This window comes from Schistocerca gregaria, chromosome 2 (assembly GCF_023897955.1).
Source record: "Schistocerca gregaria isolate iqSchGreg1 chromosome 2, iqSchGreg1.2, whole genome shotgun sequence".
In the NCBI taxonomy this organism is placed as follows: domain Eukaryota; kingdom Metazoa; phylum Arthropoda; class Insecta; order Orthoptera; family Acrididae; genus Schistocerca; species Schistocerca gregaria.
In genome coordinates this window covers 907,504,145-907,576,233 of record NC_064921.1, presented here as the reverse complement: position 1 = coordinate 907,576,233, position 72,089 = coordinate 907,504,145, and positions in this window count along the sequence as shown.

Here is a 72,089-nt window from a genome sequence, read left to right as displayed (position 1 = left end):
GAAGAGATGAATTGAATTGACAGGAGATGGTCACAGGAGGCAGGAGGAGATGAACATTGGGAAGAGGAAGGTGGCGATGAAGGGGAAGAGGGAGAAGGATGGATCAAGAGAGAGGGGACCAGGGAATGGTGATGGGGAATAGACGGATAGAGGAGAAAGGACCAGATGGACAGAGGGTGGGGAAAAGGTCGACAGAGGGGAGGTTGCAAATGTGTAGTGGGAGTGCAAGGAAAGGGGCAGAAAGATAAGCATAAGGAGACTGACAGAGAGTAGGGTGAGTAGGATGGACAGAGAAAAGAAGAGGAGGAGATACACAAAAGAACAGCACATAAAGACAGTAACCATCAGGCTGTTAAACGTAAAGAAACGTCTAACATAATTCTGATTAGTAAGAGCAGTAGGAAACAGATTCCAAATTATCTGGCAGTCTGACGTTGTTCCTAGGAAGACATACATGTCAAAGGCTGGACAGTGTTTAATTTTAATTTTTGACTTTGAGCGTACCTGCTCTGAAACTTTGGTCTTTGCTTCTCCCAATGTAATTTTACGATTTCTTATAATTTCATTCTGGTGAAGACATCCTTTGAGGTCTCGAAACCTAAGTCAATGTACCAAACTTATTTGCAACCGGTTCGTTCTCAGATTCCTATGTTGAATTATTATCGAATGAACGTGTTAGAAACGCCTATTTGGGACATATGTTAGTGAACATTTATATGGCATGTATGCACCTGTCGCTTGGGTAATTAATTCGGGGGACACTTTCATTGACTCTTCAATTGTCTGAGGTGTTATGAACGAAGAAAATGACTCACATGTGTAAAAAATTAAGGCAAAACATGCCATGTTACCTACTTATATCATGAACTGAGCCATATGTGAATAAAACATTTCTCAGTGATTTATTTTACGAAATCTTCATCTTGAATGACGATTATTTTTAACACAAAATAACCCGTGTTACTGGCTAAATTAACGAACGTAACCACATAAGGAACACCAAAAGAACACAACACATGAAAACTACCGTAACTAATTCGTAAACAACTAAGGAAGTGAAACTTCCTGGCAGATTAAAACTGTGCACCCGACCGAGACTCGAACTCGCGACCTTTGCCTTTCGCGGGCAAGTGCTCTACCATCTGAGCTACCGAAGAACGACTCACGCCCGGTACTTACAGCTTTACTTCTGCCAGTATCCGTCTCCGACCTTCCAAACTTTACAGAAGCTCTCCTGCGAACCTTGCAGAACTAGCACTCCTGAAAGAAAGGATATTGCGGAGACATGGCTTAGCCACAGCCTGGGGGATGTTTCCAGAATGAGATTTTCACTCTGCAGCGGAGTGTGCGCTGGTATGAAACTTCCTGGCAGATTAAAACTGTGTGCCCGACCGAGACTCGAACTCGGGACCTTTGCCTTTCGCGGGCAAGTGCTCTACCATCTGAGCTACCGAAGCACGACTCACGCCCGGTACTCACAGCTTTACTTCTGCTAGTATCCGTTTCCTACCTTCCAAACATTACAGAAGCTCTCCTGCTAACCTTGCAGAACTAGCACTCCTGAAAGAAAGGATATTGTGGATACATGGCTTAGCCACAGCCTGGGGGATGTTTCCAGAATGAGATTTGTACTCTGCAGCGAAGTGTGCGGTGATATGAAACTTCCTGGCAGATTAAAACTGTGTTCCCCACCCAGAATCGAACTCGGGACCTTTGCCTTTCGCGGGCAAGTGCTCTACCATCTGAGCTAGCGAAGCACGACTCACGCGCGGTACTCACAGCTTTACTTCTGCCAGTATCCGTCTCCTACCTTCCAAACTTTACAGAAGCTCTCCTGCGAACCTTGCAGAGTTAGCACTCCTGAAAGAAAGGATATTGCGGAGACATGGCTTAGCCACAGCCTGGGGGATGTTTCCAGAATGAGATTTTCACTCTGCAGCGGAGTGTGCGCTGATATGAAACTTCCTGGTAGATTAAAACTGTGTGCCCGACCGAGACTCGAAATCGGGACCTTTGCCTTTCGCAGGCAAGTGCTCTACCATCTGAGCTAGTTCTGCAAGGTTCGCAGGAGAGCTTCTGTAAAGTTTGGAAGGTAGGAGACGGATACTGGCAGAAGTAAAGCTGTGAGTACCGGCCGTGAGTTGTGCTTCGGTAGCTTAGATGGTAGAGCACTTGCCCGCGAAAGGCAAAGGTGCCAAGTTCGAGTCTCGGTCGGGCACACAGTTTTAATCTGCCAGGAAGTTTCATATCAGCGCATACTCCGCTGCAGAGTGAAAATCACATTCTGGAAACATCCCCCAGGCTGTGGCTAAGCCATGTCTCCGCAATATCCTTTCTTTCAGGAGTGCTAGTTGTGCAAGGTTCGCAGGAGAGCTTCTGTAAAGTTTGGAAGGTAGGAGACGGATACTGGTAGAAGTAAAGCTGTGAGTACCGGGCGTGAGTCGTGCTTCGGTAGTTCAGATGGTAGAGAACTTGCCCGCGAAAGGCAACGGTCCCGAGTTCGTGTCTCGGTCGGGCACACAGTTTTAATCTGCCAGGAAGTTTTGTATCAGCGCACACTCCGCTGCAGAGTGAAAATCTCATTCTGGAAACATCCCCCAGGCTGTGGCTAAGCCATGTCTCCGCAATATCCTTTCTTTCAGGAGTGCTAACTCTGCAAGGTTCGCAGGAGAGCTTCTGTAAAGTTTGGAAGGTAGGCGACGGATACTGGCAGAAGTTAAGCTGTGAGTACCGGGCGTGAGTCGTGCTTCGGTAGCACAGATGGTAGAGCACATGCACGCGAAAGGCAAAGGTCCCGAGTTCGAGTCTCGGTAGGGCACACAGTTTTAATCTGCCAGGAAGTTTCCTATCAGCGCACACTCCGCTGCAGAGTGAAATTCTCATTCTGGAAACATCCCCCAGGCTGTGGCTAAGCCATGTCTCCGCAATATCCTTTCTTTCACGAGTGCTAGTTCTGCAAGGTTCGCAGGAGAGCTTCTGTAAAGTTTGGAAGTTAGGAGACGGATTCTGGCAGAAGTAAAGCTGTGAGTACCCGTCGTGAGTCGTGCTTCGGTAGCTCAGATGGTAGAGCACTTGCCCGCGAAAGGCTAAGGTCCCGAGTTCGAGTCTCGGTCGGGCACACAGTTTTAATCTGCCAGGAAGTTTCATAGCAGCGCACACTCCGCTGCAGAGTGAAAATCTCATTCTGGAACTAAGGAAGTGGCTAAAATATTGTTCAGTTACAACTGTAAGAACCAAATACACTCGCTCCTGGTCATGAATATGTCGTAATATGACATCTTACTGAATGTAAAAACAGTTTACGCAGCTGTCAGATTTACATTTCCAACCAATAGCGTGCCCTGCGCAAATAGCGGACGAGTCGCCTAACTGTGATGGGTCGCCGCTTCGACTCTAATAGCGGACGCCACAACTTACTCGGTGTGCCACATACCACAACAAAACAGTAAATGTGACCGATAACATCGCTACACACATACGGGGAAACATATCCCTCCAAAAGAATACTTAAAGCAGAAATGCAGTAATCACTACAATAAAATAAATGAATAAGACAGAGAGAGTTAATTGTAATAACTAATCTTAAGAGTGGACGTAAAAGTGTCAATTGCGAACATATTTTACAGCAACTCTATTTATTGTATAGAAAGAAAACACAAAGAAAATTTTGTCACAAAACTGAAAGAACTTAAAGCTGAAACTACATTAGGAGCACTTGGCATTGCAGCTTATCTTTACGTGGCCTGTGCGTTATGACGTCGTTGGTAGGACGTCGGTACTGGCCGTGTAATTGAAACATCGCCATCAGTCACAATACTGCAAAAATGTTCAAATGTGTGTGAAATCTTATGGGACTTATTATTCTCATGCCGGTAATTTTTTCTTCCGCTGACTTCCTTTAGTCAGAGGCAGATAGCACGTAGGCTAATCGTTGTTGCGTAGATCCAGTTTCGTATATGCGCGATTACAACATTCCATACACATATATTCGCCGATCGCGCAGTTACTGTCCGTCTGCTTTTAACAATAACGATCGCGAAATCATAGTTATGGACAATAACGGTCCCGCGGTACGAACAGTTTAAAACTCTTCAGGGCGACAGTTAATGTTTTAGCGCACATTGCAGCTCGTTAAGTCGCACAGAAGATAATAAATACAAAGTACGTTAATTTGTGCAACTAAGTAACGTGCGTAACATCTCCGTTCTCACCATCACAATCACATTCCCGTAAGCATTGTCACTGCTGTTTATAGTATTTACTGAAACCTACAGCAATCACAGTTTAACATTTTATTTCAGACTTCCATGTCGAAATTTTGTTTATACTGTGGCCAAAAAATAGGAACGCAATCAAAAAATTTCCTTGGGTACCTGTCTAGCATGGTTACACAAAACAAACGCGTCCACCACGACGCTTCACATTCACTCATCGTCATTATTCGACTGCAGTCTATTCAACATCCCTCTCTCATCAGATTTCATACAACAGTGCTGCATATTACGTTAGAATTCACACAGCGCATTTCACGAAATCAGTACAAAGAGGGTCAAACACGCTCTGACTCTTCTGCGTACTCAATAGAAAGATATCCACACAGCAATATTAATTAAGCCAAAAAAAGTTATTTTCCGTACTACAGAAGAAACAATAAATACTCTAAACCTTCAAAGATATGTGTACAGAGTAAATGAAACAAAAGAAAGGAAAAAGGAAAAGAAAACTATTATCGCTCATAATTAGCAATACCTCCACAATTGGCAGCCCTTTCTTCCTCAACAGCCGGAACGAGAGAAGGTATGTATGAACGCTATGGTTCTCTAACTAAGTCAGCGTTCTAGCACGTCTTAAATCGTCCCATTTGGTTAAGTTTCGGACACTGAGTAGTCTATTCAATTTCAGATATGTTATTGTCCAAAATCCACTGTCTCAAATGTTCAAATGGCTCTGAGCACTATGGGACTTAACATCTATGCTCATCAATCCCCTAGAACTTAGAACTACTTAAACCGAACTAACCTAAGGACATCAAACAACACCCAGTAATCACGAGGCAGAGAAAATCCCTGACCCCACCGGGAATCGAACTCGGGAACCCGGGCGTGGGAAGCGAAAACGCTACAGCACGACCACGAGCTGCGGACTCCACTGTCTCACAAATAATGATTTATACCGGGATGCATTGTAATCTTAACACATACAATAATCGTCTCCGCCGTGCGAACGCCGATACTTAAAAATGATTGATGTAGAAGCGCATGTGAGATATTATTCAACCTCAATAGGAGCGTCGTAATTAGTACCTTAACTGTTAAACTTTTTGTCACATAGACTTCTTTATTTTTGTTTAAATGATATAAAATTCCTTTACATAAATATATTTAAACTGTTTGTCATTTCCCGTCGTACATATTCCGTATGAATTAAATCATTATCGTTACTTCAGTAATAAACACTCATCGATCGAAGTAAAATAGTTTTCTTAGTCCTCAGTCCCGCCATGAGATCCCATCTTGCGCTAAGCTATTTGTCTTAGGGTAACTCTTACAAGCCACTACGTTTTTAGTTATTTGTTGGATATATTTCACTCTCTTTCTTCACCAACAATTGTTACTCTCGACCTCACTCTCTAACAAAATGGAAGTTACTTCCTGATTCTTACTATATGCCATATCGTCCTGTCACTTCTTGTCAGTGTTTACCATACGTTCCTTTCTTCGCGTATTCTGCGGATGACTTCCTCGTTCCCTATCACTCCACGTTATTTTCAAAATCTTTCGATTGCATGACATGTCAAACTCTACGATAGTCTTTGTTTTCTCTTTTTCTTCAGTCCATGACCTACTAACTTGAATGGCCGTGCACCAAACGTAGACTCACAGAACATTTGTCCTCAAATTAGAGCCAATGTTTAATACTGGTAGACTTCATTTACTCCGGAATGCCGTTTTGCCCTGTGGCACTCTGCTCTTGGTATCCTCACGCTTCCTACGTCATGTGTTATTTCGTGCCAAATTCGGAAACTTTCCTCACTTCGCCAATTTTGTGCTAACCAACTTTGGTGTTAAGATTTTCGCTCTCTCTCTTATTTCTGCTGTTATTTACTACTTCGCGTTTTCTCGGTGTACTCTCCTTTCTGTACCCATTAGACCTTGGCAATGCGCAGGTTTTGTACTTCTTCACTCTCATCTGGTACAGAAATGTCATCCGTGAATCTTGCCGTTGGTATTCCTTCACCCTTAACTTTAATCTCACTCGGGAACTTTCTTTTCTTTATGTCTTAGTCATTCATTTTTATAGATTGAACAGTATGAGTGAGAGACTGCATCACTGTTTAACACGCTGTTAAATTCAATGATTTACCGTTGGTCTCCCATTATTATTATTCCCGATTGGTTCTTACATATATTGTATATTACTAGTCTTTCCTATATTTCTGATGATTTCGAACAACTTGCACGATTGTACAGAGACGAACTTGACTTAAGCTTTCTTAAGTATTGCTGCTGTTATCGATCGGAACATTAGAACTGCCTCTATGGCGACTTCACTTTTTCGAATGCGAACCAGCGGGGCCATCTAACAAGTCCTCAATTTTCTTTTCCGTCCTACTGTATTTTGTTGCTGTTGTCAGCAACTCTCATGCACTAGCTTTTGAGCAGTTTATGAGATAGTACTCACGCTGTCTTTGCTATCTTCTTTGGATGATATTTTTTTTTCGAAATTCTGATGGTACATCGACAGTCTCATAGATTCTACACAACACGCCGGCCGGTGTGGCAGAGCAGTTGTAGACGCTTCAGTATGGAACCGCCCGACCGTTACGGTCGCAGGTTCGAATCCTGCCTAGGGCAAGGATGTGTGTGATGCCTTTAGATTAGTTAGGTTTACGTAGTTCTAAGTTCTAGGGGGTTTGATGACCTCAGGTGTTAAGTCCCATAGTGCTCAGATCCATTTGAACCATTTTTTGCTACACAACTGCCTGAATTCATGTTTGTGGTCAGTTCTCAACGATTTCAGAAATTCCGAAAGAATCTTACTTACCCTTTTGCTTATTTGATAGAAAGTTTTCCAGAGCTCTGTTAAGCTCTAATATTGGATCCCATGCCTTCTACATATACTCCATTTTTTATTATATCACATCATCAGGCAAGTCTGCGCTTCAGTACAGGCGAAGCGAACTACCAATCCGCTTTCTGCTCTTTGCTTTACATTCGAATTCCCAGTGCACTCTTGATGCTGCCGCCCTAGTTTTCAGTCAAAACCGAGGTTATTCTCACTATTCTCACTCCCACTCAGTCCCTCTGCTCACTATCTCTCTTTAATTTCTTTCTAATTCTTTTTTGTATCCATTGCGCTCCCTTTTCACTTCCTCTGAAAATGCCAGCAAAGCATTTCAAGTCGACGTGTGCAAAGTGAGTCAGAATTGCTATCAAGAACAATCGTCAAATTCATCCTGCTAACGTCGCATAAAGGTTTCTGAGTAACTATTGTGTAATGGTGGTGCGAGTGCCAATTCGGCTCTAGTAGCAGTTCCCATGGGTAGGCATCCTCGTAAGCATCAGAATGGTCCAACAGTAATTGACACCATAAAATGTCAGGATGGCGATTCTGGATGCTGAGGTGAGTGATGGTTGCGAAGCAGAGTTTCAGCGACATTAACTTCATACTTATTTTTCAAGTACTCTTTCAGTTGCGGTTGGCTAGGTTTATTAAGGTGCTTCGGCCCCTGGTGGCAGACCCTGAGACAGCATGGTACATGGTGGTAATGTTGGTACCACACGGATGTGTGAAAGAGTCGCAGCATCAGCGGCCTAGCGAGCGTGGGGCTACGTCAGGCGTTTCGCCGACGGGGTAGAAGTACATTCGACCAGGCAGCACTACCCAGTGGTAGGTCAGAGGTTAGTTGCACCCAGTCAGAGCTGCGATTCCGAGACACGTCAGAGACGTCCAGTAGTCGGTCTGTGACAGCCAGGAAGGGATATCAGCCGGGATGGCGCCGGTCCATACCAGGCTGCATCAGGCGTAGGAAAATCGCATTGGCCAAGAGCTGGTGGAGGATCCAGCAGGTTGCACACAATGCCGATATGTGTTTCTGCACCCGCCCAGTTGATCATCGTCGCGCGTATGGTGGCGACGTTGAAAGCGGAAGCTCCTACACTCCTGGTGTCTTGGTGAGGGTCCCATTGGATATAACTTCAGGTCACATCTTGTAGTGATTGAACCCACTCTGAGGCTACTGTGGTACGTCACGGACATCTTACGTCCTCATGTGTTACCTCTCATGTGACATTAGCGTGGTGTCATTTCTCAACAGGATTTTGTCGTCTATACACGGCACTTATCTTTATGAACTATGCGTCTGATCTTTACGGTACTCTAGTGGACATCAAACTCCGCAGATCTGTCCCCTGTGGAACACCTGTGATATCACATTGGACGTCAACGACTTTCCATTGCTATATCCTGGATATCAACGACCAGTTACAGCAGCTGTGGACTAGCTTACCTGAGTAGAGGAGCATATAGCTATGCCAGAATGGGTCCTAACTCATATAAATTAGATTACACTTCCAAGTACTTAGTAAATTTGACTCGATACTGTAATCACTGAAATAGTACTACATACTCTTCCAGTATTTGAAGTTTCATTTCGTTTCCTCCACTCCTTCTGTGTCCTTGAGATTTTTTAGGCAGGCAGGATATTTGCAAGACTTTCTAGAATGCTGTTCCAATCTTTTATTTAGTCATTGCTAAGAGGTTTCGCTGAACGAAAAATAATAGCGGTTCACCACAAGTTAGACTTTATTTGTTCTTTCGCTTGAGATGGTCACCTACTTGGTAATTAATTGGGTCTTAGCACTGCCTATAACCGCTCTGACCTTCAGACATATCAGATGTTCAGTGAATGACTATAGGCATCGTTTAGCGGATAATGTCGTAGCTGAATGGACTAATACGATTGTCTGTCAACCGTGTTTGCGAATTGCATAGAGACAGGAAAATGTGATACTGTTTCTCTGCCACTGCTGTTGTCGCGTGGATATTTTAAGCCGGCCACAATTAACACGGTCGGATCGTGGTGAGCCGCAGCTGTTTACACTGCAACCCACTGAGCTATCTATACCGCACTTTGGTGGTGGGATGCGCAGTGGCGCGTGTAACGGGCGATGACTGGTGCTGAAAACTGCCTACCAGAGTGGGAAACGGACGGCGGCTACTGTGAGAACGCGGACGGTAAATCCCGCAGTGGTTTGCGCATAAGTGATAAACGGGATGCGCACTCGCAAAGCAGAAACGCACTCACAGTGACATCAGCACCGAAATACGTTCAGATTTATAGATTTGAATTCCTAGGAAGAAACAGTTTTTGCAAAACCAAATAGATTTGTGTCTCCACAATTTTGATGTTTTGGTCACATGAAACTCCTAAACTCTATTTTCCAGTACATGCATTCGATTTCCAACTCGCTGTGCTACTCTTTTGCTGCTATGGTTGCTATTCATCTGAAAGACTTTCCCCTCTCAAGTTACATTTTCTTGTTTCCGTTGTCGTACATTTTTAGCAGAAGAATTATTAACTTGGATGTCGAAATTAGCTTAGTTCATACGAAAATTTTTAACTTAATCAACGCAAAAAGTAGTTCTGCTAACTCGTTTTCAAATCAGCCTGAGTCTATTTCTATTCAAATAAACGTTTATATCCTGCCAGATTCGTTTCTTTATACATTTGATGTGTTGCCAAAAAAAATTGCGAGATGATGTATTTGAATGTTTAGAGCAAATTGTTAGCTATCCCTAAAAATTATTTCCTTTGACTGATAGAAAACTAACGAACTTATCAATTACAACGTCTTATACAGATGCGAGAACATAATTTTTTAACCATCCACATTCCATTCACGGTTTTCTTCTGAAGCCATTGTACCGTTTGCGGAAGAACGAATCAATAATCACACCATAGAATATACAGGAATTTTCAGAGGTAGTGTGTAATTTTCTAGATGAATGGAGTTTCAGTATTGTTACTTTCATGAAAATGGAAGTAACTGTACCAGAATATCCTAAAAGAGACATAAAATGAAAGAAACACTTTCATAGTTGTTACAGGTGACGCTTGATTTGTAAAAATGTATATGGCTAACTGGTGCGTTCAGTACTGCGTTGATATTCATATGATATAGAAATATATCTATAAAGAGGATGAGCCGCGCTATCCGCAGGATTGGACCACCGGTACAATCTACTTTTATCACCTGTGAATAATTAAAATATTTATTGCGGTTATCCATTTATTAGCATCACATTGCAAGACATATTACTTTGGCAACACGTATAACATGAATTTTGGTCATTACGATTTTGTGTTTAACACTAATGTTATCCATTTAGATTTTCATCAAGAGGCATTTTTCCTGGCTCGTCGTTAGGCACATGGCTTGAGCAAAGCAGGTGTGTTACAATATTGTACAATGGCGTCTGCTGCATTTTAATTCTGAATTCCAACTGCTTTTTTTTTACAGCTACAGGTATTGAGATACCCACTAACTAGGTCTAGATAATAGACTTCTCATCACCTCTAAGCCGGTGTTTTGCGACAAGTCTCAAGCAGAATTTGAAATGTATACCACCATACAAGGAGGATTGAATATTTACTGATGTGTTCGAATCCTCTGTGACAGAATGATCACTGGCTGCATTAAGGCAACTGGATCCGAAGCTGTTGCTGTGACGGAATGTGTACAAAGAAGGACTACCTGCAAAGAGTCGCGTAGATAATGTCCGTTAACGGCTCCTTGACATTTCATGTCCTGTTCTAGCAAGATATGCACAGAAACTGGCAAGTAGTCGCAGTCGCACGAACGTGTTGGTAAACAGAGTTCCACGACTTCACAAACAAAATTTGTTAAAAGTTTCAAGTTCAAACAGAAAATAATTAAGTTCCACAACTCTTGAAATAGTCAGTACTTTAAGTGACCAAATAAAGCAATATTCAGAACTTCAACCAAGGAGCTTTTCTCTGCTTTGTTTTAGTAAACAAGTCTGCGTCGAACCTGAGTTTACAGAAAAAACGTGCACTTGACGAAATATTATCTAGGTGTTTCATCGCGGAGGTACCACGAGTCTATCAGTAACTAAAATTCGTAAGTCCGACAAAGATAGAAAACTCTAACTCTCACCCTACCTTGTCAGTCAATAGAAGAACACAAATGATATCAAGTCCCAGCTGACACTTCGCCGAGCAGAGAATACCAAAGCCGTGAAGGTGGCGTGCTGTCCGGGACGACGGCTGAGCCCTTGCCCCAGGGTAAGTGGAGGTTGTCCTGTTGCTGGCTGCAATGAGACTGCTGTCAGTAGCTCGTGTGGCAGTCTAAATAGCCGCCTCACGCGGGATATTTGCGGGCCTATGTTAGGCAGTTGACGTGGCGGATGCATGAAGAATTGTGGATTGTCAGTGATCTCTATCGACGTCGTGTACGCTGTCTGGTGGCCTGGCCGTCACTGTTGATGCCTTCTGCTGGCCTGGCCAATGAGTTCTGTGGATGCGAAGTCCCGTGTCGTCTGAACTGTAGTGTCTGAGCTAGCGGCCAACCCGCATGACGTATATGTTGCGCGTGATATCATCGGTTCCTGCTGTCTAGAGCGCCATGGCAATAGCGACTTCAACAAACGCCAAATATAGGATGAGAAAGGGGAGACAAATTTCTTTCAGAACAATCTCTAGTCGTATACTCATTAAAAATTATGCAGTTTCAGAGCAAAATTTAATAGCATGTACCTTGGGTTCAATAGCTCACACGCGAAGCCACATATCTTATTAATGAACGATGAATAATGTAAAAAATTTAGGTTGTAACTGTGAGACATATTCTTACATTTGTGACGTCAGAGGCCAGTGAGAGGTGTCTATAGAAGAACAAGAAGCCAAGAGCACAGGTGTAAGTCGTATGGTGAGAACTGATGTTTGTACGGTTTGACCTAACAGGGAGAGTTTGAAATGGCTACCGGCTAGTGTAGAACAGTACTTGGAGCAGCTAGTAGGCAGTGTTAATGAATCACACAAAAGAAAAGTGACGAAACTGAGTATCCAGATCGCTTTCTATTATATTCATATTACTGGATGCGAGCCAGATGTCCATCTTCATATCAGTTGTTACTGTTACATAGTAAAATATCTAATAAGGATCTGGAAGCTCACTCTCATAACCTCCAGATCGCTTTCCTTTATTTTCATATAACAGGTTTCTGGCCACCTTTCACCTTCAGATCACTTGTTACAATTACATAGTAATATCTCAAAGTTGGATCTGAAAGTTCACTGTCATAACTGTGACATTCGACAGGCTACCATGTAACTGTCATAAATATTGTGGAGGTGGGCACAGATATGACAGTGAACTTCCAGTTCCACGTTCGACCGATTACTCAGAAAATGTAATATAGGATATGAAGATGTATGCGGTTAGTTTGAGATAAATCACACAGGAGTCATAGAACTATTTAAATTATTTGCTATTCGTAGCTACGCTGAGATTTACAGCTGGTTAGATCAATGAACACGTACAAGGAGAACCTAGGAGGATTATTAGCGGGCCGCTGTTCTCTTAGACTGAAATGAGAACAGGTTTCGGTCTGCATTAGAATGATTCGTGACACTTCTATTGTACACCTCCTCTGATGAAACCAAACGAAAACATAATTAGTCTGAACATGAATTTGACACTGAGCCGTTGGCGCAGTACAATTCAAGAGGCTGTCAAACTTCACGCCGTGTCAGACAAGATCAACACGACGAGGATAGGTACACTGCTAGAAAAGTACGCTAACCTCCAGGGCAAGTAACTGGGGCCTTAGAGGCCACGAGGAAGAAAATACCGCTGGTTGCACTTCACTAATAAGAATAACACTACACCCAAACAAAAATCAAGGAGCAGAAGGTGGCTAATAGCTTCCGCCAACCTGACAGACTAAACTTGTTGCGGTTGGGCTCACCGATCCTGGGAGCAGCAACACGCAAACAAAAACAGGATCTCAAACACTGGAGGTTTCTGTACTGGACACGGTTGACTCACCTTCAAACATCCTGGGATCAGTCGTCGGCTTCAGCCCCTCGGTCCGACAGTGGCTGCACACCGCCAGCGGTCTCGGCCTGCCCTAGCACTGCGGACCTCCTCGCTGCTCCGTCCAAAGCCGAACTGCCTGATACAAACCGACCCGGAATACTAGCCGTGGCACCAAAGATAGTAAGCACAGCACTAGCTATCGACAACCGCTACTGCTGCCACTCGTGGACAAACAATACTAGCAACTCAGTGGCAACATTAACACAAGGCGGAGTCGAGACGACACTACTGCTATTACGCGACGTCAAGTTATGAACGGCAAGAACGTGAGCAGCACACGGCTCATTCATATTACAATCTACACTCCTGGAAATTGAAATAAGAACACCATGAATTCATTGTCCCAGGAAGGGGAAACTTTATTGACACATTCCTGGGGTCAGATACATCACATGATCACACTAACAGAACCACAGGCACATAGACACAGGCAACAGAGCATGCACAATGTCGGCACTAGTACAGTGTATATCCACCTTTCGCAGCAATGCAGGCTGCTATTCTCCCATGGAGACGATCGTAGAGATGCTGGATGTAGTCCTGTGGAACGGCTTGCCATGCCATTTCCACCTGGCGCCTCAGTTGGACCAGCGTTCGTGCCGGACGTGCAGACCGCGTGAAACGACGCTTCATCCAGTCCCAAACATGCTCAATGGGGAACAGATCCGGAGATCTTGCTGGCCAGGGTAGTTGACTTACACCTTCTAGAGCACGTTGGGTGGCACGGGATACATGCGGACGTGCATTGTCCTGTTGTAACAGCAAGTTCCCTTGCCGGTCTAGGAATGGTAGAACGATGGGTTCGATGACGGTTTGGATGTACCGTGCACTATTCAGAGTCCCCTCGACGATCACCAGAGGTGTACGGTCAGTGTAGGAGATCGCTCCCCACACCATGATGCCGGGTGTTGGCCCTGTGTGCCTCGGTCGTATGCAGTCCTCATTGTGGCGCTCACCTGCACGGCGCCAAACACGCATACGACCATCATTGGCACCAAGGCAGAAGCGACTCTCATCGCTGAAGACGACACGTCTCCATTCGTCCCTCCATTCACGCCTGTCGCGACACCACTGGAGGCGGGCTGCACGATGTTGGGGCGTGAGCGGAAGACGGCCTAACGGTGTGCGGGACCGTAGCCCAGCTTCATGGAGAGGGTTGCGAATGGTCCTCGCCGATACCCCAGGAGCAACAGTGTCCCTAATTTGCTGGGAAGTGGCGGTGCGCTCCCCTACGGCACTGCGTAGGATCCTACGGTCTTGGCGTGCATCCGTGCGTCGCTGCGGTCCGGTCCCAGGTCGACGGGCACGTGCACCTTCCACCGACCACTGGCGACAACATCGATGTACTGTGGAGACCTCACGCCCCACGTGTTGAGCAATTCGGCGGTACGTCCACCCGGCATCCCGCATGCCCACTATACGCCCTCGCTCAAAGTCCGTCAACTGCACATACGGTTCACGTCCACGCTGTCGCGGCATGCTACCAGTGTTAAAGACTGCGATGGAGCTCCGTATGCCACGGCAAACTGGCTTACACTGACGGCGGCGGTGCACAAATGCTGAGCAGCTAGCGCCATTCGACGGCCAACACCCCGGTTCCTGGTGTGTCCGCTGTGCCGTGCGTCTGATCATTGCTTGTACAGCCCTCTCGCAGAGTCCGGAGCAAGTATGGTGGGTCTGACACACCGGTGTCAATGTGTTCTTTTTTCCATTTCCAGGAGTGTATTTACAAGATAAGGTGAGTTCCCTTCAGCTGCCCTTCCAAGTCCGTCTTGTGTATGGCAGAGTTACAATGTTGTTGGTAAACTTCTAAGTTATTATTCTTCTCCCATTATTACAATTGTCTCCGAAATCTCTCCTTGGTTCAACTTTGCTCATTGTATAGATGAATAGCATCGAGGGTGGACCGCAACAAACTCTTAACTACTACTTCCCTTTCACGTCCTTGAAACCTTAAAACTGCACTCTCATTTTTTGCTTCCTGTAATTTAACCAATAACCGGAGTATGAAATAGTGTGGCTCACTCAACATTCGCAAAAGCATTGTCCAAAACTACACATAATACAATGTACACTTGGTTCAATTTAATCTACGTCCACAGATAAGACGTACCGTCATTTGTTGTGACAGGGGAATATTTAATATGAATGTCAGATTGTAAGGGGAAAATACTACCATGAATCATGTATATGCCAGCATGCTCGACTTGTTAATGGAAGGACGACAGTGTATTTGGAGAAGGTACTGACCAAGCAGGCGCCGAGTTATCGCTTAAAGGACAGCCAAGGTGCCAGCACACGCCTAGCACTTTTCAAACAGTCAAGTTCGGGCAACGTTCATGGGAGGAAAGAGAATATTATGAATCCTAGCTGTTAGACTGAAATTAAGATGGCCACGTGGAATTGGAATATTCCAACAGGCCATAAAGATAATCAAATGGTTCAAATAGCTCTAAACACTATGGAACTTAACATCTGATATCATCAGTCCCCTAGACTTAGAACTACTTAAACCTAACTAACCTAAGAACATCAGACACATCCATGCCAGAGGCAGGATTCGAACCTGCGACTGTAGCGGTCCCGCGGTTTCAGACTGAAGCGTCTATAACCGCTCGGCCACACCGGCAGGCAGAAAGATAATCAACAAAGTTATGTACAGTCAAATCAGAGTGGAACAATGCCCTTAGCAAGCATGTAAATGGAAAGCTAAGGCCAGTATCAAATCAATGAGAAAACGGAAACGATGTCACCGTCAACGTCTTGATTGCGTCTCCCGGTGCCACACCATCTCTATATTGGTAGCTTCGTCTTCTGTCTGGATTCAACATGATATTGTCTCGCATATTTCCCCAGTGCTCTGAACCCAAACTGATCTTTCCTGAGATCCGTTCCCAGTAAGTAATTTGTGTCAATATTTCGCGACGATGTCTTATTAAACCGTAGGTTCTGTAGTACTCGCACTTTTCAGTACCAGTTTTCTCTTAATTTCAGTTGTTACATTCTTATTAACGTTTGAGGGTATTTAACATATCTCATACATCCTACACACCAGGTGAAATAGTTTTGTCACCGCTTTCTCTCCAAAGGATCTCCTAATTCTGAAGTAATTTGGTCTACATCTTTCTCCTAGTCATATTTTTGCTCTCCTCCCTCATGTTCTGCATTTTCTGTATTTCGTCCTTTCATTAATTAAGGATAATAGTCGCAGATTAAGCTAAGGTTTTCTGTTGCATCCTTCCTCCACCTGTGTGCCCCTCTGCTGCTTTTATCATTTCATCTCTCAAAGCCACGTATTCGTTTTCTATCGTATTAATTTCCTCTGTTTCAGTCCAACGTAGCCCAATGCTCCAACTTATTCTCTCACTAAACTCTGGTTCTTTCAATGTATCCTAGTCACATAACCTTGAAAACCTAAATTGGTGCTATTTCTTCAGTTTTAATCAGCAGATTTTAATCAATATATTGTTGTCAGAGTCCAAATATATATCTTACGGTGTGTGGCGGAGAGAACGTCTGGTACGACTATCCGACCTCCCAGTGCTGTGGTGGTGTAATGGTTAGCATTTCTGCCTAGCAAGCAAGAAGACATCTTCTCATCCCTATTCGATCGGTGAATGACGCGTGAGAAGATTGACTGCCGGTAAACTTCCTACTCAGTTCTCAGTTCACGGATATTATAGGTGTGATCATTTCGCCAAACAGATATGGTTGGAAATAAGATGTTGTCCGATTAATCCCAGAACGTCATCTCTAGGAATTTCAGTAATAAATCTCTCCATAGTACTTAACTCCCTCTCACTGACTAAACGATCCCACGAGGAAACACGCTGCTTTTCGTTGCATCTTCTCTGTCTCTCTTATTAAACCAGTCTGATTAGGGTGCCAGTGTGTTGAACAATACTTAACAATCGTTCGAATAGAAATTTATTAACCCACTTCTTTCGTGGATGAAGTACGTGTTCTTTATTTTCATCGTACTAACCTCAGCCTGGCATCTGCTTTTCCAATTATTTATTTTATGTGATCATTCATACTTCGATCCGGAGGCTACTTGTAGGTATTTTACTGTGTTACTGTTCCCTGTGAATTGTCATCGACACTGTAACTGTTCAAAAATGGTTCAAATGGCTCTGAGCACTATGGGGCTTAAGATCTGAGATCATCAGTCCCCTAGAACTTACAACTACTTAAACCTAACTAACCTAAGGACACCACACATATCCATGTCCGAGGCAGAATTCGAACCAGCAACCGTCGCAGCAGCGCGGCTCCGGACTAAAGCTCCTAGAACCGCCCTGTCACCGCTGCCGTCCTGTAGCTGTATAGTGCTGGATTTATTCTCCTATGTATGCCCTATGTTTTATATTTATTGCTCCTCCCGTCTGAGGTTCGAATCCTCCCTCGGGCATGGGTGTGTGTATTGCCCTTAGTTTAAATTAGATTAAGTAGTTTGTAAGCTTAGGGACTGATGACCTCAGCAGTTTCGTCCCATTAGATCTTACCACAAATCCCCAAAACAAATTTTATTTATGTTTCCAGAATGAGATTTTCACTCTGCAGCGGAGTGTGCGCTGATATGAAACTTCCTGGCAGATTAAAACTGTGTGCCCGACCGAAACTCGAACTCAGGACCTTTGCTTTTCGCGGGCAAGTGCTCTAACAACTGAGCTACCGAAGCAGGCTCACGCCCGGTCCTCACAGCTTTACTTCTGCCAGTATCCGTCTCCTACCTTCCAAACTTTACAGAAGCTCTTCTGCGAAACTTGCAGAACTAACACTTCTGAAAGAAAGGATATTGCGGAGACATGGCTTAGCCACAGCCAGGGGGATGTTTCCAGAATGAGATTTTCACTCTGCAGCGGAGTGTGCGCTGATATGAAACTTCCTGGCAGATTAAAACTGTGTGCCCGACCAAGACTCGAACTCGGGACCTTTGCCTTTCGCGGGCAAGTGCTCTACCAACTGAGCTACCAAAGCAGGCTCACGCCCGGTACTCACAGCTTTACTTCTACCAGTATCCGTCTCCTACCTTCCAAACTTTACAGAAGCTCTTCTGCGAAACTTGCAGAACTAACACTTCTGAAAGAAAGGATATTGCGGAGACATGGCTTAGCCACAGCCTGGGGGATGTTTCCAGAATGAGATTTTCACTCTGCAGCGGAGTGTGCGCTGATATGAAACTTCCTGGCAGATTATAACTGTGTGCCCGACCGAGACTCGAACTCGGGACCTTTGCCTTTCGCGGGCAAGTGCTCTACCAACTGAGCTACCGAAGCACGACTCACGCCCGTTACTCACAGCTTTACTTCTGCCAGTATCCGTCTCCCACCTTCCAAACTTTACAGAAGCTCTTCTGCGAAACTTGCAGAACTAGCACTTCTGAAAGAAAGGATATTGCGGAGACATGGCTTAGCCACAGCCTGGGGGATGTTTCCAGAATGAGATTTTCACTCTGCAGCGGAGTGTGCGCTGATATGAAACTACCTGGCAGATTAAAACTGTGTGCCCGACCGAGACTCGAACTCGGGACCTTTGCCTTTCGCGGGCAAGTGCTCTACCAAATGAGCTACCGAAGCACGACTCACGCCCGGTACTCCAGCTGTACTTCTGCCAGTATCCGTCTCCTACCTTCCAAAATTTACAGAAGCTCTTCTGCGAAACTTGCAGAACTAGCACTTCTGAAAGAAATGATATTGCGGAGACATGGCTTAGCCACAGCCTGGGGGATGTTTCCAGAATGAGATTTTCACTCTGCAGCGGAGTGTGCGCTGATATGAAACTTTCTGGCAGATTAAAACTATGTGCCCGAGCGAGACTGGAACTCGGGACCTTTGACTTTCACAGGCAAGTGCTCTACCAACTGAGCTACCGAAGCACGACTCACGCCCGGTACTCACAGCTTTACTTCTGCCAGTATCCGTCTTCTACCTTCCAAACTTTACAGAAGCTCTTCTGCGAAACTTGCAGAACTAGCACTCCTGAAGGAAAGGATATTGCGGAGACATGGCTTAGCCACAGCCTGGGGGATGTTTCCAGAATGAGATTTTCACTCTGCAGCGGAGTGTGCGTTGATATGAAACTTCCTGGCAGATTAAAACTGTGTGCCCGACCGAGACTCGAACTCGGGACCTTTGCCTTTCGCGGGCAAGTGCTCTACCAACTGAGCTACCGAAGCACGACTCACGCACGGTACTCACAGCTTTACTTCTGCCAGTATCCGTCTCCTACCTTCCAAACTTTACAGAAGCTCTTCTGCGAAACTTGCAGAACTAGCACTTCTGAATGAAATGATATTGCGGAGACATGGCTTAGCCACAGCCTGGGGGATGTTTCCAGAATGAGATTTTCACTCTGCAGCGGAGTGTGCGCTGATATGAAACTTCCTGGCAGATTAAAACTGTGTGCCCGACCGAGACTCGAACTCGGGACCTTTGCCTTTCGCGGGCAAGTGCTCTACAAAATTTTTTTTTTTATTTTTTTTTATTTTTTTTTCCTATCAAAGACGCTACCACACTTTTTTTTTTGTTAAGACGCTACCCCCCTTTTTTTTTTTAATCTGGACAGGAAAGGAAAAACTACAAAAAAAATGTCTATTTGCCACCGCCACTTGTATTCTAACAAAAAAATAAAATTAAATGCACCTCTTCAGGCGTTGGCACCTATCTACACCTATTCCAAAACAACTAACCTATTACTGCAAAGGTGTAGGAAAGGAAGAAAGTAGGGGGGAAGAAACATAGAGAGTAGCGATAAAAAAATGAAATTTGTTGTGAACAGGAACTTTTTTTTTAGTTTATTGTATTGCATTTTTGTTTTCTTTATTTTTCTTTGTTTTTTTTGTATGTATGTTTTTATTTATTCATTTTTTTTTTTGTATTATGGCAGTCGTTGCACCAGAATTCTAGGAGTCGCTTGCGCCGTCTGATTGGCGGAACATCCAAACGTGTCTTCTCGAAATTTTAGTGGGGATTCCGTGTGTGGTACGTTCAGAACATCATATCGGCAAAAAAGCATCAGCATCTCATGGCTTGGACGTTCCAGCTGGAAGGCGGGTCATGAAAGGCGCTCCGTAGAAAATTGGAAAAGAACTGCTTGTATCTGGGGTTGCGAACAAGTGCACAATGTCGATCGTTAAGGTACGTCCAATAACCTAGTTCTGATTTCTCATCGGGCCCAAAAAGGTAGCGGACTGTATGACCGCGTATCCAATTCACGGCATTAGTTTTTGTTGTGGGGTAATGAATCACATCCGGGAATAGAAGCGTCAGGAAAATAATCTGAGCAGGCGGCTGTCGGGTGAGGAAAGCCAGGATACGCTGCGCGAGCCTCCAGACGTCAGCAGACGGACCACATGAGAACCGATGAGCGTCCGTGTCCTCTACACCACAGTGAACACAGAGTGGTGTGTCAGCAAGGCGGATGCGGTACAAACGAGACTGGTTGACCTGTTTGCCATTGACGGTGATATACCAGGTGGACTGAACGCTGGTGTCGAGGTAACCAGCATGCACTGCTTTCCACACACGGCGCCATATGATCTGGGGAAACTTGTGTTCAATGGGGTTGGGGGTTTGACACATTTGTAAGGTGTCGTATACAGTCTTTGTCTGGAGTATACGGAGAAGGGGTAAGGAGTGCAGAATGTAACTGATTTCAAAGAAGAAGTACCGAAAGTGATAAAAGGGGGGTGGAATGTCGGATAACATGACCGGGGCTGACATGGAGACTGGTGCGTATTCACGCAAAAGCAGTCCGGTCAGGCTCGTCGGGCAGCGACGCCAGACTTTCAGTTGGGAGCTAACAAAAAGTGCGGTAACTCTGTCTCGCACATGGAATAAGCCCACTCCACCACGCTCCCGCGGGAGGGCAAGGGAGGAATATTGAACTTTAAATAACATCCCGGCACAGACAAAGGATCCCATCGCCATCAACATACGACGTGCGAGGGTAATCGGAACCGGGAACACTTGTGCCACATGGGGGATGCGTGAGGCGTGATAAACATTCACGTATTGCGCGCGCTGTATAATGTCGAGGGATCGAAGCCGGTGGTCCACAAGGCCAGCCCTGATCGTTTGTAGGAGACGTCGACCGTTGGTTGCCGCTGAGCGACGGAGGTCATTCATAAAATCAATGCCCAAACAGCGGACGCTGGTGGCCACACTTAGAGGAGCGACATATCTTTCTGGTAGACCCTCACCAATGAGCAGAACCTTCGATTTGGAAATGTTAAGAGAACTGCCCGATGCCTCCCCATAAGTCGTCACCCAAGTCAGAGCAGCGCGAACATCGTCTTCATTGCGGAGGTAAAGGACTAGATCGTCAGCATAGGCTGTACAACAGAAGCGGTGCCCATGCAATGTCAGGCCCACCAGGCGTTGGCGAAGCCCCTGTAGGAGGGGCTCTAATGCCAAAGCATACAGTATCGTGGAAAGTGGGCATCCCTGTCGGACAGAGCGCTCGATCGCTAGAGGGGCGGTGAGGCGACCATTACAGAGTATTCTTGAAGTTGCGCCGCTCAAGAGCCGCATTACCACGGTGATTGTACGAACCGGAAAACCCATGTGTTGGAGGACCGATTTCAGAAAAGTATGGTCGACACGGTCGAAAGCTTGACGGAAGTCAAGCGATGCCAATGCGCCAGGTAAATGTCGCGAGCGCGCGAGCGCGATCATGTCCCTACAACGGCAAAGGGCCGTATGGATGTTGTTGTCACCGCCCAACGAAGTCTGATCAAGGGAGGTGACGGATCTTGCTGCCTTCTTGAGGCGTGAGACCAACAAACGGGTGAAAATTTTCATGTCACTGTTGAGTAGAGTGATGGGTCGGTAATCACAGATCCGTGATCGCCCATGTGGCTTAGGGACCAGGATGATGACCCCATCAAGGAAGGTGGCTGGGATCATCGTTGTGGGTGACATCAATTCACGACAGATGGACGTCCAAGCAGGTAACAAAAGGTAGCTAAAATACTTGTAAAAGTCGAGGGGGAGGCCGTCAGGTCCAGGGGACTTGTTGGCAGCCCCCACCTTGATTGCATCTAGGACTTTATCAGAGGTCACTTGTTCCTGAAGTTCTTGAGCCACATCCTCTGGCATGGTGTTGACAGTCATTGCTGCCACCTCCTCAATTAAGGTCGGGGGATGAGGGACGGCAGCGAACAGTTGACGGAAATGAGAATAGAAAGCGTGACCAATGTCGCATTGCGTAGTGTGTCGTCGTCCTTCCGCATCTGTGAGATCGTGGATGAGGGTTCGACGACGACGTCGGCGTTCCCTGAGAAGGTGGTACATCGATGGCGTTTCATGAGGCATATGGTCACGGGTGCAGGATCTGACAAGAGTCCCTTCTAAGCGCCGTCGCGTGAGGGAAGTGATCTGCGCTTTAGCACGATGCACCATCATCTGACGATCAGGAGAGAAGGCCATCGAAGTGCAGTCACGAAGGATTGCATAATAAAAGTCCATGGTGCTCGCTTGCCAGGCTTTGAAGTCTTTGCCATATCCTATCAGCGCCCTGCGCAGAGCTGGTTTCGCGCATGATACCCACCACGATAAGGTGGATGCGTAGGCGGGGCGACGACGATGACAGAGGGCCCACGCATCCTCAACGATTCGTCGGCAGTCAGGGACAGTCAGGTGGGAAACGTTGAATTTCCACAAGCCGCGGCTGTGCCACACTTGTTGGCGGGCGAGGACGACATCGCAGATGTAGGCGTCATGGTCAGAGAAAGCCAGAGGCCATATTTCGGCATGTCGAGTGTCGGCAGCAAGGGAACGTGTGAGGTATATACGATCGAGACGACTAGATGAATGCGCCGTATAATATGTGAAACCTGCACGGGTGCCATGCACCTTTGACCATGTGTCAACAAGCTGGAGTCTGTCGATGATGACGGAGAGGGCCGCACAAGGGGAATGATGCGGTAATTGATCTTCAGGCCTTTGCGTGGAGTTGAAATCGCCACCGAGGACCATATCATCTAGGGGACCCTCAAACAGCGGCGTTACCTCGTCAGCAAAGAAAGTGTGTCGATCACGACGTCGACTGGAGCCGGACGGCGCATATACATTGAGGATACGGACGCCGAACAGCGTGAGAGCCATACCACTAGCATTAGCAAGGTACACTACATCTTCAGCAGGGAGTCCAGAACGGAGGAGGATGGCAACTCCACTACCGTTGTCAGAAGCATGGGAGATGTGTGCCACGTAGCCAGTGGGGGCATGGAAATCGGCGACAAACACTTCTTGGAGGAGGGCAATGTCGACATCAGCAGCATAAATGGTCTCACGGAACATTGCCAGTTTATGGGGGGCCCGAATGGTGGCCAGATTCATCGTCGCTATGCGGTAATGTTGGGGGCGTGCTTCCACCATTGGCACAGATGTTCCGGCAGAGATGTCTGGCTGGCGTGTAACATCTGACGTAGTCACCGTTGTCGTAATCACTGGCTGGAAGGTGGGTCAGGCACCTCCATGGGGCACTGCCTGATGGGAGGACCACCATCTCGAACTGCTCCTTCGTCGATATCATCAGCCCAGGAGACTGGAACAGACGGTGAGCGACTGTCACACTCCTCGAGGGCGAGTTGTAGCGACGCTGCTGTAGTGGGGTCCAGGGAGGCACCCTCCTTGGAATCCGTCATATTCGTGTGAGATCGTTCTTCAGATGGGACATCAGGAGCAGCCTCTCCTGTCGTCAGAACGCTCGAAGGGAGATCACTGTCGTGTATCAGCTCCACTGCCTGTGATGCCACATGAAGAAGTGTGTCGTCAGATGGCGTTTGACTCCTCTTCTTCCGTTTTCTGGGCGACCGTTGCTTTCGGAGGTGCTGTTCTGAATCAGAATGTGAATGTTCGATGTCCGAGGTTGCGCCAGTCTGAAGAAAGGCAGAGGTAGGCACCGCATTCGCGTCGATGTCCATCGAGCTCTGGAGAGTTGGTGGTGTCGTAGCCGTCAGAGGAGATGGTGCCGGTCTCCTACCTTCAGTCCGGCTTTCGCCGCCGTGCAGTGCGGACGTGTTGTTGTTTCCGCCTGCGGAGCGCGCGCGCTCGCTGTTGTTTACATTTCAGCGGCCGTCACTTACGTGTCGCTTACGTGCACTAAAGCCATGGCCAATCGTTTTCGAAAATCAACTTTACGATTCAACTTCTGCAACGATTACGCACGACCAAAGGCCTTGGAAGTGGAACGCTTCCTACGCGACGTTGCGAAGAACCCAGCTTCCGACATCTTGGGCATCCATTTGTCCATATTAAGCAGTACTGTGTACGTGAAAGTTGTCAACGACGCGGTGTGTGAAAGAATACTTCGTGACACCAACCATGGATTACGCTTTTGCCACGCCGACGGCAATGTCGGAGCGGTCACTGTCGACCATGCCGGCTTAGGAATGCGCACCATACGAGTTTTCGAACTCCCGTTCGAGCTACCGACGGAAGACGTTATCGCGGCTTTCCGCCCCTATGGTACTGTACATGGCCACACTGCCGAACGCTGGGCGCAATTCCAAACGTACCCCGTTCTTAACGGTGTACGTCAGATCACCATCGACCTCCATCGCCACGTGCCATCTTACCTGCAAATTAGCGGGTGCCGAGCGGTTGTCATATACGACGGCCAACCCAAGACCTGTTCCGGGTGCGGAAAAGAAGGCCACCTCAGATCTGAGTGTCTTCAGCGACGGATCACCCAATTGCCAGGCGCTACCGTGGCACCTACGGCTCCGACGACGATTTTACCGATCACCTACGCATCGGCACTCTCTTCTCCTCCCACCGGCCGCCGCTCATCGGACCATGTACCTGTGACCCTTCCAGCTGCTATGGATACCGCCGGGGCGGACACGTCGCGCTCAAAGCCAGACGCTACTACGGCGCCACTACCGACAGCGACGACTTCCGACACCCACCAGCCTGAACATAAGGACACCCCTTCATTTGACGTTCCCGCGACGGCCTTCCTCTCAGAGCGACGCGACTCCCTTCCGTCTTCCGACACAGAGGGACGAACCCGCAAACAACGTTCACCTAAGAGGCGCAAGAGGAGGCGCCGTACGGTCTCGGAACGAGACAGATCACCTCCCCTTGATGCTCCAGAGGCCGTCCGACACGACGAGGCCTCAAAGAACCTACACGACGATACGAATGACGACAACATGATGCCGACTGTGGATGTTTCGATGCCAACTCTACTGGCTCGCTCAGGTGCTCCTGAACCAATGGACTCCACCGATGCTACTGCCGCCGAGACGTCCTCCGCCTCTACGACCGAAGTGGAACGTACGACCATCACAACGACAGCGCCCTCAATGGTGTGGAGTGAGGACGTCGATGAGGATCCGGACCACACGCTGGGGACAGAGTTACCCCAGACGGAAGCATCGTTACGCCGCTGATAACGCCGTCAGGTGGCGCACGGCACGACTCGCTGTTGCCTCGCCCCTCTTCATCCTCCGCCGGTGGAGTTCCCCTTCACGGCGGGGGACGGCTCCAAACCTACCGAATAGCGACGATCAACACTAACACCATCAGCTCACCCGTGAAACTTCAACTGCTGCGAGAGATGATATTTGCGTCAGACGTCGATATAGCACTACTACAGGAAGTACACTTGGCCACACTTCCAGACGTCGCGGGATATAACACTTATCCTTCTCCTGGTGACCACCTGGGACGCGGCGTAGCCATCTACGCCAGAGAAGGCATTCCAGTGGCCGATATCACATACCTTCCATCTGCCAGAGGCATGGCCGTCACCGTCATGGGGACGCGTATCGTCAACATTTACGCTCCGTCGGGCTCCACCCGCAGACGCGACAGGGCACTCTTCTATTCAGAAGAAATCGCTCCTCTGTTTCTTGGACGCTGCGACCATTACTTGTTTGGGGGTGATTTTAATTGTGTCTTGCACCCTAAAGATCAAGTGCCCCACTACAACACCTGTCAAGAACTGCGTCTTGTCGTCCCAGATCTGTTGCTCCGCGACACTTGGGAAGTTCAGCACGGCGACGCCCCTGGACATACTTAGCAGACGAGTCACTCCGCGAGCCGCCTGGACAGAATTTACGTCTCTCGGGAACTCACACCTGCAGTCCAAGGTGCAGAACTTTGGCCCCTGGCCTTTTCGGACCACTGTGCCTACATCTGCAACATTCTCTTCCCCAAGCAAGTGGTCTGGCGTAGTCGTGCACCGTGGAAGTTAAACACCTCCCATCTTCATGATCCCGAATGTCTTCAACGTGTCACCGAGACATGGGCCACCTGTGAACGTCGCTTACCTAAATACTGCACGACCTTGACCTGGTGGCTAGAATATGCCAAACCTGCCATTCGACGTACTTTGATTCAGTATGGAAAGGAAGTTGCTATGTGGCGCCGGCACACTACCGACTATTTCTACGCCGTTCTCCGCGACCTGGACGCCCAACCGCCCACACCCGACACCCAGAGGGAACGCAGCAGGATTAAGGCCCAAATTGTAACTTTGACACGCCGTCGACTGCAGGGGGCTATGGTGCGAACCCGATATCAAGATTCGGCGGAACAGGAACATCCGACCATGCATCATATCGCCTCCGATAGGAAACATCGGCGACAACAACTCATCACCGAGATCACAACCTGTCGCGGCCAGCACGTCACTTGCCTGGCCGAAATCGTCAGTGCCTTTGTTGACCACTACCGCACAATGTACCAGGAGGAGACTACCAACAACCACGCTGAGGAGTCTGTGTTACCACACGTAACTCGCACCCTCACCAGCGACGAAGCGGATGAGCTGATGGAGCCCATTACGCGTGACGAAATCCACGATGCAATCAAAAAAGGTGCTCTGAATAAGTCACCTGGCGTCGACGGATTGCCGATAGAATTTTATCGCGCTTTCTTCACACTAATGGCGTCACGGTGGACAACGATGTTTCATGAACTGCTGACGATGGGGAACGGCGTACCACCGTCCTTCGTCACGGGAATTATTATACCCATCCAGAAACCGACACCAGGTGTGACGACAGCACATTACCGTCCCCTGACTCTGCTTAACGCAGACTATAAAATTTTTACACGCCTCCTGGCAACGCGATGCCGCAAGGTCCTGCCTAGCATTCTATCCCCGGAACAGACAACTCCGGGCCGGTCAGTTAATGTACAAACGGCCACAGGAGAATGTCGCGATTTAATTGCACTGGCAGCGGCGTGCAGACTCCGCGCCGCAGTGGTTGCCATTGATTTTGACAGCGCATTCGACAAAATGCGGCATCCTTTTCTGTTCTCCGTGATGAACCGCATGGGTTTTCCACCAGCCTTTATCGACGTAATCCGGCGCCTGTAGGGCACCGCCGAATCGCTGATACAGGTTAATGGCCGTGTGGCGGGACCAGTGGCGATCCGACGTTCCGTACGGCAAGGCTGCCCACTTTCGACCCTACTCTATGCCATCAGCCTGGAGCCACTCATCGGGAGTCTGACGAGCCACCTTTCTGGTCTCACTTTGCGACAGCACAGTTTTCGATGTCGTGCATATGCGGACGGCCTCCTCCTCTTGATCCGCTCACGGAGTGAAACACACACGGCACTTGATTTGATATCAACGTACGGCACTGCAGCGGGCAGTAACATGAATGTGACTAAATCCGCGGCGATGCCCATTGGACGCGGCCTTTCACACGACGACTTAGCACCTCTCCCGTGTGTACAGAAACTACGATACCTTGGTATCATTTTCACCTCCACCGTGCGCCGCTCCGCTGCCATCAATTTTCGGCGTGCTCTTAAAACCATCCGCACGACGGTGCGACAAAATCTTCTCCGACGACTCGATTCTTTACAACGTGTCCAATACCTCAATCAACATGTGGCGTCCAGAATGGTGTACATTGCACAGGTCCTCCCGCTGCCATCAACTATTGGACGCAGCCTCCAGGCTGCCTTCGGATACTTCCTTACGGCTGGTACGCTCTTTAAGGTCCGCTACGACACGCTCACCCTTCCCCCGCGAGCAGGTGGCCTCGGTCTTGTCAATGTGCGACTCCGCGCGGCGTCCTTGTACATGTCCACCATGCACAAGCAGTGGCACGGGGGCACCTCCCTTACGCGCAGCTTGATGGAAATCCTTGTGCCCGCGACCATAACACCACCAGTACCAGTCGGACACATCAAGCACCATCTGACGCACATTTCTGATTTCATCGTCGACTTCAGTTATGCTCACACACACTTACCGACCACGCGTTCTCCTCGACCTAAAGATTTTTACACCCCACTCCTTCGTTCCATATCCAGCAACAATATCGAACTGCGACATCCGTCCACGCGGTGGCCCACGGTTTGGCGTCACATCCACCAGCCTTTTCTTCCCTCCAAAGTCCGGACAACATGGTACCAGGTCGCAAATGAAAAATTCGCCACAAATCATCGTCTTCACGCCATAGGACTAAAGGACTCTCCACTCTGCTCCATGTGCCACCTCATGGATGACGATGTCCATCAACTGACTTGTGCTGCCACCACTGACGTCTGGAAACTTGCCCGACAGTTCGTTGCTTGTTACCTCCGTGTTCCGCCGGACTCGATTGACCCATGGACTTTTATCCATCCTGAGAATACTTATTTTCCCGCCACCAAAAATCATGCGATTGTATGGGTCAAGGGATGGACCATCACCTACATGTATAATGATGGCGACAAATCACGCCTTGATTTCTGGCAGTACTTACAAACCGCCCACAGTGAAGTCGAACAGCGACCGCGCTACCGCGCCTTCTTCGCTAATTACCTACACGCGATCTTTACGTCACCCCCGCTCAGTTGGATGGTGCCACACGCTGACAGCACTCCCGCCCCCCCTGCTGACATCTGAGACCCCTCGCGCTGCTTTCTACATTGTAACCCATAGTGGAGTAGGCGCATGGACACACGCCTCGTTTCTTTTATGCACTACACCAGATAAACACTGGCTTTTCCCTCACTCCACTGTAAATTGCTTTACACCTCTTAGTTTCCATCAGTATTATTAGTTTTTTTTCCTACACCTTGTTCATACTAAAAAAACTTGCTCACCTTATACGAATATCATGTCTTGTGTTATTTTCGCCGGAAGGATGGCATTTTTCTTGTATTTAAGTTTGTACCAATAAAGATCTTTTGTTCATTTACCCTGTTCCTGGTGAAGAAAAAAAAATAATAAAAATAATAAAATAAAATAACCATAAATAACAAAGCTTGTTTGAGGGAGTGATTCAGGGACGGGACGGGGGAGACATAGCGGCCAGGCCTCGGGTGCCGACCCCTGCCCGCCTTGTCTCCACCTACTCATAACTGAACACTCTTTAATTTAAAAAAAAAAAAAAATTGGTAGAGCACTTGCCCGCAAAAGGCAAAGGTCCCGAGTTCGAGTCTCGGTAGGGCACACAGTTTTAATCTGCCAGGAAGTTTCAAATTTTATTTATGTATATACATTCAGGGACAACTGCCAATCCGTGCATCATTCATCAAACCTATGCAGATATTCAGGAGTTAACAAGAATCTGCTGGCTTGCTACCTTCACACAGCCAATCTAATCTTCTGCAAAAAACCACTTCTTAAAGCTACCGACATTATCCATTACATCTTTTGTATGTACTGTAAACACTACTATCATATATCCCTAGGGCACTCTGGAATTACATGTATAATTTTCGAGTTTTTTCGTTAAGAGTGATATGTTAAGTTACATCTACATGTACATCCTGCATCAAGTAACAGATCTCGCCGATACTCATTTATCTCGTTTTCTTTTTTTACTGAACAACTGTGCGGAACTGCATCCAATGCGTTCCTAAAGAGCAAGCCCTGAACCTGAGCACCGATGCATATGGTTCTCTTAATCTCACGGGCAAAGCTAGTAAGCTGTCTCGAAAGCTCTCTTATTCGGAGTCTACAACGAGCGTCAGTGAGTAATATCGACGGAACAAAGCCAGACACCTCACTGCCTAACTGGACGTCTCTGTTGGTAGTTCAGACATACTCATAGGTGTGTGCCCGCTCGGTTCCTCGCCACCTAAAAAACGGCCATAAAGAACAATGGACCATCTGTGAGGAACTGATCGCGCTTTACAAGGCTGATCATGATTTTTTTGTCGAATATCGTCACAGGCGATGAAACATGTTTTCATCACTTCGAAGTTTAAACAAAACAACAATCGAAGTAGTGGTGCCACACCACCTCCCCTTCGAAGAAAACGTTTCAAGCTGCACGCTCAACCGATGAAGTCATGGTGACAGTCTTCTTCGAATCTGACGATGCTATTCTGTTTGGTGTAACGATCAACTTTGAAGGGTACTGTGCTGTCCTCAGGAAATTGCAGGAAAGACTTCACAGTATTCATCGCCACAATAATACAATGAACCTTCTCCATGACGACGCAAGGCTTCACACACGTCTGCTCAGCCGAGAGGACTTCACAAAACTTCAATGGACAACTCTTCCCCATTCACAACATAGCCAGGATCTCGCGCCATCCGACTTCCCTCTGCGTCGACAAATGAAGGATGCACTCTGCAGGAAGCAATACAAAGTGATTGGGAGGTTATTGATGCAGTAAGAGATTGGCTCTGACATCGACTAATAGAATGGTGCCTTGCGGGGACACAGGCCCTCCCATTAATGTTGCGTAAGTCCATTCGATTGAATGGATAATATGTTGGAGAAAAAGGGTTTGTAGCCAAATTAGTGGGTAATGATACTGTGTGTTGGATTTCTGAGTTGAACCAGCCTGCTTTCCGAAAAAAATGTGTTCAACTACTTATTGAACGTCTCTAGAATTTTTTTTAAATGGAGCAAATATTCGTTCTCCAAGAACGTCATCCCATATATGAACATAAAATTTATTCAATTTGTTTTACAGGAGGTAATCCTCAGTAACATAGACCTATGATTTTGTATGTCTGTCCATAGATCCTTCTTGACAACGGTAATGACATGCTCTTTTGGTAGTCGCTAGGTACGCCTTGTTGCTCCAGTGGACTATTATAATATGCTCCCAGATGGGAAGCATGTTCTTTCTCGTAATCTAATCTGGCCCATATGTCTTTCCACTAATTAATGTAAGTTTCTTTTCTCTGCCACGATCATTCACCTCGTATTTGCCATTTTGGCACTCATGGTATAACTGAAAAGGGGAACTTATTACAATCTTCCTCACTGAAGTAATTTCAGGAGACAAAATTCAGTATTTCGGCCTTATTTTATGTATGTAGCAGCACCACAGTTAAGGGTAAGAAAGTTAGATTCGGTGCAACATTTCTGAGCACACAAGTTACAGCCAGGCGTGGGCCTGTTGACAATAAGGTACGCTGACCAACAGTTGCGAAGTACAATGGAAGTCACAGGGCCATCAAACTGCTGCAAAGAGTACACGCAACGATTTTCATGGCGCAAGTTATAGGCAGAAGGGGCCCACTGGCACAACCTTGTTGTTATGAGTACATGACTTGGAGTGGAGCATTAGCAAAGAAGGGTCACACAGCTATGTATAAAAAGGTGCAGGTGTCTAAAGAAATTCATTCAAGTGTGGCAGCTCTCCAGGATGGCAGGGCGTGTCACACCACCAGCTACGTGCAAAAACAGATTGGGCGCCAGCATTCGAGTTGACGGCGGGCTGCCGGTTCGACCTTCTAAGGCCGACATGGTTTCCTAGCCAGGCAACCAGGCGGCGGTTCACTCTTCGGCTTGCTACCGTGGGCAGTCGTCCTGGCTTCCAACACACGCAGGAGGCATCCTGAGGCAAGGGCCGCAGATTCAGACGCCGGATCGCTGGCTCTTGTTGTCGCCGCGATCTCAGCCACACTGGCGAGGAAACATGGCGCAGAACATGTTAAAGTAGTCAGCAGTGAGAAGGATGCAGCTGGCCTCCTGCGGCTCAAGCCGAGTGGCGCTGAGTTGGCAGGGACACAGACTGCTGAGTCAACTGCCGGCAACCTTATGACACTGCAACTCCGCTGGCGTACGAGGCCGGCTCGACACAGCACTGCATTGCACGGGCTGCTGGGGTGCTTCCTCAGCATTACGAGGCCATGTGACACAGATGAAGTATACAAGGGCACAGTAGTTGGGAAGAAATAAATCATTTCGAAATCTCAGATGAGTCTTAATACGGTGTCTTCTACCTCTTCCCACAACATTTGTTCATCCTGATACATTCTGTGGCAGAAGCTGCCATCTTATGATTTTTAATCAGGCAGGCTGGCAAAAATCAAATTCATTTAGCACTTCTCTCATTATTCCCCATACACTCATTTCCGATTTGTTCAGTTTTGATTTGTCAACTATGTTTTGACTTCACTTAAATCTTTGATGAAACTGTATTTGATTCTGTAGCAACTTTCCAACATGCTGAATCCTTTCCATTGAATAAATCCTACCGCAAAACGTACTTATCAAAAGCGTGTTGAACGTTTGTCTTGAAACCTATCCGCTTATGCTCCACAAATCCGTCATAAAACGGAATATAAAATGTTGACTACTCAGATACCACGTAATCTGCCCTTGGAGATATTGAGATCTCAGTGAACGCTCCAGGGTACGAGAACAGCTTTACGAGTGGAAGTAAAGTGTGAGCTTAGTTTACCGTAAGCCATTTCTTGCTTCACGATAGTTGGTACTCACTTATTTAACAGGATATAATTAAAACATCAATAACATACAAATCAATATTAACGGTTTGAGGTTGATTTCAGGGCGACAAACCACATATACCAAACTTACAATGAAATAGCACTGACCGAACAGGAAATTTATGAGAAGTTAATGCAAGGTACACAAGGCGGTTTAATGCCCCTTTTAGAAGTTGCAACCTTTTTTTTACAGATAAAACTAAGCCTCTTTAAAATACCAAGTTCAACATTTGTAAAAATATAACTTGAGAGCCCTTTACGCACCCATAAAGTTTCAACCGTTCAAATGTAACTTCCCTAGATTGTAGATTGCAGAAAGAGCACTATCATAAGAAACTGGGAACCACTCTGCTAATTACATTGTAACGTTGAAACAAGGAAGGGGGCCCATATTTGGAAAAAAAATTACATGCTCAGGATGATGATTAAAAATAACTTCAGGGCACTTATGGAGCTATCAATTTAGAAACAGAGGGGTAATCCATTTTTTCTTGGATTTATAGGTTCAGCATACACCAAAATGGAAGAGCTCTTTGACATTAAGAACTTTTCAAACAGGAAAGTAACAACATTCACAATTCTACAAGTTCAGCATGTTTAGCATTTTAGTCAGAAGCCCCTTAGGCATTAGCTCCCTCTTAAACTGGAAAATATACATGTTCAGCATATCACCTATTAGGAGAGTCTCTTTGGCACAAGCAGCATTTCAAATGGGAAGAGCAACAACGTTTTAAATGTTACTTGTTCAGGATTAGGGTAAAAATATTTGGAGCACCCTTTGGACAACATAAATATAGAAAAAGATTGGTAATAAAGATTTTAAAATTTACAGGTTTGGCAATCCACAATTAAAGTACTGACAGATCTTCAAATCAAAGCAAATTTTGAAGCAGCAATGACAAGGCAGGGCTGGCATAGGCAAGGATTGTCTAGGATGGATTAGGGCAGCAAACACTTTGATTTAAACTTACGTCCAATGCCAAAAATATTAATAACTTCCGTTTTATAGAGATACCATAGCAAGTGAAGAGGCAGTCCTGCTTCAGTGACAACCGTAAAACAGGAGGCTCACGCAAGAACACATCCGACTTGGACCAACCGTGCCTGGCGAATCGGCGGCTAGAGGATAAGACGCAGGGGCCAATGGCTGCAACGCTACGAACAACTCGGGAAGCCGAGGGCACACAGACAGGTGTATAATTCATTCTAGCCTGAGCATCAAACTAAGTAAATTCTCAAATCCAGACACGACAATACAGATCAAAATCTACGTGTCACAGTGACTGCATAATTCAAACATAGCTGATTTATTGCTTAATCGTGTAACACCAATGACCAAACATAACTGATTTCATTAATCAGCCAACTTTTAACAAGATCCCCCAAAACATTACTTAAGGAAACTTAACAAGTTCTGCTGATACCCAAGTACAAAGTCGTAGTAACAATAAAATATACTACACTAAACTATAAATTTTTTGTTTTAAGACAAGTGCTGGATCTCACCAACTCCTTCCAACGCGAGCACAGAAAGAGAGTCAGCATTCATCTGGCCGCTGTCGTTTGCTTACCACGACCACGTACGATGTTACAATTCATACACACGTCGGGCAAGCGAGTACTCATCACCTTAAGGGACGGGCACACTATTCGACCTCAGTGGTCACTAATATATGCCATGACATAGCACATATTACAACACGTTAATGTCACACCCCAAGCAATAATGAGAAAGGTCAACGAAACACAGAACAAGTTGGAAAAAAAGGGAAAACAGAGTAAATACGCTCAGATGAATCATCAATTAAATGAGTTCACACGGAGAGTGAGGCGGTGGGGGTGGGTGGGTGGGGGGGGGGGGGTAAACGTAGTACTACGAATTAACGGAGAACAGCGGGCTAATCAGATTAACGGGAGTAACTCAACACTGGAGCACATGTGCCAAAGTCTTTAAAACGAAGTGCCTTACCCAAAAATAAGATAGGGCGGGCGGTTACCACAGACAAACGACGTCATCACGACGCCCACATCAGCAGACAGTCACTTCCAAATCCGTATAGTCTATTGGGCGCAACAGCGTATATCCCAATACTCCACGTGAATACCTCCTTGTACACATGACTGTCCATCTTGCCGAGCGACCGCCGATCAGATCCCGTAATGGCACGCTCACCGTTCGCCACACGTTCCTCTCTCTCATGGCACCACAGTCCGTCAACAGCCGGCGTCCAACACCAGCTAATAAAAGAGCCATATACAAGCAGGCCGACGTGACACCCGGTGGCGTAACAGAAAACGGATTGTCCCAGTAAGCAAAGATATAACAGCCCGGAAAGCTAGGCGACACGGCTCAGATGTCTTATAGTTTTAAAACCTAGTTTCTAAATTTCTTTCTCACAATTATATAATCAATCTGAAACCCTCCATTGTTTCCAGGTCTCTTCCACGTGTGCAGCCTTCTTCCATGAGTCTTAAAGCTCGTGTTAGCCAAGATTAAACTGTGTCATCAGTCAAATTTTACCAGGCGACTTCTTTCGTTCCTTTCCCCTAGTCTTTGATCTTCTTCTCTTGCCATTAAGTTGCAACAATCCATAACAATTAAATTATCACCTCCTTTAACAATCCGAATAATTTCTTTCATTTCATCACAGATATTTTCGATCTGTTCCTCATCTGCTGATGTAATTGACATACAAATTTGTAATACGGCGTTGGTTGTTGGCTTCATGTTGGTCTAGGCAACGATAATGCATTCACTATGCTGTACATCGGAGCCTCCCCAGATTCTTATTTTCCTTTTCATTGTTAAGCTTAATTTTGTTTTATCTATATTTGAATTTGGGTTGATAAACCTGTACTCATCTGTCCACAAAACCTGTTCCTTTTACCTCCGCATTTCAGTAACTCCCTGTTGTTTAATTTCAACATATTCATTTCAGTTATTAGATTCTCTAACCTACAACCCGATTAAGGAATCCAACACATCGAACTCCGACCCATACAATGCAGAGTTTCAGTTTTCCTGTTGATGCCGTCCTCAGGAGAAGTACCCACTCTGAGATTTAATTACGGGACTTTCTTACCTCGGGAATATGTTATCCAAGAGCATGTGATCATCATTAAGTAATGCAGTAGAGTTACATAGCGTCGGGAAAACTAATGGTTGTATTTTCTCTAACCTAAACTTTTCAAATACGAAGAACTGGCTCTTTACCAATAGCAACTACACTAAATCCTGTAGTGGTACAGGGCAGAAACATCATGACGATGGGTTTATCTGCATTCAGAAATATAAAATAATGTGTTGTATTTATGCTGTTTCTTTCAAGTGTAGTTTAAAGTTTTTTGTTTGATTTCCGCTAATGGGAGAGTAGATGTATGAACTCCGTGCAGACCTAGGATCACATGAACATATCACAGTACGTCGACAGCCATCAACCTCAAGAAGAAGCTGAAGCGACGCAAGATCTCCTGCGACCATAGTGATATGCCATTATGACAAATTAATAGATACTGAAAACGGTGTATGATTGGCAAATAATAAAGAGTCTTGTTTTATATTCTTGTGAAGTCGTTTAGGTTGTGAAGCCAGTTCTTGGCCATTTAATAGTTAACTTATTTGGAAATTCATTAGGATGCCAAATGTGTGTACAAAGTAGAATGAGTAAGCAGTGGTCAAATGTTTTATTTGAAATTGTCCAACGAATTTATGTGTACCATTTCCTTCATAATCATGAAAAGAGACAAGATTATTTTAATGTGATAGTTAAAGGAATAATATTTGCTTGAATATTATAACAGAAATTAATTTATCTGAAAGTTATCAAAACTGCAGCACACATCAGTGTCTCAGACATACTACGACGAGTTAAATTAACTAGAGCGTAGTTTGTGTTTGTCAGAGGTAAAGATATCAGTATACACATTAATCTGGTGAGAAGTGTATGTTAAATATAGAATGAATCTGCTCTGAATAAATATGTCACGGAAAGATTTTATTTCTAGTGAAGTTAATAAACTGAGATTAACGCTCCATCGTTAGTCTTCAGTGTGTAGCTAAAATATTATCGATCATTGTTTGGACAACGGCAATAAACGATATTGTAACGATTACTGATACTTCCCCGTAATAACACTGAAAAGCTACTACCTCTCCACACATTCATATAAATGCGAATGGACCGACCTACATCACTGCGAAAAGTAAACGAACGTTCAGAGATATTCAGACACTCCAAGCAATATAAGTTCTTCGTCTCATACAACAATTCGAACACGTTTAAGATGCTTCTTCAGCAACATGAATCGTCGACGGCACTCGGTATTTGTGGTTGTCTTCAAAAAATAACGTTTTACTCTACATATCAAGTACCAGACAAATATGGTTACTTGATTACGATCAGTCAAGATATATTCAGTCCAATCAGCTTAGACGTCCCCTATAGCACGATAAACTTCAACTCACGGCTATATTCATTGCACATTATCACATTTTGTGATTTTCTCGAATAATCATCTTGTGAATAAATTATTATTACATTTAGCCTCTCATGTTGCTGAGGAATGAAATCTCATCAAAGGGAAATAAATACATGTATACATACAAATGCATCCTAAATGACTGGTAAAACGAAGAAATGATTACTAAATATAATAAAAAGGAATGGATGACGTTCAGTAAAATCATTTTGTCGACGGCTATTTCTTTTCGCTTCAGCGTGCTCTTCTGGAAAAGTGGGTCCCCAATAAGCAACCGCTGTCCGATGTGCCCGTCTACAAGATATTAACCAATGTGATCTCCAAGCACAATTCCTTAACAGAAACAACTGCCAACAAAAACAGAATAAAGAAACACAAAATTTACTCACAGTTATTCTGAGTGATAAAGTGTTTAGCGGGAATGAGTTTCCGCAAGTAGCATGTCGCAAGTGTACGAGACGTAACAAACTTCTGCTCCTGGTGACTCCAACGATGAGCTTCATGGTGGATAAATTTTACAGTCACGAGGGTATGGCCTTGAGCAATAGGCTCATAACTTCTGAGTAGCCGGGGAAAGCGTGGAAGCTAACCGTAAGGAAAGTTTATCAGGAAGTAAGTATTTGCATAGTAACAAGCTCATTGAGAAAGATTTGTGAACCTTGAATCCTCGTTTTTATGCACTGTGCTAAGGAAAGATAAAACCGGTTGTGGATAAGAGGCTTTTACCAGACATTATGCTATGGAGTGTATCCCCAGAGGATTAACAGACCTTTTTTTTCAGCGCGCGTCTACAAATACTTTCTCGAGACTTGAAGGTATCACATATTAGATTAATGTATAAACAGAATTACAACTTCAAATCCTCAAGCTCTCTATAGTACAGGATTTATTGTAGAGACCGATTTCAGCAAACTAAGTTGCCATCATCAGGTCTTCTCCAGAACATTTCACTGAAACTTTACCAAATACATCTTATGTTGCATCGTTCGATACGATATACGATGTATTTGGTCAACATTCAGTGAAATTTACTGCAGAAGATTTCGTTATGGCAACGTAGTTTGATGAAATCGGTCTCTACAATAAATGCTGTACAATAGCCATCTTGCCTGTTTAATGCTGTACATTGTTTCTGCATTCATCTAGACCGTTCCCGAACTTGACAACGACAAGTGTATATGACTCATTAGATTAATTGTAACTATTTATATTCAATGAGTGAGATTATTTTTCTATTCTTTTAAGGAAGGAACAATTTCATTACATTACTACAGATTAGGTTTATAGGCAATTTGTGTAACTACTGCCGTACATGGATGTACTCTTGCAAGAAATTCTAATTGTATATGCTTTTATTTTGTTTCTACGGGCTAAACCGTTTTAACTTCTAGGGTAAATACTTTCATTAAAGTCACGGATCATACTTGCCGGTAACAAGCGAAGGCTAAAGCGTTTTACTACGTGACCACATATACTGTATAGTCAATTATGGAACAGAATTTGAAAATGTGATTTCTAGGAACTTATTTCCACCGCTATAAATCCTCCAAATAATTTACAGGACTGGATTAGAGAAACTATTGGTGAATCTTTTAGGCAGCATTTCAACTACGACTCATGTCAATTACGCTAGAATAAATTTTTTATTTGCTAGCACGCCAAAATTCATAGGATAGGTTGCACATGCAAAAACGAATTATTTTCCGTATTATTCTGGCCTAATGTTGCAATGTTATCCATGTCGTTGTCAAATGTGCTAATTATTCTTGAAATTGTAAGTAATAAACTAGATGAAAAAAGGGAAAGCCTGCCAATAGTCTTCGAGGTAGGTCATTTTCTGTCTGGTAAGAATTATTCTTTTTTTCCGAGGAAGCACTTTATTATAATTAGTATCCAGGTCAAGAGGAAAGATCAGTTGTGTCAACAGTAGCCACTGGTACTTTGACGAGCTCTCGATGCACATGGTATCAAAAGTCGTCGATTAAAATGATTTTTGCTTTTTGTATTGTTGTACAGCGTAACTCCAATAACTTATACAGGAAATTATCCCATTGGTGGGAAATTTTGTTTTATGGAATATATGCAGCGGCGAGGACTCTGTGAATGTCCACTAGACCTGTCCGACATTTTATTCTTCAAACCTGCTTATTCCACAAGATTTCGGGATTGTAGGCGGATCTCGTCGACTTCTTTCCACGATATTTCGGCTGACAACCTTACACCCATCTTCAGGCGAGTGTTTGAAACAGTCTAAAACACTCGCCTGAAAATGGCTGTAAGGTTGTCAGCCGAAATATCGTGCAAAGAAGTAGACGAGATCCGGCTGCAATCCCGAAATCTTGTGGAATATTCGATACCCCGGGAAAACTTCAAGAGTCACATCTGTTTATATATCGACATGCAAGTCCCTTAGGACGATACATATTGTCCACAGTTTGTATAAATAGTCCAGTCATTAGCACCGTATCGGGAGTCTCAAAACACTACCACAAACTTATTAAACAATTTAAAAGGTTCCTCAAATTTCGGTAGACATGTCAACAATTGGAAACAGGAGAGTGGCAACGAGCTCAAGTTTTCTCATTACCTAACCTCCACGAAAAACTTTCTGCCAAGCATAGCTTTCATTCTTGTGTCGTAATATGTATGATAATTTTCTGTTATGCTATATATTCATTTCTACAGTTTCACAATACTTGTAGATGCTGAACTCCTCAGAAGAAAGATGCACGAATATCCTCTCTGTCCACTGTGAATATTCTTAGGGTTCCATATTCTAGTCGGTAAAATCGGAACCCTTATACGATCACTTCGATGTCAACCAGTTTGTCTGTCTTTCCGACTGGTTTTTGTCAGAGTGTTTAAAATGCTTTCTCTCACCAACAGATACACGTATCGAAATTCGTGTAACATACTAAGGTCTATAGTCCCTTGGCGGTATAATAAATGTAAGCTTTTAAGTCAAACTAATCAAAACATAAGGCAATTACGACACATATTTATATACTCGCAAACCTACTGATCAACACTTGCACGGTATTTCTCGTTGGGCTAGAGTCACGAAATCTGGAAAGAACCAAGGTTTCACGGTACAAACAAAGGAATAAATTCGAAAACGATTAATTTGTTATTATCTCAGACAAAAAAAAGAATGCTTCAAATGGCTCTGAGCACTATGAGACTTAACATCTATGGTCATCAGTCCCCTAGAACTTAGAACTAATTGAACCTAACTAACATAAGGACACCACACAACACCCAGTAATCTCCGACGAAAATAATTTGGTCATTTTTTATCTGACTATCTGTTCGTCCATCTGTTACGACGCCTTTTTTCCTTATCAACCCGGTATATGTATCAAACTGACATTATTGTCACACAATAAGCTTTAAGGTCACTGGGGGATGTGGCAACAAATAGATTGCTCACAAGGACGTGTAGAATGTCTGAGTCTGGCGATGTACCAACACACCCCTTAGACTTTCGGAAAAACATTAACCACATATTTCCGAAAACTGGAAGAGCCGACAAGAGCGAGAGCTTGACAGCCCATGCATCCGAGTTACGAAAAAGAATAATATGCAGAGGACTGGAAAAGGAAATAAGGGTCTGTTAGATGACGATTAGTTTTTCTCTAGGAAAGGTGAAGGCGTTAGAGGGGCAGTTTTGACGTTGCGGCTGATAACAGAAGCAAGGCAAGATATAGATCAGCTTCATGCTCTCATAGGATCGTTAAACTTGGAACTAACGTTCAACAATGTAACTTGTTACAATATGTTCGAAATCCTGATAAAAAATGAGGTACGTTATACGGAAAGACGGGTGGTATACGATATATATATAACAGCCAAGAGGAACAATTAGAGTAGAAGACCAAGAATTAAATACTCGAATTGAAAAAGGTGTAAGACAGGTGCTACAAGCCATAAAGAGTCACCACATGTCAGAAGATATAAATATGCACTTGTGTATTACAGGGATGAAGCTTTTAACCCGTAATGCTCAATCTACACATCGAAGAAGCAATGTCGGAAAAAAAGAAGAAGATCGAAAGTGCTGAAAGAAGATCAATGGAAAGATTCGCAGATGAAGTTGCTGTCTTCGTGAAAGTGAATAAGAGTTACAGCATCTGTTAGAAGGAAGGAACAGTCTAATGAGTACCGTATATGGACTGAGAGTAAATCGAAGAAATATGAAAGTTATGAGACGTAGCATAAATGAGATCAGCGAACGGCATGTTACCAAGAGATAAATGAAGTTAAGACATTCTTCTACCTATCAGCAAAGTAACCCACGACGGACGGAGCAAGGTGGACACAAAAAGCAGACTAGCAGTAGAAAGAGGGCATTCCTAGCCAAGAGAAGTTACTTGCATCAAACGTTGGCCTTAATTTGAGGTAGAAATTTTTTAGAATGTACGTTTTGATCAAGGGCTTTGAATGGTAATGAGACATGTACAGTAGGAAAACCGGAACTGAAGAGAATGGAAGCATGTGAGATGTGGTGTTGCAGCAGAATGTTGATAATTATGTTGACTGGTAAGGTAGTAAATGAAGAGGTTTATCGCAGAAAAAGGAATATATGGAAAACAATGGCAAGAAGAAGTGACAGGATGGCAGGACAGCTGTTAAGAAATAAGGTAATAACTTCAGCTGTACTAGATACAGTTGTAGAGGGTAAAAATTCTAGAGGAATGTGGGGACTGGAACACATACAGAAAATAACTGAGGGATTAGGTTAAGTGCTACTCTGAGATGAGATGGTTGACACAGGAGACGAATTCATGACAGGCCGCATTAAACTAGTCGAAAGAGTGATGACAAAAGAAGTGTTTACAGTCTTTTGGCGGTGCTCAAAATTTTAGCTTCTTAGTGAATCCAATCAAAAGATATTGTCAAATATGTTACATGTTTTGATACTAGCAAACACGCTCATCATAACTTACAGGGTATTTCCCGTTGACCTTGACTCATGAAATTTGACAACAAGCAAGGTTCTACAGAATAAGCAAAGGAAAAAAATCCGAAAATCGTTAATTTGTAATCACACCACCGGAAAGAAATTTTTCTTTTGTCAGTTGTTATTAGACTTCTAACTTACAATTAAAACACATGGGAATGCCGGCTTTCTCGGCGAATTTCGATAGTGACGTCTTCTCGTGTTATCAGACAAGTCTTTGCGTTGTATGCTACACTGACTCTGCCAACGCAGGCATTTTATCCACATAACTGTTACGGATCGTGCAGCCTCATCTCGATCCCTGAGTCAACAGAGGGGAACGTTTGCAAGACCACAACTATCTGCACGAACAGTTCGACGACACTGGCGGCAGCATGTACTATCAGCTCGGAGACCATGGCTGCGGTTACCCTTGACGCTGCATCACAGACAGGAGCGCCTGCGATGGTGTACTCAACGACGAACCTGGTTGCACGAATGGAAAAACATAATATTTTAGGATGAATCCAGTTTCTGTTTACAGCATCATGATGGTCGCCTCCGTTTTTCGCGACATCCTGGTAATCGCACATTGTAAGTGTGTATTCGTCATCGCCATACTGGCGTGTCACCCGGCGTAATGGTATGGTGTGCCATTGGTCACACGTCTTGGTCACCTCTTGTTCGCATTGACCTCACTGTGAACAGTGAACATTACATTTCAGATGTGTTACGACCCGTGGCTCCACCCTTCATTCGATCCGTGCGAAACCCTACATTTTGCAGGATACTGCACGACCGCATGTTGCAGGTCCTGTGCGGGCCTTTCTGGATACAGAAAATGATCGACTACTGCCCTGACCCGCACATTCTCCAGATTTTTCACCAATTGGAAATGTCTGGTCAATGGTGGCCGAGCAACTGGCTTGTCACAATAAGCCAGTCACTTCTCTTGAAGAACTGTGGTATCGTGTTGAAGCAGCATGGGCAGCTGTACCTCTACACGCCATCCAAGCTCTGTTTGACTCAGTGCTCAAGTGTATCAAGGCCGTTATTAAGGCCGGAGGTGGTTGTTCTAAGAACTGATTTCCCAGGATCTATGCACCCAAATTGTGTGAAAATGTAATCACATATCAGTTCTAGTATATTTTTCCAATGAATAACCGTCTATCATCTTCATATCTTCTTGGTGTAGTAGTTTTATTGGCCATATTACATATGATTAGCCCTAGTCGAGTTTATGGTAGACACCATTCGAGGAAGGCTTCAGTATTTAACAATCACGACTATGGTGCCAAAGCTCGGGACTATAGTGCTAAAGATTTCTAAAACTCTGTTGCAGGTAATCACTTACTAAATAACACCAAATTCTAACCAAAATATATGATGTAAAACATGCTCGTACATATCATAGCCGAAAGATACCGAAATGAGCAAACACCATTGGAGGTGGATGGAAGCTGCTGCATATAATCCTAACACACTAGTAGAGCTTATACTACATTTACATTTATCACAAAAGATGGTGCTGTAACAAGATAGAGATAAATGGCTTCAGGCAATAATGCAACTAGAGAGAGGGAAAGTAAAAATCTAAATCTTTGCCCTTGAAGTACAATTGTTTATCACAATAAGTGGTGATAATGAGTAAAAAAACACACAAGGGTTACTTATCATAACACACAACTATACTAACAGATATTGGATCATGAATGTAATTTCAAATCTTGCACCAATATAAAATGTAACGTTTCGGACACAAATATACACAGTACCAAGGTCAGACTTTAATACTCTAAAGTTTTTCTTACACGTCTGATGTAATATGTTAAGATCACACATGTTGATGATCAAACTTTGCTTGTTGTAGCACATTTTGCCAACATAGTAGAACGTCAAATTAAATATTTTGACATCAAAATTTTCTGTATTACTTATTAAAATATATGTGGCTCACTTATTAGACCTACCGAAATAAATAAGAGGTTAGTAGATGACTATATGTTGTTATTTGTAGTGTACTTTATACCATGTATTAAATTCTTTAAAACTGGAAAAAAAAGTTTCTACAGCATTGCAAAAACCATGTAAGTACTATTTCTGATATAACTTAAATTGCACTTTTGAAGAGCATTAGCAAAAAAAAAACACTGTTATGCTCATGACGTTAGCAGTGACAACATCTTGTACTTGCAAATAGCAGTTTCTGCTAGTTCAACAGTAGTCCATATATCTTCCCATACTTGGAGTGCATGTACCATAGCGATATTATCAGAAGGCCTAACACTCATTGTTGCTTTTTGCTGATACATCAAATGGTGTTTGTCCAAGAAAAACCTTTAGAATGGTGGAGATGTTGAGAATGGAGATGTTGAAAAATATTTCCTCCAGTATCAACAACTTATCCGGTCTTCATTCAGTCAACAACTTAACAATGATCTGGAAAAACAGCGTAAGATCATCACTATTCGTCTATTTATTTCATTTCTCGAATTGGGACTTAATGTTCTCATAGGCAACTTACAAGTCTGCAGTTGAATCTTTCACTTTATTTTCCATAGACACTGGAACCTACAAGCAATAACTGATGCTCATCGAAGATACCTCTCCCATTGATATTCTTTTATTATCAACCGAGCTATTACCCTACGCTTTTGAAGCTAGCATGGAAATTAACTGCTTTGACTATTCATTTGGCTCATAGTATATGTGGATATTCATTGGACACTATTTTTCTGTGATCAATGTCATATTTCACAACACAAACAACCGCTTCTCCCCTTCTTCTTGTCCTTTTTATTCTTTATAATCATCTTTGTCAACATAATTATCCTCTCTTTTCGTTCATCATTATCATAAACATTGTTTTATTCTTTTTATTATTCCTCTTTGTCTCCAATATCTCCACATTCTCGGTTCATACATTCATTACCTTCTTTGGTTTTAACGTTTTCTTTTTCCTCCTCTGGGTCTATCTACTTCCTTTTTCCTTACGGATAGCTCTATAGCGATTGAGAAATGGGTTTAATGCTGTCTCCAGCACAGACTCAGCTTCATGTTGTCTATTTTGCAGCAACTGCACGTAACTGTCGATATTAAATCGTATGTATCTGTATCTAAAAAAGGCACAACTGGATTATGGTCTGAAATATTATCTCCCTTAAGAGACTATAGAAATATTATATTCATTATTTTACATATTTATTCACTGCATTTGTTGTGGCTAATGGTAATAAGTTTTAAAATTACTTATTGTTAAAATATTTACTCAGTTACTTTATATGAAATAATGTTTTCTTAGTTTATTGAAATGTGCAATTATATGTACCTATAAATATATTTATAGCAGAATCCGTTTACGTGTTACGACAGAATTGATGTAGAGTCTAGAATTGTATCTCAAATTTAAAGGTGGTTTTGCTCAGTGAAAAACACGTTATCAGTTCGTTTCTCAATTCACTACATCTTTCTTTGATGTTATGCCTCTGTTTGTCTTTCATTAGTAACTTCTAGTGTTATCTTCACAAGGTAAATCAAGCTGTTAACACATCAAATCAAGATGAAACAAAATGCTTCAGTGTCTTCAATAATTCGGTATCAGATGAGCATTGTCCTACACATGTCGAAATATGTAGTGCTTGGAAAATGGACTATTCTAAACGTTTCTGGGGCAAGTTGGTACAGTTCACGACAAGATGACACAGTTTCTGGGCATTTGATGCTATTTGAGGGCAAACTTACATAGCCGAAACAGTATGGGGGCTAACTGATATAGTTTGCGTGACATGACGGTACAGAATCGTACACTGTTGTGAGGAAATGTCTAAATCTAAATACGAAATCAAAACGCTATTACACACACTGATTATGTACAATTCAAATATTTTCTTATGGTACCTACCTTATGAACTGTAGTGTTACGAGACAACGAAACTTGGCTGACATATATGGCTGTTATAACAGCTGAAGATGACAATAATTTTTATTTTAGAGCAAGTAAAGACGTCTTTTCTTCCATATCGAGCCTGTCAGCCTGAACTAACTTGTATAGGGTATTTTAATTACAAGCTTTACTAACTGTTGTTGGGAGTATCACACTATATATATGCACATCAAAATTTTTTCATAATGTAATACATCATAGATTGCGTATCTCTGTGACTATAACAACTTGAATGGATTTTATTTCTTTATATTGGTGGACCTGCTGTTTCCTTACATAATAAGTTTTGCTAATTTTAAAATCATATGCCTCTGTCTTACCTGAATGTGTTTACCTATGTTTAATTGTCATAATTTTGTGCTAGCATGAGAATCTGGACGTATGTCAATGCTTAGTGATAATGGTGTAACAAAGGGTGTACAACAGTTATGTGAAGTTAATGAATATTAGTCGTTCAGTGTGGATCACGTTTTTTCAACATTGTCGACCACCAGTTATGAATTTCACACCACGTCTTTGTGGTAACTACTACATTAAAGAGCAAAACTACAGCGGCACATATTTAATAATGATCACAATTATGGGAAGATGTTCTTAGGTTGCCAGTGTAAGACGACTCGGCATATCCCACGGCTTTCGACAAACATTACTACAGTTAGGGTAACTCTCGAGAGTTTTTTAAATAATTTGTTACGTACATTCAACTTTTGTTTAGCTAAATTTATAAGCATGGTTTCCCATTGTTGTTATGCACACCACGTAATTTAGAAACATACACGGTTAAGTAATTATTCTTGTATGTAATTCTTCTAATAATGTGAAGACTGTACTAACACTGAACTCACAGGGTGTAGCTTTTAATGTAAGATATTAATGCAAACGATATTCACGTAAGTTAAATTCTTGTAGCACTTGTATTCAATATACATCTTTGACATCCTACAGTATTAATAAACATTCCATTAAATTTTTTGTCTTATTATTTAAAAACTGGTATTGGCAGCATATGTGAATGTCGCTCTTCTCTTCGTAAGCCTGTGGATATTTCGCAGCAGATTACGCAATATATCATTCAAAGTGCTAGTAAAATACAGTCATCGGCAATGGTTCGACAAGTTAGCTTGAGGGATTCCATGAATAATGGTTGGATTCTTATTGGTAGAGCATTTAGACAGCTGTAAAGGCATAAATTTGAGAATGGCGTTCCGGATAATGTTTGTTTACGTCGCAAAACCTGTCATATTGCAGTATTTGAGGGCCATTCTATAAATGTGCCTGCTTGTGTTAGTGAGAGTTAATGATCGTTCTAGTTCACATGAGAATACTCTTCGGTAATTCCTAGGAACAGCCAAATTTTACAATTTTTCAATTACTCCGAGATTCCGTATATCACACATTTTATTCACTTAACTGAGGCGGTTTCTGGTTTTTCTTTAACTTATTCTGCAGATTTCACTTTTATTCGACAGATTAATTGCATTTTGTTAAATGTTAGCTCGAACGCAGTCATTAGTAGTTGAAACATTAATTGTAGGGCATCCTGCACTGTGTAGCCATGTATGTAGGATATGCATTTTTCGAGTGCAAGTCTAGCCCATAAATAAATAAAAGTTGTAACGTATTCAGTTCTGCCCGATTGCGTCACTGATCTCGTAAGACAATTCGACTGCTGGTAAGAATCTTGACTGTAGCGCACAACCCTCATCAACATTCCCAAAACGTCAGCCGTTTCTTCTTTTTTTCTTTTTTTGCAAAACGCACACAAAAGTAACTAAAGGGAAAGGTATTAATAAACGTCTGTTCGAAGTAATGGAGCAATGTGTCTGCGAGGGCAAAATACTCCAGATTTGCAGATAAGCTGAGGGAGAACCCCCTTGCTTTTTATGTCTTGAGAGACGGAGATTAAAGACGGCTGCGCAGTCCACTAGTTTAGCAGTCTGAGACTAGGAGCTGGTGCAAAAGTCGTAAAAACTCTCACGTCTACTAATCCAGAGGAAACAGAAATTGAGGAACTTTTTCAATTCGCAGTAGTCTCTTCCAGCCGTTTACTTCAAAGGTGCTTCAGAGGTATTACCTGGTAGTCAGAATAGGGAAACATGCCATGGCCTTTCATCTCACAGTCTATAGTATTATTTAATTACTTGCCTTTATCAGACGATAGCAGCTAAGAGAACTAGCCGGAAGTTACATATTCGTCTTACAGTGAAACAGCCCGATTATTGTAATCAGTGATTCAATTTGTTTTAAGACCTACACAACGACATAACGAGAAACGGATGACACCACGTTGGTAGATCAAGCATCGCTCTGAGGAAACAAAATGTAAAAGCTAATGATCGAAAATGCTCTTCTGTTGTTGACACTTCTTCCTTTTATATACAGTTTTCCAGCAATAATTTTGTTTCAAAGTTTTATGCAATGAATTCCGTAGATTTTTGATGCCTCTAAGCTAGAACATAACGACTGTATTAAGGTGGACCTACTGACATCCCGCAGTAAATCAATTACCGGTACCAAGTACCCAGGTACACTGACATTGTACCTTATTTCACCCAATACTGTTATCATGAAGACAAGAAATCATTTTCATATTTGCTTTTAGAAGTTAGCTGAAACAGGTTCGCTCCTAGAACTACAATTTAACCAAAATATGTTTACAAGCTTGAGCATCAAGATCCTTAAGGAAACCAGTGTACGAAAGAGAGGTGGACTCATATGTAAAACAAAATAGGACTGATGAAGTGGTCACAAAACAAGGGTTCGACTGGGAACTGCAGCAAACTTGCATAGAAAATTCATTCCTAGTTTTATTACGTACATTCACGACTACATGGATACTCGGGAAATCACATTTAAATGGCGGCAGAGAATTAATTGAGCCATCTTCACAATTCTCTATTTTTCCAATCACGTATAGTGCGGAAAGAAGGAACACGTATATCTTTCCCTATGAGCTCTGATATCCCTTACTTTATCATGATGATGGTTTCTCCCTATGTACATCGGTGTCAACAAAATATTTTAGCATTCAGGGGAGAAATTTAGGAATTTCGTGAGAAGATTCCACCGAAATAAAAAAACTCCTCTGTTTTAATGATGTCCCCCTCAAATCCTGTATAATTTCAGTGAAACCCTCTCCCCCATCTCGCTATACCACAAAACGTGCTGCCCTTCTTTGAACTTTTTTCGATATACTGCGTCAGTCCTATCTGGTAAGGATCCCCCACCGCGCCGCAGTATTCTAAAAGAGGACGATCAAGCGTAGTGTAGGCAGTCTCCTTACTAGAATTGTTACATTCTCTAAGTGTCCCACCGGAAAAACGCAGTCTTTGTTAGGCCTTCCCCAGAAAAGTTTTGTGTGTTCCTTCCAATTTTAGTTATTCGTAATTGTAATGCCTAGATATTTAATTTAATTTACGGCCTTTAGATTTCACTGATTCATTTTGTAAGGGAAGTTTAACGGAATCCCTTTAGCACTCGGTGGATGACCACACACTTTTCATTATTTAGGGCCAACTGCCAATTTTCGCACCATACAAATATCTCTTCTAAATCGTTTTGAAATTTTTTTTGATCTAATGATGACTATTAGTCGATAAACGACAGCGACATCTGCAAACAACCTAAGGCGGCTACTCAGATTGTCTCCCAAATCGGTTATAAAGATCAGGAACAGCAAAGGGCCTAGAATACTAACTACGGGAACGCCGGAAATCACTTATGTTTTACTCGATGACTTTCAATTAATTATTACGAACTGTGACCTCTCTGAAAGGAAATCACGTATCCAGTCACATAACTGAGACGATATTCCATAAGTACGCAATTTCACAACAAGCCACTTGTGTGGTACAGCGCAAAAGCTTTCTCGAAATCCATAAATACGGAATCAATCTGAAATCCCTTTCCAATAGCACTCAACACTTCATGCGAGTATTGTGCTACTTGTGTTTCACAATAACGATGTTTTCTAAATCCATGCTGACTCTGTGTGAATAGACCGTTTTCTTCTAGGTAATTCATAACGTTTCAAAACAATACTTGTTCCAAACTCCTGATGAATATCGACGAATAAGATATCAATAATTGTAATGGAAATGGTTTACAGATTTATGTGTAAACGTTTACACACAGAAAATGTGCATCTGATCATCTAATTGTTTCTCCAGCCAGTAATTAGATAGAAACAAGAATGGTATAGCGTCAAATACTAATATACATCTGTTTCTTACCCATAAACTATATCTTCCATGGATTTAATAATTAGCACATTCCTCCGCGTAAATTTTTGGCAAAAGATTTTAAGAATTTTAATTTTGATTTATATTTCCTACTAAGTAAGCCTGTTAACTTTTTTCAAATTCTCTTTGGTTTGAAGTGGCTACACTTCCCCGCATTATTAAACGGGGATTCTTTAAATGCAGTTTTTGTATTAGTTTTAAAAGTTGTGTATCGCATTTCTGTTGCTAGATGAACGGTGTCGAAACCACTACACTGATACACAATTCACCCATCATGAACGTTCTTGGATCCATTATTTACTGAGAGTTCTTTAATGTACGAATATTCTTCATTGGTTATTTATATGTATAATGATATGTTTTGTTTTCCAATCAAATCGAAACTTATCTGTTTACTGTGTTTAAAGTACTTTATAGCATATGTTAGTGCATTTTCTAACAGCAGCTTATATTCCTAAATTTTGGACAAATTGTATTTATTGACGTTGTTTTCGTTCTTTTCCAATTTTCTTTTGCGTGCAGATAACACAGTAACTGCACTTAAATGAGTAATTTCTGTGACAGGGAAAGGTTGAAGTCCTTTTAATACATTTTTTTTCATTTTCTTAAGCAATGCACAGTTACATTAGTCGCTACAACCTATTCTTATTCATCAGTATCTATATTTATTAATATTGTGGAGAACAATATTTTGGAAGAAAAATGATCCTCCGGCTCCAATACAACACTAATGTGTAATATTTATTTTTTCTTTATAGATGACTGTGTTAAGAATTCCCATATAGGTTACAGGTAAAGAATTAGAACTACAGGAAGAGATAACATAGTTTTCAGTCTTCCCTTCAGCCTTAAACGTTTGGAAAGTTAGCTTGTACAGTAGTCAACTTTCATGTATTCTTATTACTTCAGTAGAACGCAGTTAAACACAACGGTGCAAAAGTTCTGTGGGCTCTCCAGTAGCTTGCACCACTTGGAAGCAGTTGGTATAGAGTACAGCGATGCACACTGTAAGTAATATTTGTTGTTATTTAACACATTTAAAGAATCGTCCACAGGATGAGATACAGTGTACATTCTACATACTATCGCAGCCTCCACTTTGGTAAAGGCGTGTTATTTAGACTAGAAAGATGTAAAGGTTTATCAGAAACATGTATTAGAGAACTTCATAACACTGATAACATAGCTGCAGAAATCTTGGTTCATTCCTAGGCTTCTGATAGGAGACAGAATTGGAGATCATTACCGTTAAACTGCGTATTTCAAATGCCTTATTCTTGGTCATAATTGCATTTCTATTATCCTGGTGGTCTTCTTTCTCGTTGGAGGTAAGGCATATGTTCGACTGAAATCCTCAGAAAATCCTCAGAAAGAGTAATCCGTCCTCAAAGGATATACTGTATCATATAAGAGATGTATCGTATAAAACTATCATTCTACCAATACTTGATTGCTATTCGTCAGCCTGGAATCTGTGCCATACAGTAGAGGAAACTAATGTGCAAAGAACAGCAAAGTGCTTTCTCACACAATGCTTTGATAGACGGAAAAACGACAAGGCGGTAGCCCCGATGTGCATGCTGCAACAGGTGTGTTGTTCATCACTTTGTGGTTTACTCTTAAAATTCAGAGAGTGGTCCAGAAAAATTCAGGCACTCTTTCAGGGTCAGTATTAATAGAACAAGATACACCGTTAAAATTCTTGCATGGTGGAAGAATATGTGTTCAAGATGACCCCCATTAACAGTCAAACAATGTCGATGCTTCTGTTGACTGAACTACTGCTGTCATAAGAGGTGTGAGAGCTGCACAGGACATCTTGATGGTTTCTTGTAGCTCGTCTGTTGATTTCATTTTTCAAGTTCCCCCATTGGTACAAGTCAAGAGGGGTAACGTTTGGAGACCGTGGTGTGCACTTCTCCTCTTCGACATATCCCTCGTCCACGTAGATTTTCGTCCAAGCGTTAGCGCAGTGGAGCGCCATTTTGTTGTGGGTGAAATATTTCATTTACTAACAACTTTCGGGTGGTAGGTAAAATCGATTTTCGCTCGTATGAAGATACACATCACCAGTTACCTTACCTTCAAAGAAGAATGTGCCAATCAAATCGACCGATGACAGGTCACACCACACATTAACATCTGGACGATTCACATGTTTGTCGGCGTGAACATAAGGATTTTCGATGGCCCAGTACGCCCAGTTGTGGCGGTTTACAGTACCGTTCATTTTTATCTGCGTCTCGTCAGACCTCATAACTATACATGCAAACGGTTCAATGCTGCGAAGAGTGACTTCAAGCCACTTGCAGAAACCCTTTCTTCGATCCGTGTCGCCCTCGTTTATAGCGTTCAGCCACCTTGAAATGTACACTTTCCACTTTGGAGCCTTCAGAATTCGTCGTTCGGTTTGCGCTACTTACACGTGCACCCTGCTTCACAGATTTTTGAGGTGACCTAGCAAAATATTGCAACATAGCAGCGCTGGCAGCTGGACTAGTTGATATTTTTGATCAGCCAGACCTTTCCTAATGCATATTCTGAACAGTACTGTTGGCTTAAAATTTATCCTAAACACTGTACATCATAGTACGTGTTGGTGACTGAGTTCCGTACACATGACGCCTCTGTCATTGTACCTCCATCATGTTTTCTCGAACTCCCAGCTCCACTTCAGTACGATATTGTGTTGCTCAAACGACAGTCTTACTTCATTCTTGCTGCACTGTCATCTGCTGGAAAACGCTTGCCAAGATCTGTTTGGAAAACAATAAACTAAAGCGCAAAATTGCAACGATATGTCATTTTGTTCCAAAGACATTAACAATCAAAGAGTGGCCCTACATGTTTCTAGACTAGTCAGTCAATATATTTCTTCCTGTTACATACATATCTCGGGAAAAGACGGTGAACGTAAAATCACCTAAATTCAAGCTCACATGATTTACTAATGATTAATCTTTCCACTAACCGATCTAGACCGGAACAGGAAAATTGACAACGGTATAGAACTTACCATCCGCCACACAACATTACATGGCTTCTGGAGTATAGATGTAGATATAGGTTTACGCGTTTCCTGAATTATGTAGCACCAGTCATCTTCACACCAGCCACGCAGTTTCCTAAACAATCAATCGATGGTTTGTGGGCAGCGCTTTTGTCCGATATTATCCCAGATGTCATCCAACATTGCTCATGAAAGCCTCACATTGCAGGTTGTACTACCATACAGCCAGACTGTCAGAGGTGCTGGTACAGATTGCTCTACACACCGGTACATCTAATACCCCGTAGCACGTCCTCTTCAATTGATCCATTCCTGTATTCGCCGTGGCACAGTATCAAAACATTCATCAAACACTGTTGGTCCAGACTGTCCCTCTCCTTAACGGCGAATCGGCGTATCCCTCAGAGTGGCAAGTGGGTCACGTCGTCGATAGACAGCCGTTTTCAATCTATCCCAGACATGTCTGGGGAACATGATATCCCCTCTAGTCGAGTGATGTAGTTATCCTGAAGGATACATGCAGACCCATGCCTCAGCAATATGCTTGCTGATATGGTTGCACTTTCGGATGGCATTCACGTATTGTACAGCCGTTACGGCGTCTTCCGTGACCACCAGCGGTGTACGGCGGCCCGCATAATTTCATCCCAAAACAGCAGGGTACCTTCACCTTGCTGCACTCTTTGGACAGTGTGTCTAAGGCGTTCAGCCTGACCGTGTTGCCCCTAAACACATCTCCGACGATTGTCTGGTTGACGGCATATGCGACACTCATCGGTGAAGAGAACAAGATGCCAATCCTGTGAGGTCCATTCGCCATGTTGTTGGGCCCATCTGTACCACACTGCATGGTGTCGTGGTTGCAAAGATGTACCTCGCCATTGACGTTGGGAGTGAAGTTGCGCATCATGCAGCTTATTGAGCACAGTTTGAGTAGTAACACGACGTCCTGTTGCTCCACGAAAAGCGTTATTCAACATTGTGGCTTTACTGTCATGGTTCCTCCGAGCCATAATCCGTATGTAGTGGTCATCCATTGCAGCAGTAGCCCTTTGGCGGCCTGAGCGAGGCATGTTATCGACAGTTCCTTTCTCTCTGTATGTTCTCCATGTCCGAACAACATCGCTTTGGTTAACTGCGAGGAGCCTCGACACTTCCCTTATTTCGAGCCCTTACAGGCCCAAAGTAATAACACGGGCGCCATCGAACGGTGAATTGACCATCTAGGTCCGGTTACATTAGAAATAACACGAACGCTCAAAGGGACTGTGTCTGTGATACAAAATCCACAGTCAGCCTCTACCTTCAGGAATTCTGGGAACCGGGGTGATGTAACACTCTTTTTGTTATGTGTAAGTACTGAGAAACAGTAGTTAGTATTGAAACGATGACTTAGAAAAATTTATGAATTACTGTGCTGATAAACCTCGTACATTAATTGCTTTTCAAACAGCTCAGCAAAACTAAACGTACTCAAACATTCACTAAAGTGACTCAAAATATTTTTAGCGCAACGCAATCTGACTTTCAGTAATCGCTACAAAGAATGGCCCTGACTAACATTAACCTATACCTTTCACAAATCACTTACCTCACAAAAATTTTCGTTACTCGAATTACTGCAAAACAGCGAGCGCCACTACTGCCAAAAAAAAAAAAAAGTTCAAATGGCTCTGAGCACTGTGGGACTTAACATCTGTGGTCATCAGTCCCCTAGAACTTAGAACTACTTAAACCTAGCTAACCTAAGGACATCACACACATCCATGCCCGAGGCTGGAATGGAACCTGCGACCGTGGCAGTCGCACGGTTCCGGATTGAGCGCCTAGAACCGCTAGACCACAGCGGCCGGCCACTACCGCCAGCTAAATAAAGGATTCAAACTACAGAAGGCACTAACTATTGATAGGTAAAGTTAGCAAATGAATGATTTTAATAGAGAACAAACAATGTATTTACCTTAATGGTCATAATATATATTGCAGTTCATGACATCCATTCTTACAAATCTACTGTTTCTGATGGACACACCTCCAGATTATCATTCTCAAAAATTCGCCATCTCACTTTCCCACATCCACCACTGCTGGCGGCTCACATCCAACTGCGCAACGCTACGCGCTGTTAACATCCAGCTGCCCAACACTACAACGGCAGACAACAATGCAAACTAACCACAGTCTTCACACAGCACAGTCAGTGATTTTCATATAGAGCGCTACGTGGCGTTACCAACATAAAAACCTAAACAGTCTACTTACAGTATATTAAGTTCCATGAAGAGATTTCTACACGTTGAACGTGAAGTCACACCACAAATAACACATTTGGGCTCTTAAAAGCTTTGTATGTTTGTGGGAGTTAATTCAGTATATCGCACCTTACGTCATTACGGAGTGAATGCAAGCAGAGTAGGCCAGGTCTCTTATTTTTACTTGACCTACCCTGATAAGATATTTTATTGTAAACAAGAATTTTTTACACAATTCAGCAGTTTTATTGTTGTCTCCCTAAACTGTATTTATTATCAAATTTTGATGCACGGAATTCCACACTATCAAACTCCTTGCTTGCACTTCTCCGTAGTTTATGCATATGCTGGGTGAAAAACTCTTGCATGTTCTAAATAGCATGTAGTCAGCCTTTTCAAAGTTTAATGAATGTCAGTTAGCTCTAAACCATTTATTAATGGTCATCCAAACGACATTAGCAGTCATGTCTAATACTATGCACCACATACTATTTATTTCAGTGCCTGTATCAGCTGCAAACAAAACCATCTCTATGTCTGGAAATGTAACGGATGAGAGGTCAATAATTTGTACCGGCCCTAACATAGATTTTGTGTGACGCCACTCATAATTAAGTACAATTCTGATAATGAAAGGTAGCTCAATTCACTGATCTTTCGTATTGATGCCATTTGCTTCCACTTAGCTATATTTGACTTCAACAAATTTTCAGCAGTGCCAGTGATACAATAATATTTTTACTTACATAAAAGCGACAACGGCCTTGCGCCAGTGGATACACTGGTTCCCGTCAGATCAGCGAAGTTAAGCGCTTTCGAGCGTTGCCGGGACTTGGGTGGGTGACCATCCGAGCCGCCATGCACTGTTGCCATTTTTCGGGGAGCACTCAGTCTCGTGATGCCAATTGAAGAGCTAATCGACCGAATAGTAGCGGCTCCGGTCAAAGGAAACGATCATAACATCCGGGAGAGCGGTATGCTGACCACATACCCCTACTATCCCCATCCTCATCTGAGGATAACACGGCGTCGGATGGCTCCGATGGGCCAATTGTGGCCAGCAGGCTGAGTGAGTGCTACATAAAAGCATGTTGTGGTTCACACAGTCAATTGCCTTTCTCCAACCCCAAAAATTCCTACTGCTTGTAATTTGTTACCTGATGAATCAAGTACACATCTACTATACAGAGTGATTCTTATTAATGTTTAAAAACCTCCGAATCGAGGTAGATAACTATAAAACAATGGCTTTAATGTAAGACACACAGGGAAATACCCCAAAAGTGGATGAAAAAAGTAGAACACGTGATGTCACCAGGTGGCGAAACTCTCTGCACGTGCAGCGCTTGAGAATGTCGGTCTGTCGCTCTTATTATCTATCGCAAGCGAAGTAAGGTCGGTGTGACTCCGGGCTTACCTGGGCGACTTTAGCGCTTGGGGCTCAGGGTTCGATTGTTGTGTCTGACAGGCAGCACACTTTTCATAGCGTTAGACAGTTATATACGCACGTTGAGTTATTAATTTGTTTACTGATCACCAGTCTCAGCTGGTTTACTGCAAAGTACCATACAATAAAAACCTACCGCATTCCTTCACAAGTGAAGGAGTATAAGCCTCCGAACTGCATCGCTACCAGGAAATGATGTATGTTTTCTTTACTAAATAATGACTGTGTAATAAGAAGTGACAAATGGGAAGACAGATAAAAAAAACCGCTTTTGTGTAGTTACAGCGAGGACAATAATTTTTTAACTTCTACATTTACAGCAGACAATATTTACAGAGGGTGTTCGAAATTTACACCGTTTGCTTGAATGCAAGCACAGCGTCGCTCGATCATCCCTTCTCGAACATACTTGGAAATACTCTCCGTATTTAGAATGTGACACGTTCATAATTTTGTCATCCTATACTGGGATATTTCGCAATATTTGCGGCCCATGTGCTTTATATTAAATTAATGTCTTAGCATCATCTACTTAACTTCGGATGTTTTTAAACATTGATAAGAATTACCCTTTGTGTGTAAATAGCTTTTTAGGACCTGAATTCATCATAAATCCTACCTGTATCTTACTCAGCTTATTATATGCGGTCACATGATTACGAAACCACCTGTATTTTCGAGAATGCAAACTGAAATGAAATTTTTCTGCAGTTTTGTGTTATTTCTGTAAGCCCTTTCTTGATAAAAGGTTTCATTTCAGCATATTTCAACCAGACAGTAAATTTTCCAGACATAAAATCTGCACAAATAACTACAATTTGACTATATTCGCAAGAACGCTATCAAAGTTCTATTTAATCAGCAATCTTCCATATACTGTATTTCTACGTATGTTCAACTCGCGAGCGCTCTTTGCAGTTATATTTGTGTGGCATATTGATCAGCTTCCGCCTTTTCGCTGCTGCTTCAGCAGCACGAGTGCATCTGACTGAAGTGTTTGAGGCAATAGTGGCTTGGACCGAAGTGTCGCGAGGGCGTGGCTGCCCTCTCATGGCTTGTCGGTTTGGAAGGAAAAACAAGGCGTTCTACTTCAATCTGTTCCGCTTGGGGTGCTCTGGAGTTAAGATGTGCTTTGTTCGTATGTCAAATAGTGACAATAAGGAGTGACTAATTAACGTCAACTTTGAGTGTGACTGTGTGTGTGTGTGTGTGTGTGTGTGTGTGAGAAAGAAGGATTCATGTATGAAAGCAGCAATGGGCTTATACTGAAGAACTGACTATAACAAGCAAATACAGATCTTCTCTGTGCATCTATTCATCTTCACCTCGCCACCTGGAGAGCTCTAATGGAACAGTGCAGTTGCTCAGGCAGTGTCGTCGACGAGGAGCAGAGCCGACGTCCCGTGCACTATCAATGCGACACAGATCCCGTTCTGTTAACGTGTTGCGTCTGATGCGTAATGGGGTTCAGCAACACGATATCTCACTCTCCAAAAGATTTCTCATTTTATTTGTTCTTAATATCCACGTTATATAGCAAGTGCTCATAGCATAACATGAGTCATGTAACATTAATCTCACTTTTCTGTGTTGAATCCTTGGTCCCATTGTGTTCAAATAATAGCCTTGAAACTAAAAAGAATATTTCTCTTCTGGGAATGGTCTGATATGCTGACCCACTCTTGTCTCGCCGATACAAAACACGAAAAATTAAATAAAATAAATGCAAAATTCATGTCCCTTCACGTGGGTGAGGGGTGGGGATGTTGCTACTGCCAGGCCTTGGATATCGATCCCTGTCCGATTTGCCCTCTTATTCTCCCCCCCCCCCCCTAACCGGCAGTTTCATTTTTTTATCTGTGATCAGGTAAGAAAAAGTGGTCAGTGCAGATTACTGACTTATAGATGACAAGGGTTCGATCCCAGCTAATGCCAAGTATTTTTCCTTTGGATGGGGTGCATTCAGCCTCTTGATGTCAGCCGAGAAACTACTTGGCAGAGCAGCAATGGATCCAGGCCACAGAATATGGCAACGGCCGAGAGAGCAGTGTCCTGATCCCACTCCTCTCCTTACGGCATCCACTGGCAGAGAATGATATGGCAGATGGGGGCGTATTTTACGTTTGAGATCTTACCTTTTTGGGGAACACAGTCACACAGAATTTTTCGAAAGAAATTTCCACCACTTGTTAATGGTACATTCATTTTACATAATCCTGATTTGGGCTTTATAGCTATTGCGTAGTGCCGGTTGAACTTAAAATTAATGAATCGTATATGTCATACAGAACAAGAAGTTAATACGTATTAGAAAACATTACTTACTTGTTAAAAAACGCCTGACCTTCCTGTTATATGTCGTAGTCGGAACAACATTTTCGGAACTTGAGGCTAGTTGTCGTATTGCGGAATATGAGTACATATCGAAGGTACAAAATGTTGCTGACGTAGTGTAGTTAGAAACCATTAACACAGTATGGTATATTTAACAGAACAAATTTTGCTGTGACCTATATTCGTTACTTCTGTTGATCAGCTCACGGCAACGTAAGTCAGACAGTGGCAGAAATCGTAACAAACTGCTAACCAGTAATTTTGAAGCTTGGCCTAAAACCACACTGTACTGAAACTGTTTTTTGTTGGCAAAAGCAATCCGCATGGTTCTAGGTATTTGGACAAATTATAATGTAAATATATCTTAATTGTTGTTACACAGATATCTACTTTTAGTAATTTACATCCCTGTTGTACTATTTTCAAGAAAGTAAATGGTATGGACGTTCAAAGCATCATTTAACTACAGGTGAGGTCTTGTTTTGTATGTAGAGTGAAGTATTAAGAGATATTGCAGTCCAACGGAAAAGACACGTCCAATTATTTCGGATGCATAAGCCTCATATAATATACATACATGTGAAGCTGATATCGAAATGTGCTCTCATGAAAATGTATGAATGCTATGCCGTAAAAGAATAAGCAGATTTGTTCCGTAGTATAAAAGTGAAGCAATCATCTATATTACTGATTGGTTTCACGAATAGGTGGTTAATTTACTTGAGTCTTGACCGTGATTCACATCATCATATCATATACCACGCAATGGGACAGCGCTCCATAATCGAGAAGGAAACCTGTTTAAACCTAACCTGTTTGATGAATAACCGGCTGAAATCACTCATAGTTCTCCGTGGAAGGCGTAGTCTGAATCCATCATTCGTACCTGGAATTATTTTTTATTTTACTCACCATTATTGAAAGGTCTCTGATGGATTCCTTTCATGTTACTTTCTTAAATTTGTTGTCATTTACGGCATAAATTCCTCTTCTAAATTTACTATGGCGTTTCTATCTGGGAGGAGACTGAGTAGTGAAACGTGGTACTTTGACACATAAACAAAAACGATCTGTCACACTACTACACTGTAAAACACAGTTTATAAGTAATTCATGTCACACAGTCTCATACGGAGCCTACATCCGCTTTCTTTTATATACTGAATATGATAAGATACTGTCATCCCCCTTCCCTTCTGTGTGAGGGGATGAATGAGCAAATGTATTTCTAGTTGCATGCTTGATGGTAGGAGACAAGCCTGTCTGCTAGAGAACAGTAGGACAGGTACCTACGCTTTCTAGAAGCAAAGTGGTTTCTATTCTTAGTATGGTCCTGTACGTCCCTTGTCATGTTGGTATAGGGAGCTGCCTCTCTGGTCACTTCCGTTTGTATACGGAAGCACCCTTGGTAGGAGCCCAGGTCAGTCTGTCCGCGGCGAGCGTCTGAAGTGGTAAGATCTCCGGCTAAGCGCGTGTCTGCTAAGTCTGTAGGACAATGGATTTCTTAAGTTCAGCCTAACTGAAAATTTAATCACCTTTATTTCAGGTTTAGCTCTAAAATATCTAATGTTATCTTAAATTTCAACGCAGTGTGATTCGAGTGTACAGTTCAGAATATCTTCCGGTAGTTGCTTTGTCCTCCCCCCATGAACCGTGGACCTTGCCGTTGGTGGGGAGGCTTGCGTGCCTCAGCGATACAGATGGCCGTACCGTAGGTGCAACCACAACGGAGGGGTATCTGTTGAGAGGCCAGACAAACGTGTGGTTCCTGAAGAGGGGCAGCAGCCTTTTCAGTAGTTGCAGGGGCAACAGTCTGGATGATTGACTGATCTGGCCTTGCAACATTAACCAAAACGGCCTTGCTGTGCTGGTACTGCGAACGGCTGAAAGCAAGGGGAAACTACAGCCGTAATTTTTCCCGAGGACATGCAGCTTTACTGTATGATTAAATGATGATGGCATCCTCTTGGGTAAAATATTCCGGAGGTAAAATAGTCCCCCATTCGGATCTCCGGGCGGGGACTACTCAGGAGGATGTCGTTATCAGGAGAAAGAAAACTGGCGTCTACGGATCGGAGCGTGGAATGTCAGATCCCTTAATCGGGCAGGTAGGTTAGAAAATTTAAAAAGGGAAATGGATAGGTTAAAGTTAGATATAGTGGGAATTAGTGAAGTTCGGTGGCAGGAGGAACAAGACTTCTGGTCAGGTGACTACAGGGTTATAAACACAAAATCAAATAGAGGTAATGCAGGAGTAGGTTTAATAATGAATAGGAAAATAGGAATGCGGGTAAGCTACTACAAACAGCATAGTGAACGCATTATTGTGGCCAAGATAGATACGAAGCCCACACCTACTACAGTAGTACAAGTTTATATGCCAACTAGCTCTGCAGATGATGAAGAAATTGAAGAAATGTACGATGAAATAAAAGAAATTATTCAGATAGTGAAGGGAGACGAAAATTTAATAGTAATGGGTGACTGGAATTCGAGTGTAGGGAAAGGGAGAGAAGGAAACATAGTAGGTGAATATGGATTGGGGCTAAGAAATGAAAGAGGAAGCCGCCTAGTAGAATTTTGCACAGAGCACAACTTAATCATAGCTAACACTTGGTTTAAGTATCATGAAAGAAGGTTGTATACGTGGAAGAACCCTGGAGATACTAAAAGGTATCAGATAGATTATATAATGGTAAGACAGAGATTTAGAAACCAGGTTTTAAGTTGTAAGACATTTCCAGGGGCCGATGTGGACTCTGACCACAATCTATTGGTTATGACCTGTAGATTAAAACTGAAGAAACTGCAAAAATGTGGGAAATTAAGGAGATGGGACCTGGATAAACTGAAAGAACCAGAGGTTGTACAGAGTTTCAGGGAGAGCATAAGGGAACAATTGACAGGAATAGGGGAAAGAAATACAGTAGAAGAAGAATGGGTAGCTCTGAGGGATGTAGTAGTGAAGGCAGCAGAGGATAAAGTAGGTACAAAGACGAGGGCTGCTAGAAATCCTTGGGTAACAGAAGAAATATTGAATTTAATTGATGAAAGGAGAAAATATAAAAATGCAGTAAATGAAGCAGGCAAAAAGGAATACAAACGTCTCAAAAATGAGATCGACAGGAAGTGCAAAATGGCTAAACAGGGATGGCTAGAGGACAAATGTAAGGATGTAGAAGCTTATCTCACTAGGGGTAAGATAGATACTGCCTACAGGAAAATTAAAGAGACCTTTGGAGAAAGGAGAACCACGTGTATGAATATCAAGAGCTCAGATGGCAGCCCAGTTCTAAGCAAAGAAGGGAAGGCAGAAAGGTGGAAGGAGTAAATAGAAGGTTTATACAAGGGCGATGTACTTGAGGACAATATTATGGAAATGGAAGAGGATGTAGACGAAGACGAAATGGGAGATACGATACTGCGTGAAGAGTTTGACAGAGCACTGAAAGACCTGAGTTGAAACAAGGCCCCCGGAGTAGACAACATTCCATTCGAACTACTGACGGCCTTGGGACAACCAGTCCTGACAAAACTCTACCAGGTGGTGAGCAAGATGTATGAGACAGGCGAAATACCCTCAGACTTCAAGAAGAATATAATAATTCCAATCCCAAAGAAAGCAGGTGCTGACAGATGTGAAAATTACCGAACTATCAGTTTAATAAGCCACGGCTGCAAAATACTAACGCGAATTCTTTACAGACGAATGGAAAAACTGGTAGATGCAGACCTCGGGGAGGATCAGTTTGGATTCCGTCGAAATGTTGGAACACGTGAGGCAATACTGACCTTACGACTTATCTTAGAAGAAAGATTAAGAAAAGGCAAACCTACGTTTCTAGCATTTGTAGACTTAGAGAAAGCTTTTGACAATGTTGACTGGAATACTCTTTTTCAAATTCTAAAGGTGGCAGGGGTAAAATACAGGGAGCGAAAGGCTATTTATAATTTGTACAGAAACCAGATGGCAGTCATAAGAGTCGAGGGGCATGAAAGGGAAGGAGTAGTTGGGAAAGGAGTGAGACAGGGTTGTAGCCTCTCCTCGATGTTATTCAATCTGTATATTGAGCAAGCAGTAAAGGAAACAAAAGAAAAATTTGGAGTAGGTATTAAAATTCATGGAGACGAAGTAAAAACTTTGAGGTTCGCCGATGACATTGTAATTCTGTCAGAGACGGCAAAGGACTTGGAAGAGCAGTTGAACGGAATGGACAGTGTCTTGAAAGGAGGATATAAGATGAACATTAACAAAAGCAAAACGAGGATAATGGAATGTAGTCAAATTAAATCGGGTGATGCAGAGGGAATTAGACTGGGAAATGAGACACTTAAAGTAGTAAAGGACTTTTGCTATTTAGGAAGTAAAATAACTGATGATGGTCGAAGTAGAGAGGATATAAAATGTAGACTGGCAATGGCAAGGAAAGCGTTTCTGAAGAAGACAAATTTGTTAACATCGAATATAGATTTATGTATCAGGAAGTCGTTTCTGAAAGTATTTGTTTGGAGTGTAGCCATGTATGGAAGTGAAACATGGACGATAACTAGTTTGGACAAGAAGAGAATAGAAGCTTTCGAAATGTGGTGCTACAGAAGAATACTGAAGATAAGGTGGATAGAGCACGTAACTAATGAGGAGGTATTGAATAGGATTGGGGAGAAGAGACGTTTGTGGCACAACTTGACTAGAAGAAGGGATCGGTTGGTAGGACATGTTTTGAGGCATCAAGGGATCACAAATTTAGCTTTGGAGGGCAGCGTGGAGGGTAAAAATCGTAGAGGGAGACCGAGAGATGAGTACACTAAGCAGATTCAGAAGGATGTAGGTTGCAGTAGGTACTGGGAGATTAAGCAGCTTGCACAGGATAGAGTAGCATGGAGAGCTGCATCAAACCAGTCTCAGGACTGAAGACAACAACAACAACAGTTGCTTTGTCACAACTTTGTGAGTAAAGTGGAACCACGTGTTGATCAGTAACTCTAGCTAAGATCATCAATCTTAAATGCGAATGTGCGTCAGATTATAACGTCTTGTCTTGACAATATTTTTCTATGTAGCAACTTTTCTTTATGTTCAACCCACATGGGGTGTACTTTGTGAGACCAATACCACGTGCTTATACAATTGTTTCACCCATCAGGTTAATAGTAAGACGATAGTAACCAGTCCGAGGTTCCTCTTTTGTATATTGCTTTTCGATCTAATTTATTTTAATTATCAAAATTATTGTGGAGTTACACTCTTTGTGTAAACCAAGTTGGCCACGTCAAGCATGTGGTGTAAGCATCAAAGTAGCTCTCAGCTATTCTTTTCGGGAAGATTTCACAGAGAGTTAGTATGAATTTAGTATACCAGTGTGTGGTAATTACATGACGGACAGGATTGCGCTAAGAATGTAACTTCTTTGCGTGCAAATTGAATTGGTTAGTTGTGGTTAATTTTCTCTTGCATCTGTTTCAACGTTCTTCATGTGTTGTTTTTATGAATGCAGTGTTGTATATAGTCTCCCAATCTTGGCTCCCTATTTCATGTGTTCCGTAAGATTACAAACTCACATTTTCACTATCCTAAATAAGGCACCAGTTTAGTTATGAATCAAGTTTAATATGCTCTAATTTCAATGATCAATGTTAAAATAAATTTCCAAATATAAACCGATTTATTTCTTTTTATTTAAAATATAACCGGTTGTCGTATGACGATTAAAAGATTATAATTAATGTTATTCTGGTTGGGAATTTGGTAAGCAAGACTGGAAACCTGGTGAAACAGTTGCTCAGTAATGCAAGGTTAGCTTCCCCAGACAGCTCACAGGTTTTAAACCACTTTTATGGTCTTGAACATCAGCACTGCTTACACCTCAAATTAATGCAACAACATTACATTATCAGGAGGGAAAATCCCACAAAAATGTGATTCATATGACTACATTAGATTGTTTTGGTACCTACAGATGCTGTACCTCTTTTGTTAAGCGACGGAATTGGCCCATCTTGTATGAGATATAATCGTTTTACGGACCGTAAATTCTGGCATGTAAATTTCTGCTAATATTCAACAGTGTTATCCAACGTTAAGCTTTACTAACACCTCAGGAAAAGCAGCACAACAACTTCATTACCGCTGAAAGTCAGTTACCGACGTCAGCTCTCTAGGGACTGTGCGTCATTCGGTTTGTGAGTTCCTTCCCCCTCTCCGATGCTCTGCTGGAGAACAAAGATACGGCCACGCTGACACTGGGCTTTTCCCCTCGGGATTTGTTCCCAGTAAGTTCAAACCCCAGCAACAGGCGACACATGAAGGTCTGCTCACGAATTATATAACACCTAACTCATTTTATGCCCTGTTGCCTTCCAATCCCACCGAACAATCTTCCGTTCCTTCGCAACGACCGTCGGCACAAATGTCACACATATGCGCAAATAAAATTCACTGGCTGTACCGTACTTTGTACAAATTTCTCTACATAAACGTTCATTACACAACTTTTTTATGTGTTATAGGTAAGAAACGCTAAGGAATTAGTTTTCTAGAGTCTCAGCGCTGACTAACTTACTGGACGCGTCGTTTCCAAGTAATGGAATTTAGTTTTAAGGAAGTGGAACGTAACTTTTGATAAAGGGCATAACAGTACCGAAACAATACCGAATCAACTGCACCGTAAATTTTTGGTAGAGTTTATTTTTAATTTTATAGAAAGTGTTCAGCAAGTTAAAATAAGTCAGATATTTTTCGAAGCAAAGAAGGACTTATTTCAATAGTGGTCCAAGTCCATTACCTGCACTTTTCTGCCTATAATGCTTCTGAAATTAACGAGCCAAACAAACAGACGATTAATCTCTAGCAAGAAGCCATATGCTTTGATATTTCTAGTATCTCAACTATAGATTTTTCAGCGCTCGTTTATGTTTAGAACTCTGTATGTCAATATGAACAAAAATGGACTTGTAGCACTACTGAATTAAGCCCTTCATATATCGTTAATGATTGTGAAGGAGGAAACTTGCTATTTCCTAATGCTTCCTTCAACATAGCCTGAGACTGGGAAAGATTGATTTCTACCCTTTGGAATAGTCGATTTTCCGGATTAGGGAACTATCACTGTCATCGCATTAAATGGACTTCGTTTAATTAACGGAGTTAGGCAAGGGTTGAAGAAACTTTTACTTTCCCTGCTCTAATACAAACAATACCGTCAGAAGCCATTTGCGCGAGAGTCCTACCTAACCAACATCAAATGATAGATTAATCCTTAGTTAACTTGGTAATAGAAACATTAAGTCAGTGAACAAACAGGATACTTGGAATTCAGTACGACAATAGGGAAGCAATCATTTCTCTATGAATTCATATCTTTAACTAGAGGTACTCTAATACTCGGATACTCTCACTATTTAGGGATGTAACTTCTTCATCATTTAACACATAACCTAATACTAATAATAAAGAAGAGGATGAAGTATGTGAATCAAGAAGGTCTGCATTCCAACAAGGTAATGAAAGGAATATGGTCGATTGATCCCGAATAGTCAATCACGCATGAGGTGGAGAAATAGTTTCATCACAAGCAGCAAACCCCCATAACTTCCGGAAGAGCAGGGAACGATTATCGTGCATATAGTGATTCGTTATGCGTAGTGTAATCAGTACAATGCAATTAACGAGGGACCTTAAGTAAGGGAAAGACAGAGCCGCTCCGTGAATTAGAACACATAAATTCCAATAAAACTGGGTTACTGAGACTTGTGCACATACATATAGGGATTCGTCACAGTAAGCTGTGCGTCTTCAAAAAGGAGGGATCTCTAACTCTAAGGACCAGATTCGAAAATACTTGGTGGACAGAGTCACACAAACGAAGGGTTCGGACTATCGCACGACTAATGTGGAAGCAAGAAACTAAAAGGACCGAACTTGATAATAACGAGTGAAAATAGCTGAAGTCAATTAGATGAAAGAGTAACATCTTAAATGTATTCGCAACTCTGAATGCGGAAAACCACGAACCGTAGAATGGAATGACGACAATTAAAATTTCGGTCAAACCCGCACTCATAGCCGTATTTTCCACTTATCTCGAAGGCTCGTTGTACCTCCTGGCTATCCGTACACGACTACCTGGCTGACCCGGACTTCCATGTGTCGTCAAATATGTGTCTAAAACATACATTATGTATATCCCCTTAAAGGTGAGACATTTTACTTGAAAGCTGCTTGCCCGATATCGTTCGATGAGTTAAGTATGCATGAATGTATGTCCAAAGGAACCTTGCATTGTAATTCGGAATTACACAGGCACTGCAATATCTTATCTTATCGTATCTATAGAATAATAAATGGAAATTAAGAATACAAGGGGACAGTACTGTAAACCTTCACCCATAATGCACATATAAAATCGGCCACAACGGAACAAAGTAATTCAAATACCACGTCACGACAACACATCGTGAAGACACTAGCACTGAACAATCATATCCAAACATGAAACATTAAACTTATCTTCTACTAACATACGAAGCCGTAATTGTCGGTCGCGGACTAAGGACAAACATATTTGCTAGCTAGCACATCATAAACTAATTTAATCAGATTGAAATCACCAGCCTCACTAAGAGCTCCCAATAACTACCAGCTCACCGCGCGGGATAACCCGAGCGGCCTTGGGCGGAGCAGTCATGGACTGTGCGGCTGGTCCCGGAGGAGGTTCGAGTCCTCCGTCTGGCATGGATGTGGGTGTTTATCCTTAGGATAATTTAGGTTAAGTAGTATGTAAGCTTAGGGACTGATGACCTTTGCAGTTAAGTCCCATAAGATTTCACACACATTAATTACCAGCTCGACATGAAACCTTTGTCTTTTTCACATCTAGCGACATCCTAGCCTGGCCAAAGCAACCTGACACTGACTATCTCGTGTACCAGAGGAACAGGCATCTTCACACCAGGACGACGGCCCCATGATTGACTCAAAAGACCAGCCTCCAGGCGTCCGCTGAACACGTATCCTCAGTTTTCTGCCAGAGGGGTGTGGATCCATTCGGCTAGCCAATAGAATGGACACGAGAAAGCGGGAAGACTGCGCACTAACAGCGTTCTCTGTTACAGCAAATATATGAAGCTGAAATATTTGGGCTGGTATTGCTACTCTCCGAAACAATGAGGCATCTGTGATCTACCTCACTACATTTCAAGAACACTCGCCCACGCATCCAAAGCGTACAAACAGTCATTCCTAGCGCGGTAAGGGATAAGACAAGGTGCTGCTGATCGAAAATGAAACAACACACAGCCGTTCCAACGTATTGTTTTCTCTAGAGTCTGTACAACTTCAAAAAAACAGCAGAGACAACAAAAATTCCATGAAATCCTGAATTAAGAAATGGAGTGAAGAGGCGTATGCCATTCAAGATATTTGACGCAAGGAATTTGAGCGACAGAACGAGAAACAATAGTGATTAAGATATGAGTTAGTCGAAGCACAATCTCTTCAAATACGGAATTCGCATGACCCTACAATCTGTTCTAATACAGATTTCACGTGACCCTCCTAAATTCATTAGGTAGTGGGCTTTAATCGAAAACCTCTACAGCAATAGCACTCTGAGAATAGGAAATAGATTTGTGCAGCTGCTTTCATATTGGAAATAAAAGTAAGCCTAAATTTCGTTGCAGTTCAGTAGAATGCACCATACCTTGATTGGTGAATGGTTTAAAGTGGATTGCGACAACAGCCCATTACTGGATATTAGGGTATATAACTGCTGATAGTTTATTGGTGACTAATATGACGTCTCCTGGCAAGACATTTACAAAATCGTTATATTACATAAAAAATAATCAAAATAAACATTCATGTGTATTATTATTATTTCATTACTGTATGAATGTTTGTAGATTATGTATAAAAGGAAATAATTTTTCATTTTTCATGTTTGTGCAATATTTTTGTATCTATATTACACAAATAACGTCTGTCATCGGCGAATGTATGTATCAAAGCAGATAATGAAAAATAATTACAATGATGCTTATTAAATTGCCTATAAATAGAGGGGGTTAATTCATTACTCTCTCTGTCTTCTAGTAGCCATTAAAGTTGTAAGAGCCTGTGACGCTCGCTTGAATGCCTAGGTAGCCTTCGATTGTCCTTTGATCGAGAAAGATGCCTTCTGACGTCAATAATTGTAAAAGTCGTGCACTTTGAATTTATGTTGTTTTTTTTTAAATACAGAAATTGTTAAAATTATTACCTGTAATAACTTTTTTCTAGCTTGCTCAAGATTTCATTCCATATTTTTAGCGGTTTTCAGCATATTATAACTTTTTCATGACGCAGAGCCGTGCAGCAATCGCTGGAGCCACTGCCGTGGCAAATTCAAATTAAACTGAATGAAAGCTGTTTTCCCGCAATATAGCGGGCAGGTAACGGTACATTAAATTATCTCTTTCAGCTTTCTGGAGACTTCAGAAGGAAATTGTGGATTTTATTATGTCATTTTCAAGTGGACATGGGCAGCTGCTATTACGTTATCAGTTATGTTAATAATTCGTGAGTGATGAAATTTTACTAGTGTGTGATCGAAGACTGCTGTGCAAAACCTGTTCTAGCTAATAACATAAAATGAAATTCCTTTTTTTTAGTTTCATGCTCTTATGATAGTAGTGGCAGTTAGTAGTCTTCCTATATTTCAAAAAATCCACTGCAGCGTTTACGTTTAGTGAACATAACATACTGTAACTTCCGTACAGGCAATAAAAGTAGTTTTCTGTGCATTCAAGAGGTGAAAGTAGCGAACGGCATTTTTTTCATAATTAATTACAGTAATGATACCATGTTCAATATCTGACAAGCCAGATCAGTGTTATATAAAAATAGTTTGCAAATTGAAGGTCGTATGTCCACAGCACGAAATCTTTCAGTGTGGTGCGTATTCCCACTTAATATGTCAAAGTGCATAATGTTAAAATATTTTCAACTGCAGAAACTAATAGTGAAAATCGTATTTTATCTGTCGTGCTCGCAACACTAAGCAGTATAAAATTAATTACAATATTATGCCATATAAACTGCATATAAAGTAAAAAGGGTGTGTGGTGTGGATAACGCGACACTAAGGACCGTACACTAAATAACATTACGACAGTACTTACTTCATTTGCTGGCTAATAATTACAGATATTACAAGCCATAGTTTTTAGGTTGGTTAGTACCTCCAAGTATGCGTGACAACAGGAAGCCATTAACGGGGTAGCGGGTCAGATACTGAAGTGTGGACGAGTGTACACAAAATATATATAGTCTGTACTGACACTTACAGTACCCCTAGCGACACAGTTACAACAGTGCAGAAAACATCAGGTAGTAAATTATGTGCTGTGTTTGCAGGAAGACTGCTACGTGTAGAGAAGAAAAAAAACAATATAACTGACACACTGAAGTGATTACATATTAAGATGCAATGTGAACCGTGTTGCTAATGATTTATGGCGCTAAGCTTTCGTGGGCGCCTATCTCTGCCTAGAAGGTGTCCACAGGTGGCCTCTAACAGGTGTCCGGCGAGCCCTCGCCCTCCCTAAGACAGTGCTTGAGAGGCAGGTGGTTCTTAGCTGGAAATCGCTTGGGCGCCGGAGCAGCTGGCAGTCCGAGATTCTCGGCTGTGCTTGCGACGGAGGGCGTGTGGGCTGCGTTCCGCCGTGACTGGTGGTGTAGCAGGAAGACGGGCCTTTCCTACTGCTGCCTAAGGACTGGTGCTGCAAACTGCAGTCTTTACCAGGCACTAGGTGCCGCCACGGGACCGCAGGCTGGATGTTTACATCTGTCTTTTAATACCTAGACCAGTTAATCTGGGCTACTTGGCCACATTTTTGTGAAGCATCACGGGGTTCTGTCACTCGGTGCGAACCGCCAGTAAAACCAGGAGATTGTTCAGAATCTTTTGTAAAAGTTTCACTTTCATATTTCTTATTACAGCTCTTGTACATATCTTTTCTTAATAAATTCTTTACATTTATTTTAATGTCACAGGATGTGCGCAGTTAAGGTTGAGCTGGGAGTTACTGTGAGTTTGTATGCATTATTTCACTCATGGCTAAAAGCTTTTAAGTGTTGCTTGGTTTTATTTAAGATCTACACTATTAAAATTATGTAATTTTTTTCTCTATTGTTCCTTGGTGTGAAGAATATTTGTTAAATTTTATCATGTCGAAGTCATTTAATGAATGATGTTCATTCCCTATTTTCCCAGGGCTTGCTTCTCCTTCCTGGAAGAGTCAGACTAAAGCGTCTCACAATGATTACAATACCTGTACCTATACCACCAACACCTCGTATTAGTTTGCCTCGAACGGTCTATCGAAACATCAGCGTTGGGCACTCACTACTTTACATACAGGGGGCCCTTCACAGAAACTACGTCTTTATAGGCATATGGGCCTGTAAGTACTTAATAGCGTGTTGGTCCTCATTTGGATAGCGATACAAGACTTGTAGTGAAATATATGCTTTAGGCAAGTCCTTTGTAGCTTTCCATTAGTAAATGGCACCAGACATCAACGCATATGTCACACAATTCTCGAAAAATTACGTGTCGGTGGTTTGTGGCCGCTGAGTTGGGACACGATAGCGTTTCACATATTTTACATCGAGTTAACA